At 39.4% G+C, this 72,089-nt stretch overlaps 3 protein-coding genes and 1 non-coding gene across 4 annotated transcripts; 2 read left to right on the plus strand and 2 right to left on the minus strand.

Annotated features, from left to right (window-relative positions):
* Window positions 1-11,039: 11,039 nt before the first annotated feature.
* Window positions 11,040-12,641, plus strand: LOC145126018 (glyoxylase I 4-like). Its single transcript, XM_079061420.1, has 3 exons — window positions 11,040-11,339; window positions 11,701-12,029; window positions 12,470-12,641. Exons 1-3 carry the CDS (start codon window positions 11,152-11,154, stop codon window positions 12,559-12,561), a joined length of 609 nt encoding a protein of 202 aa, XP_078917546.1. The 5' UTR covers window positions 11,040-11,151; the 3' UTR covers window positions 12,562-12,641.
* A 24,760-nt stretch (window positions 12,642-37,401) lies between these two features.
* LOC145127869 (protein WHAT'S THIS FACTOR 9, mitochondrial-like) lies at window positions 37,402-39,637 on the minus strand. Its single transcript, XM_079062990.1, has 2 exons — window positions 39,427-39,637; window positions 37,402-39,051 (listed from the first exon to the last, which is right to left on the minus strand). Exon 2 carries the CDS (start codon window positions 39,029-39,031, stop codon window positions 37,859-37,861), a length of 1,173 nt encoding a protein of 390 aa, XP_078919116.1. The 5' UTR covers window positions 39,032-39,051; window positions 39,427-39,637; the 3' UTR covers window positions 37,402-37,858.
* Window positions 39,638-48,796: 9,159 nt separating this feature from the next.
* On the minus strand, window positions 48,797-49,690 carry LOC145127671 (uncharacterized). Its single transcript, XM_079062822.1, has one exon. It carries the CDS (start codon window positions 49,688-49,690, stop codon window positions 48,797-48,799), a length of 894 nt encoding a protein of 297 aa, XP_078918948.1.
* Window positions 49,691-50,583: 893 nt separating this feature from the next.
* On the plus strand, window positions 50,584-50,690 carry LOC145128046 (small nucleolar RNA R71). Its single transcript, XR_013716648.1, has one exon. It is a non-coding gene; the product is annotated as a small nucleolar RNA R71 (small nucleolar RNA).
* The last annotated feature ends 21,399 nt before the right edge of the window (window positions 50,691-72,089 follow it).

The following is a 72,089-nucleotide window of genomic DNA, read 5'->3' on the forward strand; positions in this document are numbered from 1 at the left end:
TTCATAACTTTCAGAAAGGTTTTTACAAAGCATTTTTCATATCAACTCTAATAAACTATAATGGGCATAGTTTGGGATAACCCTCTAGGCAGTCTCTACCTAATCAGATTTCATAAATAAATATATATAAACTATGGCAGATTTAGTTTATGTTATATGTTTTCTCAGAAGTATAAAGTACATTTATTCAAGGATAATTACTGTTTTATACTGATTTCTCGCTAGTAAACTAGATTATACAGAATTGTGAGGCTCTACTTCAATACTGTACCCTTAGGTGTATAGTGATAAATCCTTTTAGTATAACCAGAGTCTCCTGGAGGGAGAGCGTGAGATTTGTGAATAGATCTATTCGGGACTGGCAATCACACACCAGAACTGCTAGCTACAGTTAGGCTGGCACGCATGTGGTGAACAAATGTCATTTAGCTTAACGCCTGAAGAACGTTATAAAGGTCTCTCGGTCATATCAAGTATGGTTATACGACTCGCAAATAAGTATAAACTAATTTTGTTTACGGACTCTACTCTTCATTTGTTTTATTTTAAGTAATAAAACTACTTTTATATATGTTGATAGTAATCAAGGACTTCTAAACTGGCATCTCTACCTCTAGGACGGATAACATGTTTTCTAAAACTGATGGTTTATTCTCTACTAATAGACACTCTTTCAAGACCGCTTTTCATAAGAAAATACAGGATTTTCTTGAAGAACACTTTTCAAATGGATTCAAAGAACATTTTCTCACTAAAACTAAATACTTATGAACTCACCAGCTTTATGCTGATATTTTTCAAACTGCTTGTATTCTCAGGGCATTAGTAAACAGGTACTTCCAGGAGTTCGGAGAAGACGAAGCGTTAGAGTCGCGTCTGTCTATTTTACTTTTGATATGAATAAAACTATGTATAAAACAATGTAAACCTTTTTCACATATGTATTCAATGTCTGGTTGTGTTTACTATGCTTGCTATGATACAATTGTTGTGATACTACGCATGACGTCAATCACCCCCGAACGTTTCTGCCGTTCCGGTTTGGGGGTGTGACACGTCGGGCCTTGAAAAGCCGGACGAGGGTTAGGATTTGGGATTGGAGCTACTAGGGGTAGATCATTGACTTCTGGCTCGGAGTCAGAATCCTCCGGGAAGTTCTCTGCGAAGTCATCATCCAATGGAATCGCATGATCATCTTCTGGCTCATCATCGAGCCATCCACCGTTACCTTGGTTGGGGAAGTACGGGTCGCCGGATAGATTGAATCCAACCATGTTATCTACGCGAGAATGGGGGTAAAAGAAATAATTAATAGACGTACTAATTAAGATAATTATAAGATGATCCTTACCAGTTACTCCAACATTTGCGTAGTGCATACCAGTCATATGTAACCAAAACAGGATAGACCTTTGAATAAGTGATCCTAACTCTAAGTCCACAACCAAACAAGGAACATGAAGTAAAGCAAAGGTCACAGATTCTAAGTCTATGACACCTTAGTCACATATAACCTTAGCGTATCCACTCAGCAACTATTGACATACTAATAAATATCTTTTTAGTTTGCACCTAAGTAACTATAGTAACACAAAATACTCCTATAGTATTTTAAGTTTATGTTCTGTTCTAATGTTTTCATTGTAGTAGTGTTGGTAAGTTTTTAGACTTGTTGCAACACCGCAACCATTCCTAGGCATATGCTAATCACTTCTCGGAAAGATATAGTTGATCAGGCTATATCACTCCCAAATCTGATTATATGTCCCCAAGCCTACTTGTGCTGTCCAACAATCGTAATACTTTTGTTCTGTCCTAGTGACACTGATTTTAGTATGAATGCAGGTATGTATACTTGGTTAAATATTTTATTATTTAAAAGTATAAACTCTTGGTCAGAGTATTTTAATCCCGTTGTGTTTATAGTTGTATATTTTTTATGGGTTGATATACTTAATTCACTATAAACAATGCTCTGATACCAATATGTCACACCCCAAAACCGGAACGGCGGAAACGTTCGGGGGCGGAGGACGTCATGTACAGTATCACAACAATGCATAATAGTAAACAAGCAACAACATCATCCATTGCATTAATAATATAATTTTTAATACAAGTGTGTTCTGTAGTTTATAAGACACCAAAAATGAATAATCAAAATAAAGACGAGTCTTGAAAGCTCCGTCTTCTCAAAACCTGGTCATCGGTACCTGTCTACTGGTGATTGAGAATACAAGTTATTTTGAAAGTATAGATCAACATTAAAGCTGGTGAGTTCATAAGTATTTTAGTGTCATTGTTTGTATGAAAGTGTTTGTAAATGTTTGATGTAAATGTTTGTAAGTGTTTGTAGCCAATGTTTGTATCTCCTAGAAAATCCTATATTTTCTACTAAAAAGTAGCCTTCTACCAAGGCCCGAATGTTCTGTATGTTTGTTCCTTTGTAAAAGTGAGTGTTTTCCCAATGACAGACTATAATTTACCAAAAATATAGTTTACATTTTCGTTTATGTGAGAAGATCACAATATGAATGTAATGGGAAAATAAATAAGATGTACTTGTAGTATTGTATATAGGTAACTACCAATGTACTAACTACCTTAAACCAGTTTGTTAATTAAGGTAAAATGTGATATGATTGTAACCATACTTGATTGACTAGTAAAACACGACGATCAAAGACGTCGAAATGGTATGACATTCGTCACCCATAGACCTGCAGGTCCCACTGTAGCTAGCAGCAAGGTGTAGGACGGTCAGTCCCGTATAGATCTATACACAAACTCACGCTCTCCCTCCACGAGACTCTGATTACAAAACGTGACACAGCAGTAGATTGCCATGCCATGAAGTAGTGGCTCACATTAATGTTATAGTATTCTAGTGTTTGTATAGTATGTTCTAGTGTATTGTATGTTCTCTCTGTTCTAGTGTATTGTATGTTCTCTCTGTTCTAGTGTATAGTATGTTCTCTTTGTATAGTGTAGTGTATGTTCTCTTAGTTTCTCATCATAGTATGTTCTTTCTGTTTCTCATAATAGTAATTTTGTATTGACTCATGAATGAACTGACTCTTGTATGTTTCATTGTACTAGAAATAGTGAGTAGTAAACCTCTAAACTATACCTATTATAGTTTACTAGTAATGTTGTTTGAGTGACTGAGTATGTTTGTACACCTTTGCTACCCAAAGGTGTTGAACTGATGTAAGAACTTTTATATCTATACAGATATACATAATATATAACTAAGATTCAAACGACACTCGGACAAATAACCGGATACCCTAAGTCCACAACCAAACAAGGAACAGGAAATAAAGTGAGTTATCAGTCCTAAGTCCTTTCAACCTTACTTATATAACTATATCTATATAGACATGATTTTTGACAATATATAAGTTTAAAAGAGTTTAATAAAGAGTTTAGCATATAAAAAGGTTTGACCATTTGAATGGTTATCGATGACTTGATGTCAGTCTATAAAGTGTTTTGAAATAGTTTACTTGATAAAACAGTTTGAAGTATAAGAAAAATCCACTTGTTTGATAGTTATTAATCACATGTGATTGATATAATAACTATAATAGTTCTACTTGTATTCCCCCCCCCCCCCCATAAAAGCATTTAAAATCATTTAAAAGATAAGTTAAGGGGTATGAAATCACCTGCAGTGAGTGATACGAATGAAAGATCGATTTAGGATGCTAAGTGTCAAGTGAAGCCTCGAGCACAAACGGATCCTAATAAGCATATAATGATACATATATGGATATAATTAGTGTATAAGCAACTAATCATGATAGAGATTCACCTTAGGAACTAGGAAACACTTATATTGAAGTGTTACAATCACAAAGGATTGCATCTAAGGGGTTTACGGCCACACAATGGAGTTTACGGCCATTGTGTTTACGGCCTAAGGGAGTATACGGCCCTAAAGTGTACGGTCAAGGAGTTTACGGCCGTACACTCATGGGAGGACTTGCAAACGAGGTGTTTTATGGTCCTATTAAGCATTCAACAAGTTCTTTCGATTCTAGGCTCGAATAAAAGGGAGTTTAAGGGCCAAAACATCCATCAACACAAGAGTTTACGGCCATGCAAGGGTTTACGGCCGTAAACCCTTGATGCTCATGTATTTTATGATGATCTAAGGCTAGAATCAAGAGTTTAACAAGCCTAACTAGGAGATAGAAGATATACTCACATTTTTTAAGCTTGGGAGGGGGTTCACGGTCCAAGAACTAGTGAGTGTTCTTGGTGAAAGTGTGAATACTTGAAGATCTAGCCAAAAAAGAATGATTCCATGGATGAAAACATGAATCTTCACTAGATATAGAAGAATATCAACTTGAAAATGGAAAGATTACTTACAAGATTGAACATCAAGATGAAAGTTCTTAATGATACTTGAGAGAAAATCGAGTTCTTGAGAGGGAAGTGTGTGAAAAAGTTGAAAAATGAAGGAATAACTCAAATGAAGGGAAGCGTTCACGGCCAAGGAGGTGTTTACGGCCGTAAACTCTAGTTTACGACCGTAAACTCTAGTTTACGACCGTAAACTCCTTATGGTGGAGTTTCCGGCTTGTATGCTGCACACTGAACTCTATACGATACTTCCTAACACTTTATCCTTTAAGGTACTAGGCTTAAAACACCCAAACAGACCTTTAACAAGGCTAAAAGATAGCCGATAACAAGTCTGACTTTGATTGAATTGAACGGTTGTACAAGATAGAAATTTCGGGTTGTCACACCATATAAACATAAGAAACAAACTCATGCTTCTCACAAATTGATCTCACATTCTCCGGGAAATTGGTGACAAAGAAGGAAACAGAAAGCCGATCGACATCCCATGCTCTCTTTCAATACTTTTTGTTACCAAATTTTCACACCAATCATCATTTACAACCATCACAAATCAAATCTCAATCTGTAGCCCCCACCCCACTAGAAATTCACCGGAAACTACATGCAATATGGATCAACAAAATCCAAAATCAATAGGGCTTAAGCCCTAACAGATGAAAACAACTTGATCAAAGATGATACAATAAGAGCTTACGGGAGAGGGGGAACATAAGCCTAATAGTAGAGAAAAGCGGCAATCCCTCAACGTTTGCACCCGCCAGAGAAGATATATGATACGAGAGAGGGTAGGGTCTTAACGAGAGCGAATGATAATTTGTTTTACTTCTTTTACTAATTATTATGATGTAGTGCTTCCATGTCATAAAATAAATATTTTAAAAAAATGATTGACGGAAATAAATATGTTCATTTAAAAGATGTTTTTTGTTGTAAAAATCTCGACCAACCCCTGATTAATCTCTAGGTTATACACGATTGACTGGTTGACAGCTAGTGCTTAATCTCTGCTTAGACAATTAGTGAAGTTGTCGAAGCAGATGAACTTTTAACATCTTAATCAAGCTTTATCTCAATAAAAACTAGGGATATATACACTAAAGTCCCAATATTTTCATCGATTTGACAAGAAAGTCCTAAACTTTATTTTTTTGACAGTAAAGTCCAAATTACCGACAATTTTTTGACACTTTTACCATTTTTTCCCGGTTAGCCGGTAATTAGGATTTTTTTGTCAAAAAAATAAAGTTTAGGACTTTCTTGTCAAATCGTCAATTAGGACTTTACTGTCAAAAAATAAAGTTTAGGACTTTCTTGTCAAATCGTTGAAAATATTGGGACTTTAGTGTATATATCTTTTTTTTATTAGAAATTTAATGACATGATACTCTTTAAGCATAAGAGTTATTGAAACATTCTCTAGTCAGCTAGATCCTATTGAAATCCTTAACGTTTGCTTCTTGTTAAATCGTTCTTTTAATCTCAACAAACCAACATTGAAAAAAATGGAGATAATCAAGAAAGAAAGAAAGAACCAGGGTTGTGTTGGCTTTTTGCAGTCCCAAAAATGGAGAAATAAGAAACCGAAAAAAAAAACGAAATTGCCCTTCTTTCCCTTCCCAACATTCACACCCTTTTGACTAGGCATGTGTTGTTTGTGTTTGTATAATCTGTTCCCACTTTTTAGTTCAAGATTTGGCGGCGAAGCAAGAAGAAACTTTTACAAGGGTGAAAAGACATGTAAAACTTTCTTCTTACTTCGCCGCCAAATCTTGAACTAAAAAGTGGGGACATATTATACAAACACAAACAACACATACCCAGTCAAAAGAGTGTGAATGTGGAGAAGGGAAAGAACGACAATTTCGTTTTTTTCGGTTTCTTATTTCTCTATTTTTGGGGCTGCAAAAAGCCAACACAACCCTAGTTCTTTCTTTCTTTCTTGATTATCTCCATTTTTTTCAATGTCGGTTTGTTGAGATTAAAAAAACGATTTAACAAGAAGCAAACGTTAAGGATTTCAATAGGATCTACCTGACTACAGAATGTTTCAATAACTCTTATGCTTAAAGAGTATCATACCATTAAATTTCTAACAAAAAAATGATATATACACTAAAGTCCCAATATTTTCAACGATTTGACAAGAAAGTCCTAAACTTTATTTTTTTGACAGTAAAGTCCTAATTGACGATTTGACAAGAAGGTCCTAAACTTTATTTTTTTGACAAAAAAATCCTAATTACCGGCTAACCGGGAAAAAATGGTAAAAGTGTCAAAAATTGCCGGTAATTTGGACTTTACTGTCAAAAAAATAAAGTTTAGGACTTTCTTGTCAAATCGATAAAAATATTGGGACTTTAATGTATATATCCCTAAAAACTAATTGAGAAAATATTAATGTTGTATTAGTCAATACACCTTATTTTATTATGATATTAATCATATTTAGCTATTTTTTATGATATTAATCATGTTTATTTATTAAAAAATTAACTCATTTACAATTTAAGGCATCCAATTAATCTTTAGTTAGTGACTAAACAGTAAACACCAACCAAACTAACCAATCTCTAGCTGTTAGTCAACTGACTAAGGGTTCGTTTGATATGGTATCTAACTGGGTCCAAAGAGGGACTGGGTCCATAAAAAACCAATTGGCACGTTTGATTTTGATTATAGGTGGAAGGACTCGGTCCAACATTAGGATCCGGTCCAAAAAAAGAGAGGACTCGGTCCTTGTTTTCTACTTGACGGACCGAGAAAAAAATCAAAAAAACATATCGCTTGCCCTACATTCTACTGCGATCAGATTTGCAATCATCCCTCCCACGTTTAACTTCCAGCGACTACAACATCGGCCAACAGCAAGAACATCGATCGCATGAAGAGAATTGGTGAATAGCCGCAACATCAATCAAGGAAGCAATAAATAGAAATAGCGATCAACAGCAACAAAATCCATCAACAACGATCGCAGGAATAGGTTTGTTTTCCTTCTGTTGTTCTAATTTTTTTTGCATTCATATTCAGGGGCAAAATTGTCCAGAAGTGATAATTTTTTCTGCATCATAAACAACAGCAACAGAACTTGATAATTTTGTTCCTTTAAAATTCAATTTTCATGTTCTTGATTCTTAAAATTTCCATGGGAGCATGCATGTTATTTCTTGATTCTTGAAAACAAGAAGTGAAAAAATTATTGATTAATTACTATATATCCTCCGAAAACAAAATTGGTGAATCCGAAATTATGATGTGGTGAATCTGAAATTATGATGAAATTATGATGGTGTAATGATAAGCAAGCTGTGGAAAATTATATATAATTCTAGTGGTTGTGTAACTACATATCTTTGTTGTATTGTATTTCTTTATAGCTGTCAAGGTTATATATGAAAAAGGTAAATGAAAAAGTAAAAGTTTTGAAAATAATATGCAAAAAATGAATGTTGGAAACATGCAAGTAGTAGAAAAGTAGTGTGAATTTAATGCAATATGTTTATGTGTATATGTATATGTATACATGTACTTGTGTATATGTGTGCAAATTTATGTGTATATTGGTGTATTTATTTGTGTTACATCTTTTTGTATATGTATATGTATTTGTGTTTTTGTGTGGAAATATGTGTATATACTTGCATAACAAGCTAAACATTTATTTATTCCTTAGATATGGCAGAAAAGAGAAGTATAGCTAGTTGGTCTTCGGATTTTGTGAACAAAACTTTTCTTGATGCATGTATCGAAGAACTAACAAGTAACGGTCGGGAGGGTAGTGATCTTAAAAGTACCTCATGGAATATAATAGCTGAAAAACTAAAAAAAGAACACGACTTTGTTGTTGAGAAAAAACAAATGAAATATCGTTATGACTACTTGAAAAGCAAGTATGCAGTTTGGTTGAAATTAAAAAACAAAACTGGGAATCTCTATAATCCTGTCACAAACACGTTTCAAATGACGGATGAAGAGTGGAAAGTAGAGGCGAAGGTAATCTTTTAATTTAAAACACATTATTATTTATTAAAAAGTTTAATAATAAAATTATTTTTTCAAACAGTTGAACAAGATGGTTGAGAAATTAAGAAATGCACCCCTCGTTTACCCTGATCTATGCACCAAGTTGTTTGACGGTGCGACCTCGACCGGTACTGCTAGTTGGGGACCATCTTCGACACTCCCTCATCCTGCAGAAGCCTTTACTACACAAGATTATGAGGATATCGAGATGGTAGATACTCCACCTCAAATGGATATCCCAGCCTCAGCTTCAACAGTACCCCCACCTACAAGTGCATCACATGCAAGTGGATATTCGTCTGCCCGATCTAAAAATAAAAGAGGAAAAAGAAATGCACCCACGGAAACACTGGATGATGACATAAGAGAAGTTGGCAAGGAAATTATGAAGGCAGCTCAGGCGTTCGCGCAAACTAATAATCTTGACAAGGAGATGGATGAATGTATTGAAAAATTGAAAGGCTTGGAGTGGGGAAATTCTGATCCGAAATACATCACCGCTCTTATGTTGTTCGCTGAAAATGCTGGTAACAGGAAAATTTGGTTACGCCTCGAGTCTTCGACTTGTGAGTTGTGGGTGAAAAGTGCGGGAAAGAATTATGGATTACTTGGTTGACTTTAGGATGTTTTTTGCTTTATGCTTTATGGATTTATATTATGGTACATGTTATGGATTTTTATGTGTAGGGTTGTTTCGTGTTATGTTTAGGATTTTTACGTTTAGGTTGTTTATGTGTTATGTTTAGGATTGTTATTTGGTATTGACTTTTATGTTATGGATTTTTATGTGATGAATTTTTACGTTATGGAGTTATATGTCATCCATTTTAATGTTATTGATTAATGTCATGGTTTATGTTATAAAATTTATGTGATTTGTATTTAACAATTAACAGGTTACATATGGATAAGGAAGGTGAGTTTTTAGGTTTCCTTATACTCTCATGCTATTGGTTGATGTTGGTTCGAAAAAGAAAAAAAAGAATCGGAAGAATAAAAGCTAACGAATCGGAAGAAACCGGGCATGCATATACACAAGATTTGATACACGAATGTCCTATACAATGTTTTGATAAGATGCGTCTTTCACAAGATGCATTTGTATTATTATGCAATCATTTTACTCAAAGAAATTGGTTGCAACGTAGTAGGACAATAAGCGTTGAAGAGAAGATGGCTATATTTTTACATGTTATAGGACATAATGAACGTTTTCGAGCTGTTAAAGAAAGGTTTCACCACTCCATACAAACGATTCATCAATGTTTTCATGAAGTTCTAAAAGCAATGATGTGTTTTGCAAGAGAAATTATTGTACCAACATCTTCTACTACAACAAGAAATACCTCGGAACGACATAGACGGCTAAAAAACATATTTCCTGGAGCATTAGGTGCACTAGATGGAACACTTGTACATGCAGTTGTGCCCGTTGATGAACAAACTCGCTATAGGGGAAGAGGAAAAGGTGAATGTTATCAAAATATATTAGGAATTTGTGATTTTGATATGATATTCACCTTTGTATGGGCTGGATGGGAGGGCATAGCACACGATTCTAAAGTTTTGAAAGAAGTTGCATTTAATCCGACTTCTGGATTTCCATTCCCTCCACCAGGTTTGTAATTTTTCTATAAGTTTTATTATCTATATTATTTATATGATTAATTTGTCACTATCTACAGATAAATATTACCTTTGAAATGCCGCATACACCAACACCCGTGGATTTATGGCTCCTTACCGCAATACTAGGTATTGGTTAGCCGATTTTCGAAGAAACAGAGCTTTAACTAAGGAAGAAAGGTTCAATCATGCTCATGCACAACTTAGAAATATCATTGAACGTGCTTATGGTGTATTGAAGGCGAGATTTCCAATTTTAAAACGTATGGCTCCTTATCATTTTCCAGTGCAAAGAGACATAGTCATTGCCTGTGTTGCGGTCCATAATTTTATAAAGAAATATGATATTCAAGATGACCTATTTATGGACTTTGAACAAAACACCATGGTTACTCCTAATATGGGAGGTGGAGGAAGTGAGGGCCAACACATACAAGACATATAATGGGGTTCAGAAGCCGTTGAGTATATGACTACTTTGCGTGACCAGATTGCTAATCAGTTACTTTCAAATGGTTCACGTTAAATGATATACTTTTTTATTATGTATGACAATGTATATTTGGGTTTTGTATTACACTTTGTATTTGGATTTTAAATGATGTATGTTTAATTTGGATTTTATGTGATAATTTTTATTTTTATAATTATTTTATCCAACACAAAAGGAAAACATAAGGATAATATGGTCATTTTTATCATTCAGCACAATCAGTCAGATAAATAATCAAACAGCATAAATTCAGTCAGATGTGGACTCAGTCAGCATTTCTAACCCAGTCAGCTTCTAGCTCAGTCAGCTCTAACCCAATCAGCAACTATCAAACAACCCCTAAATATGATGACTAAATACCATCTATGGATCTACCCCATTTTACAACATTGGTTTTTCTTTACAAATTCAATTTAAAAAAAAAAAAAAAGTTAATGAAGTTTCGTCAAAACCACGTGTTACAGGTGGACGGATATGAACTCTGAACTCTCTCTAGAACTTTCTCTCCTTATAAAATGAGTGAGCTTAAGCTTTTCTGATACAATCATACAACACAACACAAAAACTCCAAATCCGAACACTTATTTGTTAAAAAAACCTATTTGAACTTTTAATATTGATCGTCGACAATGGGGATTGTAAATGGAGGAGAAGAAATCATCGAAGAGATATCTTCTTCTTCTTCGCTGCCTTTATTATCTCTGAATCATGTCTCCTTCATCTGCAAATCTGTACGTCGATCTGCCAAATTCTACGAGGAGGTGTTGGGATTTGTGCTTATCAGACGTCCTTCTTCTTTTGACTTCGAAGGCGCTTGGTGAGTATTTTATCCCATTTCCTTGATTATTTTTCCTTCTCTCTGAAACATAAGTATATGAACTTCAACTTCCACTGGTTTTTTTCTCCAAATTTCGTCAGGATCTGACAGATTTTGGATGAAAATGTTGTTTACTAGCTCCAAATGTGCATTTATAGAAATGATAAGCAACTCTCGAGGATGAATGTTTAAATTATTGCAAATCGAATGTTAATTTTCTTCTGATTCAAGTTCATGTAGTTCTTCTACATCCTAGAAGCAACCTCGATCAATTGCAAAAATTCAAAGCATCAGATGAATTAACACGAATAGCTTTATTATACCAAGTTATGATGAATTTTCTTCTGATGATCTGGAACAGGTTGTTCAACCATGGAATAGGAATACATTTGCTAGAAATGGACACAACTCCAAGAAAGAAAGGAGTGATAAATCCAAAAGACAACCACATTTCATTTCAATGCTCAGATATGGATCTCATAATTAAGAAACTGGAGAAATTGGGGATCAAATATGTTACAGCATTGGTCAAAGAAGGGGGTGTGGAGGTCAACCAATTGTTCTTCCATGATCCAGATGGTTACATGATCGAGATATGTAATTGTCATGTTCTTCCTGTTCTTCCAATCTCTTCATGCCCTCTTAAAAAGATCCCAAACATCTCACAAATCAACCATGGAGATTCCTACGGTATGATCACAATCTCAAGTTCTTTTTAAGTATAATAGCTTACACTAAATCATAAAACAAAAACAAAAAGTTTTCATCTTTTACTTTTTTTTTTTGTTAAAAAAATATTTACTTAACCTACTTATTTATTTATTCAAATGAAATAATTATAAAGGTTGAGAGGTTGAAGGTTCAATAGTATGTGAGACTAGTTTTATTTTTTATTGTTTTAAATTAAAAGTAAAAATTTCAAGAACATTTTTATTTTTTGTTAAATTAAAGAGACTTAATATCAATAATAAATTTTGATCTCATTTTAAAGGTCTAATTATTTTCTATTCTATTATATATTATCAATAAATTAAGTTAATGTGTTAAAAAAATTATAGATATAAAATAAAATGCACACTTTTAAGGTAATGGTAACATCTTTTTTTTGGGGGGTGTTTGTGAAAATGCAGAGAAGTTGAGCTCCAAGAATTACTTTTGTGGAGAAGATGAGGCGTTAATGATGGAAAATTTGGTAATTGACATGATGGGTATTTCCTTTTAAGTATGAGAATTTTGTACTCTTTGATCTCTTTCTTTCAATAATAGAGCAATTTTGTCGTTATTGAAATTTAGTAACAAAAATTGTGGTCTTATGATTTACATATGTGTTTCATAGTAAATAAATAAAAAATTGTGTATTTAATTAGACAAACTATTGATTTTGAGAATCAAACTAAAGCAACGGATTAAAAGAGGGTCTATTTGCAATATAAGAAAAAATGATCAAGGTTGTATCCAAAGTAAATACGTATTTAATTATTTATGAAATATATGGGTGTTCAAGTTATATAGAAATAATTGTATGTAGTTAAGATTTATGGATGCCCACGCCAAACGTTTTATGCACCACTTTATATTTTTTTACATGATCGAGACGATCACCATTTTATGCACCACAAAATGGTATAAAAGCAATGGACATAAACATCAACATATGACAATACCCTAATCCCAAAATCATTGTCCCAAAATCATTTTCAACAATCTTTTTTAGGCCGGTGTCATTCTATAATACGAGAGAGCAGTGAGAGTTCTTTTTAAAGTGTAGTTAAACAAATTCATCAAGTGTTAATTTATAATATCTTTGAATGGGTAAAATGATCTAAAAGCTTAAAATACTGATTTTTAATTAAATCTGTCAATCATTGAAGTCCTCTTTGAATGAAATTTCGTTGTCAATGAAGTCTTAATAGGGCGAACATGTTTCGGTTTTTTTATTAAAGTTGAAACCGAATCGAAAATTTCAGCTTTTGACTTTGGAAAAACTAAACCCTCAACTTTTTTCGATTAACATTGTTGCTAAAATTTAATAATAATAAAATAAGTAACTAAATAAGATATAATCCAGAACTATGTATTGAATGGATCAACAAGATTATCTTTAGATGATGCCCGACTGATGACGATGTCACCATCTTCTACACGATGTTGAACATAATGATACTTCCTCTGAATGTTTCTCGAATTACCAAGGCTCTTGGGTTCTTTAGTCAAGGAGACTGCACCTTCGTTATCACTAAAGATCTTCATAGGCTCTTTGATGTTTGGCACAATTCCAAGATCACCGATGAAATTCTTTAACCATGTAGCCTCATTTGTTGCTTCACTGGCTGCAATGTACTTAGACTTGTATGTCGAATCTACCACCGTATTATGTTTGAAACTTTTCCACGTAACAACACTTCCATCAAGCAAGAACACCCGTCCTAATTGTGAGCACGAATTATCTCTATCAGTATGGTAACTTGCGTCAGTGTAACCTATAACTCTCAATTCTTCTTTTCCACCATATACCAATAACATATCCTTCATTCTTTTCAGATACTTAATGATATTCTTTACGACTGTGTAATGACTATCGCCACGATTTTCTTGATATCGACTCACCATGCATTACAAGAAAAAGTTGATTTTGCTACGGAAGGAATCCGTTGCAAAATACGAATAGCTATGGAATTTACAACGACCCATATTCGCCTTAAAAAAACGCATAGTGGGGTGTCTACAACGGAAATTGTAATTACGTTATTAATGTGACAACATAATGAAATCCCTATCCAATGTATTCTGTCGCACTTTCCATAGACGGATTCCGTTACGAATTTTGTAGTCGTGCGTCCATTGTGAATTCTGTAGTCCTCTTTTTGTAGCTAATTCCATTGCATTGATTTTGTCGAAAATTTTGTTGTAGTGGATCCATAGTAACTTCTGTAGGCATATCGTTGTAGCAAATTTCGTGGACATGTTTCCATATCAAAATATGTGGTGATGATTCTATAGCAACTTTTGTGGGCTTGGTTCCATAGTTAAATTCGTAGTCTAGATTCTATAGCAGCTTCCGTAGCAAAGATTTCATAGCAAATTACATAGCCATGATTCCGTAACAAAGTCCATTGCAATATTTCCATAGAACAATCCATAGGCATATTTCCATAACAAAATCCATGAAAGTATTTTCGTAGCAACGGTCGTAGAAAATCTCCAACACATTGTTGTAGCAAATTTTGTAGGAATATTTTCGTTGCAAAGCTAGATAGCTACGGATGAATATTTAATCTATAAATTAATTCTTAATTATTTTGTACGAATATATAAAAACAAAAATAACAAAAAATCAAATAAGATTTATACCATAAAATAAAAAAATAAATATTTATACATGGAAATGAAAAGTAACCTAATTAAAAATAAAAACTTTGCGAGAATCAAATCAACACTCTATGATCTACTACTTTTGCAGTTATTTAAAAGCGTTAATAACCGTCATTACCGATAGTAGTTGTCGATCAAGCTGCTCACATGTTGTATTGTGTTGTTCATCTTTGGCCTACATTATTTCCTTCAGTTTTTCATTTTGCTCTTTTTGCTTACTCACAATTTCCCTCAATTCTTCCAATTTATCATTTTTGTCTGGAATATAGCATAGTTCCATTGTACCATTAATCATCCGAATCACATTTACAAATGAGCCAACTCCATATGCTCTTCTCTTCTTGTCATGACCACCAACAATATCATAAAATATTTGGTCATCGTTAACTTCTTCACCTACAACTTCCAAATGTTCTTGTGTGTATGCATTGTATGTGTATATTGTGTGGGGTATTGTGAGGAACTTACTAAGTTTTGGTTTATAGTTGTGGATTTAAATGTTTGAGGTACTTCTGAGGATCAGGGCAAACAAAGGCGTGATTGTACACACTATCTCGGAGATTTCATGATATTGAGAGATGTTATGTTACTATACTCTGATTGATTTCGTTTTGTGAAACAATTGTTTTTATGGTGTTTGAGTTTTATAAAATAGCTTCTATTTCTCTTTTAAAAATTGACAATTTTCACCATGGTTTTTTGGATGTTATATATATATATATATATATATATATATATATATATATATATATATATATATATGCATGCGCATGTATGTGTAATTTATGTGCATATGCATTTTTCAAAGGGATATATGAGAAATCTCCAATAAAGTCCTAATATTTTAGGCCAGTTTACGATTTAGTCCCAAATTAAATTTTCTTTACAAAAAACGACAGATTACCGACTAAAACTTCGGAATAACCATTTGTGGCCGGTTTCGCAGATTTAGCTTAACTGATCCAAATTTTGGGGCTTTTTCATTATTTAATCAAAATTTTAGGGATTTTTCATTATTTTTTACCAATAAACCAAAATATTTGGACTTTTCTGATAATTACCTTTAAACTAAAATATATTATATGATCTAAGTTAATATGTACCATTCTCCTTCTTCTTCTTGCGCTCTTTCTAGGCTCGCCGTGTGAGAGAGCAACATGTTGAGAAGACCGCATTCATAACGAGATACAGACACTATGAGTTCTTGGTTATGTCATTTGGACTAACCAATGCTCCAACAGCATTTATGGATTTGATGAACAGGGTTTGTAAACCATTCCTCGATAAATCTGTAATAGTGTTCATAGATGACATTTTGATTTACTCAAAGAGCCAACAGGAACATGACAAGCACCTATGAGAAGTATTAGAAGTTTTGAAGAAGGAGAAGCTATGCGCAAAGTTCTCCAAATGTGATTTTTGGATTCGAGAAGTCCAATTCTTGGGTCATATGGTTAACCAAGAAGGAATAGTGGTTGATCCAGCAAAGATTGAAGTTGTGATGAAATGGGAACGACCAAAAAGTACCACTGAGATTCGAAGCTTTCTAGGATTAGCTCGATATTACCGAAGGTTTATCCAAAGCTTTTCTTCGATAGTTGCTCCATTAACAACTTTGACCCATAAAGGAGCTACATATACGTGGAGTGAGAAACATGAAGAAGCATTCGAGAAATTAAAGAAGAAGTTGTGTGAAGCATCGATTCTTTCTCTACCTAATGGAGTTGAAGACTTCGCAATCTATAGCGATGCATCTGGAGTTGGGTTAGGTTGTGTTCTGACCCAGAGAGATAAAGTGATAGCATATGCATCTCGACAATTAAAAGAGCACGATAAGAACTACCCCACTCATGATCTGGAGTTGGCAACGGTAGTATTTGCATTGAAGATATGGAGGCATTATGTTGAGAGAAAAACTTGGAGACACACTTTGAACAAACGTTAGACAAGTGGATTGCGGAATAGTTAATCTCGAAGGATCTAAAAGCTCAACAATAATATTAATAAGTTATAGTTAGATAGTTAGAGAGTTAGTTGCGGAAAAGTAAAGAAATAGAAATGACAACAATTGTTATATCAAGTATACACATAAGTTGATTCATAACAAGGAATGCATTCAAACCAAGTTAATAAGGAAGATCAAACTTAGTGATTAAGTCACAGAGGACTTGCTCCAGAGAGAGGTTATGATCAGTTATGTTCTAGGAAGGATTGAGAGTAAGGAGGGATGAGAAATAAGATAGAGGAATATAAAAGATAACTTAGAGAAATGTATTCAGAATAGATGTGTGAGTTATCCGTATAGAATACAAGAGAATGAGCTCTTATTTATAGAGACTCATGAAGAGCACTAGATTACATCTCTATGAGTAGCCATGCAAGGCATACTGGACAATAGAGTGTATTACAATAAAGACAAGTAAAGTAATCTAGCTAAGTGACTGCGGTAGGTAGACTCCGGTTGCGGTTGCTGATGAAGAAGCTTGACTGCGGGTGCTGGATGACTGCGGTAGCTGAAGAGATTGCGGTAGCTGAAGTTCAAGAGGGTCACTTTTTATGATTCAACAATTTCCCCCTAAGTGACCTCTTTAACTTTTGTTCAGCTATCAAGTTTGAGGAACTTGATCAGGATCCACCAAAACTTCCTGATGTTTTCCAGCCAGGTGATTCTCCTTGAGATCTCGAACTTGACTTCTGCAGTAGTGTGCTTTGATCTTTCAACTGCGGTTCGGCAGATGTCAAGTTGCTTCTTGGTTAGGCGATGCATGGCAGTCATAGGAATGAAGTATTTGACATTATCTATCTTCCTTTTGAAAATGACTCCAAGTTCAGGAAAGTTGGTTACGCCTAAGGATCTTTCTTGATAGCCTTCGGTAGGCATTGGAGCAGGCTCGAGAGGTGGCAGATCAAATTTCTTGGCAATTATAGGATAGATATCTGCATCGATCTTGGCGAAATCACAGACCGTTTCCTTCAGAAAAGTATTGGCCTTTTCAAGCGCGATCTTCATTTTCGGGTGCTTTTCTGACTTGTTTTGGAACACCTTGGCAATAAGAAAGATTTCTTCCGGATTCATACAGGGAAAGTCTGCCTGGGTGCGGATGTAGTCATGCTCCCTTCTAGTGAGGGTATACTGGATGTAGTCAGCCTTCATGAACTTCCGGATTTTGTAGTTCTTTACTGCGGATGGTCTATCGTTAGACCATATATTTTCAACGGAAGAGGCATGTTTAGCATGAAAAAGACTAAGTCTCTCAAATTCCATTGGCAGTCTTTTGTGATCAGGAAGGCTGCGGTCGAATTGCTCAAATACTGTGAAGTATTTGGCATTTGGAGAAATTGGGACATCCCAGTAGCCATCAGTAGGGGGTTCAGCATAGGTGAGGTGGGGTTTGTAATCTTCATCCAGCAGTCTGCGGTGAGGATTGATCCAAGAGTTTATTAAGGATTCGTCCATCATAGTATCAAAACCGCATTCTCTCCATATAAGCTCTGCAAGTTTAGCTGCCTTCCAATCTTTCGTCCTTTGGATGGTGGCAGGAGAGTCAGTTGAGCTCGGAGAGGACATATGCTCAGCCAGATCTTTGAAGTGAGGGGGATTCTCTGGCTTTTGAGGAGTGACCTTCTCTTACAGTGGAGTGTCATGGGGTGGAGTATGGTGAGACGGTTGCGGTGAGGGCTGCGGTGTAGGAATTTTTTCTGTGATGATGGGGGGACTCTGATGTTGTGAGATGGAGTGATCAGAGTGATGGACTTTTTCTTCTTCACCTTGATGGACTTCATCTTTACTTCCCCCCTCTTGAGGAATTCAATGCAGGTGATTCCTCAAGCCATTTCTTAAGGCCATCAACCTTGGCAAAAACCTCTTGAAATTGAGCTTTGAGGGCTTCGGCCAACTGTTGATTATTGGGAATGGAGGAGCTGAAGAGTAGCATGTGTATTTCCTTTGTGAGCTGGAGGATCTCGGGACCATGGAAGTTGGAGGACAGGGATCGTTGCAGTCTGTTGATTGTTGCTTGAAGAACTGAGATAGTGGACTCATACGCAGTGTGAGTCTCAGCTATCAGTGTCTGAGACTGAGTGGCTTGATCCTCAATGGCTACTTGGAGATCCGTTTTGATTGCAGTCACCTCAGTGATGAGGCGTTCCGTAGCAGCCATAAAATCCTTGTGATCTGCTTTGCGGTTGTTGTCAAGGGACCGGATCCCCATTTCCACTTTGAGAGAAATTCTCTCAGCAGCCAATCGTTCCCTTGTTTCTAGACGCTCTATACGTTCGATCAGGGACTGCGGTCCCAGGGTGTCTTCTGGTTGCGGTTGAGTTGGTTTGACCGCAGCTAAGATCTGATCGACTTTAGCTTGTAAGCTCAGAAATTCTTTCCTGGTGACAACATTCTTCTTCTTTTTCTTCTTTTCTTTGGGTTTAGAAGTCTAATGTTGAGAGCCACTAGATTCCTCTTCCTCAACGAACATCATGAGGTCATCATTAGAAGGACTGGGCTTGTTTACCTCCTGAATGTCTTCATCATCAAGACCGAAGGTGGGAGCAGAACTGACTTCGATTGCGGTTCCTTCGTCTTGTGATTCATTGACTGTTGGAGTTGGAATAGGACTTGGAGTAGGTCTGGAGGTACCTGCACCTTCACCTGCTGCCTGAGCTTTAAGGACTGTTTCAGCCATCTTGGTCATCCAGTCCTGAACCTTTTGGATGGTGGCTACGGTATTGGCATTATTGATTGCGTCTGCCCAATACCGTGCCACTGACTGGATATCTTGTTCCTTTTGCTGCTGCTGCTGCTTGATCTGTTGTTCCTTGTGGGCTTGGAATGCCCTTTTGAAAGCAGCATATTTCTTGATTTCTGACTCAGTTACCGGATTGTACTGTAACCATGAGTCATTGGATTCACCTCCGTCAAAACCTTGGAAACGCACCGAAGTGTCCTTCGGGTCCACGGATCCTTGCACATTTGTGCTCACCGTGCCTAAACCACCTGCTGCGAATGTAAGCAGAGTAGGATTTCCTGAGCTTCCTCGGTCTCCTTGACCCATGGTCAAGTTTGGCCTCGGCTCAGTTTTGGCATGGGCGGAAGAAGTGCCCTGCGGTTGGGAAGGTGTTTGAAGTGTTTGGGTGACGTTCAAAAGGATGGAGTGCAACTCCTCAGGTGAAAAGAAATGCAGTCGGGAATCCCTGGAGACCTTAGGGCGAGCACCAGTGTCATCCTCTTGGGAGTGAACTGGGGGGGAGTCTCCACGATGTCGTGAATCAGACTCACTTTCTGAGTCTGATTGGAAAATGATAGTGGTGTTGAATGGGTCTGCGGCCACCCCAAGGACTACCGGAGCCTTTTGAGAGGCTTCACTATCGGTTCGGTGACGCATTTGGCCAGGGGAATCGGTTTTTCTTTTCTTAAGGATAGCAATTGGTTGCCTATCCTCATCAGAATCACTACTAGGTGTAGGTGCGGTTGGTTTGGTTTTACGTTTCTTGGTGGGTGCGGTTGGTTTGGGAGCATCCTTCTTAGGGGTTCTTTGTTTCTTCTTGGTTGCCAATTGCTTTCTTCTTTGAGAAAGATTGGAGAGTGTAGTGGCAGAAGGGACTGCGGTACCTTCAGGGTTAACAATTGCGGATGGGAGTTGAAGAGGCGGCTTAGGAAGGTATGGGGCAATACCTTCCGTAGCCTCAATGTGATCTGAGACATCAGCAGTCTCAAGACCGAGTGTGGAAAGAATATGGGTAGGGAGTCTGCGGATAGCTCCAAAAACAGTTTGATCAAAACAGGGATTGTACCTTTTGAGATCCTTAGTGACAAAGAAGTTGATGTCACTGCCCATGTCGATTCCAACGTCCGCATGAAGGTCTGAAATGCAGAGTGACCAGAACCTTGCAAAAGTGAGCTCGGTTGGGTTCTCCCTTGGACTTTCTTTGGGAATATATTGAAGGAAGTCGTCCCATAGGATCTGCCCGTAGTTTACATCGTGTCCTGTGAATATGCTCCACACCAACTCCAGTAGCTTGAGTCCCATGTTGTCTATGCCTCCGGTTCTGCCGGATAGACAGCGGATGATGAAATGGCACACAAACTGCCAAACCGCAGGCAACTGATTTTTCTTGAATTCACCAATTCCTCTAATTGGTTTCTGATACCCCATTTGGTAAAGGGCAGAGGTAACATCCGCCATGGAAGGAGAGAAGATCTTGATTGAGGGATGAACCAGAAGGTTTATTGCAGAAAGAAACTTTTCTTTGGACAGGATGACCAAATAATCATTAATCAGGTTGAGGTGAACTTCTTGAGGGTTTTCGATTGGGCGATAAGCAGAGAATGCACATTTGAAGAGGGTCGAGACTGGAACAACATCTGTAAAAGCGTCGAAAGGGCCAAACATAGGGTGATTCTTGAGAAACTTGATCATCAGTTTGGTTGGAGCATTCTATGAAGAATGATCTTCAAACACTGCTCGAAAGTTGCTTGAAGCAATCGTTGGAGAGTCTGAACCGGTAGGATTCACTGAGCCTGAAACCTTGGATTGTTTCTTTGATGCACCTGATTTTACCATTGTAGGAGCTTTGAGAGAAGGAGTAGAAAATAGAGTTCTTGAAGGGTTTGAGAGAGAAGGTTCGATGTTCAGAAAGCGTAAAGTGATTTTGGGGAAGAAGATGGGTTTATAAAGAGGTGAAAACTTTTTAACCCTAGGTAAAAGGTAAGGATAAGGTAAAAACGTCGTTTGGGGTTTGGAGGGAATCTTTGAATTGGGGATTAAATCTCAGCCACAAATAATGAAACGGTTTAAAAAAGATTTGGGAGATTTACTAAAGGAGGGTTTGCATTTAATGAAAAGTCAGACATCTATCAATGTGTCAGGTGATCGTGGGGTGAGGGGAAAGGAAGTTGTAACGGATGGGACGTGCTGGGGAGAGGAAAAGACAGATTAAGGATGAGGTTATGGAAAAATGTTCTTTTTGTCATAATACCTAAAATAGGTCTGACACAAGGTTTATTCAGAAAGAGAATGAGACAGTTTCTAAAGAGAATGTTTTTTTTATTTAATGTTCTATTTAATGAAGGATCATTAAATAGCACACAAAAGATTCAAGGGTTGATGAAACAGTTGAGAAATATCAATAATGATCGCGGATGTAAACGACATTGCGGATGACCAGATGTCATTGCGGATGAACAAATGTCATTGCGGATAGGTAGATTTATGACTTCAGTAGAAGAAACTGAGAAGAGCACTTGTACAAAAATTAGTAATAACAAACAATAAAGACCCATGAAAAATAAGTATGATATATGGTTGCGGTACCTAGACTGCGGTACCAAAACCATCTATCATAAGTAACTTTCAGTTAGAACCGCAACGGAGACCAAGAATGGTCTGCGGTATCTAACAATTCAAAAAGAATTACAGGTCTGGATTCATCATTCCTAACATTTGCAGGAAGGTGTTAAGTTTTGTGGAGTCGAGTGCTTTTGTGAACACGTCAGCAATCTCTTCATGAGAATGGACAAAGATGAGTTCAATGTTACCTTTCAAGATGTGGTCTTTGATGAAATGATACCGTAGTTCAATATGCTTAGTCTTGGAGTGCTGAATTGGATTGTGAGAAATAGCAATAGCACTTTCAGAGTCACAATAGATCGGTATCCGCAGCATTCTATGCCCGTAGTCCAATAGTTGAGTTTTCATCCAAAGGACTTGAGAGCAAAAGCTGGCTGCGGCCACATACTCAGCTTCTGCGGTAGACAGAGAAACACAACTTTGTTTCCTTGAGGACCAGCTGACGAGTCTTCCACCCAAAAATTGACATCCACCTGAGGTACTTTTACGGTCTAATCTGCATCTGGCGTGATCCGCATCTGTGAAAGCTTGCAGGCTGAAGTCATTGCCTGCGGGGTACCATAGACCAAGAGATTTGCTTCCTTTCAGGTACCGTAGAATTTGTTTGGCTGCAGTCATATGTGACACTTTTGGGTCAGCCTGATACCTTGCACATACACCAGTTTCAAAGACAATGTCTGGCCTGCTTGCGGTGAGGTACATCAAAGAGCCAGTGATACCTCTATAAGTCTTGTGATCCACAGATTCGCCTGAGGGATCAACAGAGATCTTATAACCAAAGGCTATGAGGACCTTAGTAGAAGAACAGTTGTCCATTGAATATTTCTTTAATAGTTCAGTGGTGTATTTTTCTTGATGAATGAATATCCCTTGCGGAATTTGTTTCACTTGAAGTCCTAGAAAGAAGTTAATCTCTCTATTCATGCTCATTTTGAACTTGTTGGTCATGAGCTTAGCAAATTCATCCACCATTCCTTGATCAGTCGATCCGAAGATGATATCATCCACATATATTTGTACAAGCATAAGGTGGTTATCATTTGCTTTTCTAAATAACGTGGGGTCAATCACTCCTCTCTTGTACCTGGATGAGACAAGGAATTTAGAGAGAGTCTCATACCATGCTCTTGGGGCGTGCTTCAGACCGTAGACTGCTTTTTCAAGCTTGTAGCAGTGGTCTGGGAATTCAACATTTTCAAAACTTGGAGGTTGCTGAAGGTAAACCTCTTCTTTTAATTCCCCATTGAGAAAGGCACTCTTAACATCCATTTGGTGTACCTTGACGTTCTTGTGGGCTGCGTATGCTAGGAAGATCCGGATAGCCTCCATGCGTGCTACCGGAGCATACGTTTCATCGTAGTCAATGGCTTCAAGTTGACTATACCCCTTTGTAACTAGTCTTGCCTTGTTTCTGACTACCGTACCAGATTCATCCAGCTTGTTTTTGAATACCCATCTAGTGCCAACAATAGAGTGACCACGTGGCTTCGGAACGAGCTGCCAAACTTTGTTTCTTTGAAATTCTTCTAGCTCTTCTTGCATTGCAGTTATCCAGTCAGGTTCAAGCAATGCTTCTTTGATCGTTCTGGGCTCTACCGAGGACATAAATGCTGCGTAGTGGCAGTGATCAGATAGGTCCTTGGAAGATCTAGTCTGGATACCTGCGGATGGGTTGCCAATGATTTGACCTGGTGGGTGGTCCTTTGTCCATACGTGTAGACGGGGTTGCAGATGATCAGCAGCTGCGGTAGAGGGAATATCTTGAATATCAGGAGAGTCTGCGGTTGGAGATGGCAGTTCCCCCTGGACTTGAGAACATCCTGCTGAGTCATCTTGGTTTGTTGAAACGAGAATGGAGTTTTCTAGAGCAGTTGGGAGAGGTTCCCCCTGGATTGTGGATGGGCGTTCCTCTGGAACCTGAGAAGGTTCCCCCTGGACTGCAGATGGGAGAGTGATAATCCTTGGATCGATTCTCGTGTCAATGTTCTCTATGAGTTCATCATCCGAATCTGACGATACGTTTGATGGTAATGATTCTCTCCGGATAGGAACTTGAGCAGCATCAAGTACTGGAACCTCGATAGTTGTTGTTAGATCCAGAGTAGAGCTTTCCCCCTCAACCGGAGAGGTGGAAGTATTGAGAGAAGCGACTTCGGATAGAGATGGTCCAGAAACATCAGCGTGTTGTTGTTGAGCTGCAGGTGACACAAGAACTTCGGATAGTTTCGCCGTTTCAACAGGATCGAAAAGATCGTCATAATTGACTTCAACTAGATTTAAAGGACCTGAAGAGGCAGGAATATCGCTTTCCATTATTGCGGTGGTTTCAGTGGATTGAGGTGCGTTGCGGATGTGAGAATCATCAAATTTCACATCGAAACTTTCAATGATCAGCCTTGTACGTCTGATGAGCACTCGATAAGCAACCTTGTTAGTGGAATAACCAAGGAAGATGCCTTCATCAGACTTTGGTGCAAACTTGTTAAGCTGATCGCGGTTGTTGATCACGAAACATCTACACCCAAAGATATGAAAGAAGCGAACATTTGGCTTGCGGTTGTTAAGGCCCTCATATGGTGTTTTATTGAGACGTTTGCACACAATGCTTCGATTTTGAACAAAGCATGCGGTTGCTACATCTTCAGCCCAGAAGTAGAGAGGAAGGTGTGCGAAGTTGAGCATAAATCTGGCTGCTTCTACGAGTGTGCGGTTCCTTCTTTCTACTACTCCATTTTGTTGCGGTGTGTAGGGAGCTGAGAAGTTATGAGAGATGCCCTTGGTCACCAAGAAACCGTTGAGAAGATGATTAGTGAACTCGATTCCATTATCACTGCGGATACGTCTTACTGGAAGCTTGATCTGAAGTTCGATCTCTTTGATGAAGTTGATGAAAATCTGCGGTGTTTCTGACTTGAGTATGAGGAAGAAGACCCATGTGAAGCGTGTAAAGTCATCTATAATAACCAGTATGTACTTCTTGTGATGGAGACTGGCTACGGTTGATGGACCGCAGAGATCAATGTGCAATAGCTCCAGTGGTTCAGAAATTGAAGAATCCATTACCAGAGGGTGACTTGCTTTGGACTGTTTACCACATTCACAAGCCGGACAGAGAGTATCGTTGCTGAATTTGAGAATAGGGAGACCTCTGACTAGTTCTCCTGTGACCAAGTTGTTGATGTACCTGAAGTTGAGATGAGCTAGCTTGCGGTGCCATAGCCAGCTGACTTCGGATACAGCTCTGGATAGGAAGCACAACTGCGGTCTGCCAATGATCAGAGAGACATCCAAGGGGTACATGGTACCTTCAGATCGGGATTTGATCAAGCATGTGTTCCTATCACTTGTCATTACGTAGCAAAACTGATCATCAAATTCAACTCGATGTCCTGCTTTACATAGTTGGCCAACACTGATGAGATTGTGTTTAAGGCTTTCTACATAAGCAACCTTCTGAATAGAAAAGTTCCCCGTAGTGAGAACACCGTAACCTCGGATGATTCCATTCGCATTGTTACTGAATGTAACATTTCCACCATTGCATATTGGCCTGAAATCCCGAAGGTATTCTAACCTTCCGGTCATGTGCAAGGAGCAGGCACTGTCAATTAACCATTCTTCTTCTTGTTCCTCCTTGCACAAAGCCTGAGAATTACACGGTTAGTTTAGGCATCCAAACTAGTTTGGAGCCTAGGGCAATTGGTGAATTTTTGAAAGATGCATGGACCGAGGTTGCAGGGACGGGTCTCTTGTCAACTTTTATTCCTAGTCCTGGGTGTTTGTGCAAATTTGGAGTGTTGTGAGTTTTTGAAAAAGCTCTACGTTTCTGACTCTGACTAGATTTGATATAGGATGAATCTTTTTGACAACTACACTGACATTTGCAAAAGGATTTTTTGTCATTGGATCTGACATTGTGCTTGGTCAGCGGTCCATAGGATGAATTGGACTTGTTACCGGTCCGAGTTTGAAAAGATCTGACATGAGTGTTGTTTAATTTCTGAAAAGTTTGTTTTGAACAAGGTTTAGCACGTGCAAATCTTTGAGTCCTTTTTGGTGGATTTGGTAGGATACCTTTCCATTTGTTGAAATTTTGACGTGACTTTAAAAGTGTTGGAGTGGGTAAAATACCTTTCCATTTAGGATCATTTGAGGAATAGACCTGAAAACCATTGTTTCGAAAAGATTGAACACCCTTTTGGGTTGTGTCAGAAGAAGTAGGAATGACTTTTGAAACGGTACTTTCCCTTTTGTTTGTTTTCTTGATTGAAGAGTTTTTTGAAAAGTAGTGTGAGAAAACAAATTTTTCTGGACTCTTGGACTTTGGAATTCTGACATGCTTCTTGTTTTTCGAAAAAGTTTGTCTATATGTGCCTCGAGATCTAAATTCCTCTTTGAAGGCCTTTTTGGCCAAAGATTTTGGTGAACCGCAGTCATTGTTGTTCAACTGCGGTTTCCTGGAATTTTTAGAATGATTTTGAAAACGTGGGCTTGAGTCATCCGAACTTGAAGATTCTGGGGTTTGTGAGCATTGACCCACTTCAAAGTTCTCTATAGGTAATTCATGATGAATTGCCTGAAGGGTCACGGTTCCTTTTACTGATGATTCCGATAGAGATGTTTTAACTACTCCAGAGTAAGTCTGAGTTGAGACTGCGGTGGGACTTTTGTGGGACTTTTGACTATAGTGTGATACACTGCGGTCTGAAGACAGAGGTGGAAAGTCTTTTGAGACTTCGGGGCCCTCAATGACAATTTCTTCATCAACTACGGATGAGGTTTGAGAATTTGGGTAAATGGTGCCACAGATAGGAATTTGATCACATGTGTGACCCGAAACCTCAGGCACAATTTCCTCAATGACACAATTATTGCTTAGACTATGTAGTCTACCAAAGTGAGTTTTGATGTCTTCGGGAAAAGTCTTGTCATTGACTGGGAAAAGAAATTCTCGGTCTAGAGGGACATACAGTCTGTCTTTATTGAACCGGGGTGAGGAATCCATTGCGGTAGGATATCCATTTGACCAACCCCAATTGTATGTATTGTCCACGGTTCCATTATTCACTAAATTTTCAATAGCTTCACTTTCATTGAACAATTTTTCGATTAAAAGATTTAGGCGTACAATTTCTCTCTGAGCTAAATCTCTTTGGTTCAAAGCTATCTCTAATTGTGTTTCACTTAACATTCTCGCGTCTTTCTCTAACTCTAAGTCTTTTTCTAACATAGCCAATTTGAGTATTTTGTTATCTAGTCGTCCTCTTACATGGAACATCTCTTGGGACGCAATGTTCTTCTCATCTAAGGCTTTGTTATAGTCTGTAAGGACGGCAACACACGTGTCATTAAGATCATCTATGTATGGTTGACAGTCATGCATGCTATAGTTTAGAGTTTGGATCATGAGTTTTACCTGTTCGACGATGCTTAGAGTTCCATCCTTTGCCATGTAGCAGTAGTTCTTTTCCAGCTTTGTGGACTCATCATCATCTGCAGTTGCCAGCATGTAGATTTTCCCTTTTTCTTTGATACTGCTGATGGCTTCATCTTCATCTCCAGATGACCACACTTGATGGTCTCTTTTGACATGGGCTACGTATGCTCTTGCCTTTTCTTTATCTTCCAACTCTTGAGCCATTCTAAGGTAGAATGCTCTGTCTTTTACTACATTGGCCTTACAATCTCTTGCAAAGTGGTTCTCTTTGTTGCATTTGTGACAAATTACAACATCAGTTTTGTCTTCTGAGGGAGTACCGGAGTCAGTGGTTTGAGGAGACTGCGGTACCTCCTTTGGTTGATTAATTTGAGATTGCGGTGGTGGATGAGAATTTTTGGAATATCGAGAATGGTTATTCTGGGAACCGAAGTTACGTTTGAATGGAGGTTTGTTGAACTGTTGATTCTTGCGGAAGGAAGGAGGTGGTAGACGGTTGAACTGTTGACTAACCAGGGCAATAGCCTTCTGAAATTCTTCTTCATCATCATACTCTGAGTCAGCTTCGTATGACTGCGGTGGAGTGTCATACGATGAAGAGTAGGGTGACTGCGGTGGAGCTTGTGCTATGAGAGCAAGTGGTCCTCCGAAGTCAGCAGAGTCTTTGAGTACGGTGGATTCTTGTGCTTGCAGCTCTCCATAGAGCTTGTAGAGTGACAAAGAATGAATCTTTCTATCGCCTTGGACTATCATCTTAGCCGTAGTCCAATGTCTTCCCAAACCATTAAGAAACTGAAGGCTTGTTTCATGGTTACTGCGGATGGTGCCCGCATTGGATAACTTGGTGACTATCAGATTGAACCTTTTGAAGGAGTCTTTCAAACTTTCGCCGGTATGAGCTTTGAAGTTGTTAAACTCATTGAGTGCGGTAGTAAGCTTCTTATCTTGTGCTTGTTCTGAGCCTTCGTACAGATTCTTGAGAACTTCCCAGATCTCTTTTGCTGATTTGCAATTTATGATAATATCGAAGTTGTCAGGAGCAACTCCACAGGAGATTTCATAAAAAGCAACAGCATCATTTTCCATTTTATCGAGATCATCCTTGGTGGGACGGCTCATAACTGGTTGACCTCCTCCTAGTCTGGTTGTAGCGCCGTCGGTTTGGACAGGTGTAAGGACTGGGACATGTGGTCCTTCTTCTACGGATCGCCATACATCTCTACCAAGTCTCCTTAAGTATCTTTCCATTCTTTGTGACCAGTGATGATATTCATTTGCTACCAGTATTGGGGCTCGGTTAGAACCACCAACACTGTTGGAAACGTTCAGAGATAACGATTGTGCCATTTGAAATTGTTTTTTTAAAGAAATGAGCTTAAGTGGTATAGAAGACCTTTTGAAAAATCAGAGATCCGTTTTCAAAAAGCAACCACTATGGCTCTGATACCAATTGTTGAGAGAAAAACTTGGAGACACTTTGAACAAACGTTAGAACAAGTGGATTGCGGAATAGTTAATCTCGAAGGATCTAAAAGCTCAACAATAATATTAATAAGTTATAGTTAGATAGTTAGAGAGTTAGTTGCGGAAAAGTAAAGAAATAGAAATGACAACAATTGTTATATCAAGTATACACATAAGTTGATTCATAACAAGGAATGCATTTAAACCAAGTTAATAAGGAAGATCAAACTTAGTGATTAAGTCACAGAGGACTTGCTCCAGAGAGAGGTTATGATCAGTTATGTTCTAGGAAGGATTGAGAGTAAGGAGGGATGAGAAATAAGATAGAGGAATAGAAAAGATAACTTAGAGAAATGTATTCAGAATAGATGTGTGAGTTATCCGTATAGAATACAAGAGAATGAGCTCTTATTTATAGAGACTCATGAAGAGCACTAGATTACATCTCTATGAGTAGCCATGCAAGGCATACTGGACAATAGAGTGTATTACAATAAAGACAAGTAAAGTAATCTAGCTAAGTGACTGCGGTAGGTAGACTTCGGTTGCGGTTGCTGATGAAGAAGCTTGACTGCGGGTGCTGGATGACTGCGGTAGCTGAAGAGATTGCGGTAGCTGAAGTTCAAGAGGGTCACTTTTTATGATTCAACACATTATATTTATGGCACAAAGTGAAAACTCTTCATTGATCATAAAAGTCTCTAGTATCTCTTTGATCAAAATGAATTGAATATGAGACAACGACATTGGATAAAATTGCTCAAGGATTATGACTGTGAGATACTTTACCACCCTGGTAAAACAAATGTCGTAGTTGATGCTCTAAGTCGAAAAGTAAACTTGGAAAGAAAAGGGCCAAGAGCGTTAAGAATAGAAGTTGTTTCAACAATTGTGGAAAGCATCAAGAAAGCTCAGGAAGAAGCTTTGGAGAAAAATGACCGAAAGGAAGAACGTTTCGGCAAAACGTTGGTATTCGGTACAAATAGTCAAGGATTAAAGGTATTCCAAGATAGGATTTGGATGTCTAAGATGGGAGGAATAAGAGATATTCTGATGGAAGAAGCTCACAAGACCATGTACTCGATTCATCCCGACAACACTAATATGTATAGGGATCTAAAACCTTACTGGTGGACGACGATGAAGCTCGATGTTGCAAAGTATGTGGCAGAATGTGTAACATGTGCGAGAGTTAAAGCACAACATCAGAAACCATACAGGAGTTTAAAACCTTTACCTATACCCTTGGGTAAATGGGAAGACATCACCATGGATTTTGTGACTAAACTGCCCAGGACGAAGAACGGTCACGACATGATCTGGGTAGTCGTGGATCAGTTCACAAAGAGTGCACACTTCATAGAGGCCAATGAGAGATGGTCTATAGATAAGCTTGCAAATGCTTACGTGAAGTAGATAGTAAAACTTCACGGTGTTCCATTAACGATTGCAGCGGATCGTGACAGTCGTTTCACATCAAGATTTTGGAAAAGTCTACAAGAGGAAATGGGAACGAAGTTGTGTTTAAGTACAGCCTACCATCCGCAGACTGATGGTCAGAGCGAAAGAACAATTCAAACATTGGAAGATATGTTAAGAGCATGTACCATAGAATTTCAAGGTAACTGGGATAAGCATTTACCCCTGGTAGAGTTTCCTACAACAATAATTACCATTCGAGCATTAAGATGGAACCTTATCAAGCCTTGTACGAACAGAAGTGTCGTACGCCGTCTTGTTGGCTTGAGGCCGGAGAAAAACACTTTATGGGTCCCAAAATAGTCCATCAGACTGCTGAAAAGCTAAAAGTGATTAGAGAAAGAATGTTAGCAACTCAAGATCGCCAAAAGAGCTATGTTGACAAGAAGCGACGACCAATGACTTTTGAAGTTGGATATTCGATGTTGCTCAAAGTCTCACCGTGGAAGGGACTTATAAGATTTGGAAAGAGAGGAAAGTTGAATCCAAGATTTACTGGGCCATTCAAGGTTCTTCAGAGGATTGGGAACCAAGCTTACAAGTTGGAATTGCCGGAAGAACTAGATTGTATTCATAACACTTTCCATGTGTGTTATTTGAGGAAGTTCACAGGAGAAGTTCCAGATATAATTCCACTTTCAGAGTTAAGGATTGATGAAGATAAGAGGTTAATTGAAGAACCTGAAGCGATTGTTGACCATAAGACGAAGAAATTACGACGCAAGATGGTCGAATTAGTGCTAGTGTGATGGAAACTTTAGAATGGTCCGAATCTCACCTGGGAAACAGAGAATGACATGATGAGTCGCTATCCACATCTGTTTGTTGATCCATGATTCCAGGACGGAATCATCCTAAGGGGAGAGAATTGTAACGCCCGCGTTTCTGGCTAAGCATTATTATGATGATGTAATAGTTAGGGTCAACAATTGTAACCTATTTGACGTAATAAAGAAGAATTATGTGAATTTTATGTTTTTCATGATTATTATAATATAATAAAATAGGAAAAATCAGCCGAATCGTCCGTAAATCGTAAAAATAAGTGTGCCAAAACATATATATTATTATATATTTAGAAAGTACACGTTGTCCCGATCCTGAAAATATAAATTTCGTCGAAATCCGAATCCGTATGAATTAGATATGATTTTTATAAGATATAAAAGTCAGCCGCGCACAAGGAATGTGTGACGTAAAAAGCTACGAAGAGAATGGTTGACTTTTAGCTAATGTCACCAAAAGAAAATCGTAGTACTCCTTAAAATAGGAATTTTGAGAAAAAGAATGCCAAAAACGAAGTCCGTATGAGAGAGTTATGATTTTAGCAAAATCATTTAATTTTATAAAAATATGGACGAAAAATAAAGTCAAAATTAGCCGACGGAGTCTAAACGAAAGTTGTAGATCTTGTCGATAGCACGCGTGGATATAAAAAACGTCAAAAACTGAGTTCGTATGAACGATTTATAATTTATAATAGCATATTTACATATTAAAATGAAGTATAAATCACACACACACACACACACACATATATATATATATATATATATATATATATATATATATATATATATATATATATATATATATAAATCACACACACACACACACATATATATATATATATATACACACACACACACACATATGTATATATCATTAGAAAGGTATCGACGATGTAGTCGTTATAAGACTAGTGTTGAGTACTTTCGACATTAGTTTAGTACCAATATCGTTAAATCTATTTAAAATAGTATTATAAAGGGATGTTTAGTCGTTTAAATAATTATAAGGTCATTTAAGTAATTATAGATGGTGGTTTTTGAAAATTCAATTACTATAAATAAGAGGCTCCAGGCTCTCATATTTCTTGCACCATTCTCTTGATTCAAGAGTCTCTCTCTTCTTATCCCCGAGCATTTCGGTCCCTCGTGATTCGACTTCTTTTTCTGTAGTTTTAGTATAGCAAGGTGAGCGCGGGAGCGCTACAAGAATATTTTTAGAAAAAAGATTTAGCGATGAAGTTCTGACTACGGAGTCCTAAGTTTTCGCTAGAAACCTTGTATGTTGAGCTACACTTATTACACTTTAAGTGTAACTTATGTTCAAATTCATTCTCATTATTATGAACCTATAAAAAAGATTTATCAGTGATTCCAAGTCATTATATTGATTGGTCTACTTACGAGAGAGGTGTCTACAACGGTCATGTTGGCTTGGTTGTTGGATTTCAGAAAGGCTATACGCCGAAATTGTCCTGCCTCCCAACTGTCCTACCTGGCTGATCCTTACTTGATAGATCATGAAAGTAGACTTTGAGTTAATGATGAATCTAGACTTATAATTAGTCGCAATAAATATTAGACTAAAACTTAGTGATAATAATACTAGGTTTCGTCAAAGGAAAAAAATTGTTAGAAACGAAGCGCTGCCCGAATTTCGAGTCGTCACTTTAACAAGTGAATGCATAGTTACTTTCATCTTACACATAAATATGAAATATTTAACATAAATTACTTGTTATATGTGTCTATTATCCGTGTTCCTGATATCTATGCTAGATGAACGATTTATACATGTTTTACTCGATTGAAACTGTATATGTATTTTATACCTATAATTATGTTGGGTAAAGATGGGTAGATAATATAGATGATAAAAGGTGAAATAAATGATGAGAGGCCTTGATGTTCAAGCTGATCCAGTCATCTAGCGGAGTATAGATGACGACCACAGACTATTCTAGACAGTCCAGTGGAACGCTGGCAGACTCACAACCTGTATGTGTTTTTGAACTACTTGTTCACCAGGTGTACTCCATCCCCCTCATGGTTGCCTTACTGACATATATTGCTGAGGAATCTCCTTGTCTTCCCGATGATGATCCTTAGGATAGGTCCCTTAAATTAGATGACTTGGAGACAGAAAGTGAGGATAACGAGAACTGGTAATTGGGTTGAATGATTTGATGAAATTAAAGAACTTAATTGTTGTGGGTCGAAAACCATATGTGCTCACCAGACTCCCAAGCATGACCCACTCAGTTTTTTGTATTACAGGTAGTGGCATAAGAGCACAGGTGTGATGATCGGATGAGAGATCCATGGATTATAGGCTATTAAAATAATAGATGTTTGTAAGGCCTGTACTATTTCTGTTTATGCTTATGCACTGTATTAACGATGACATCTCAACGTTTTTAATATAATGAAAATAAATTTCTTCGGAAATGCTTTGATAATATATTTATCATATTTTTTGGAACAAATTCCGCAATATTATTCTTAAAAAAGATACTCTGATTTTAAATAAAACATAAACAATTCGGTCTTTTCTGGCTGTGAAATTGGGGATGTCACAATATATATATATATATATATATATATATATATATATATATATATATATATATATATATATATATAGTTTCACCGAAAACCACCACTACTGGAAACCACCACCACCACTGCCGGAAACCACCACCATTGCCGGAAATCGCCACCACCTCTTCCTTGACTATCTTTCTTCCCTTTTTCTGTTCGCCGGAGTTCAGATCTGGAAAATCGGACCACCACCGTCAGAGAGAGGTGGTGGTGCTTCTTACTCCTTCAATCAACTGGAAGCCTCAGTCACCTCAGTTGTCGGAAGCTCCAGACGGCTCACTACAAACAACTCCATATCTTCGCCATCACAAGGCCTTCACCGATCTTATTCCAGATCCGACCATGCTCCTCCAAGCTTCACATGATCATCCAAACCACCTTATTCATTTTCGTATATCTGAACCAAGTCTCTCCACCTCCAGTATAGGTTTGCAATGTCGTTGGATCTGCAACCAACCAACACCGCTATTGCCTCGCACTTTCACCGAATCTACAACCATCCAATCGTCGGATCTCGCTCTTACTTTCACCGATCAGGGTTTGTGAAACCTAGCTCGGAGTTCTCAGTTCAGATCTATTTTCCGCCCTTCTTGGTTTAGATTTGTTCGTCGCCAGAGATATTTGTTCGTTGGTAAAGAAGGAGCAAGACGAAACCGATGTTGCAAAACTCTAGTGGTGGTGACTGTTCAAGTGGTGTTCCAAATCTCCAGCGGCGTTCCAGATCTCTGACGAGGGTGACTGCTTAAGAGGTGTTCCCATATCTCCGACGACTTGCTCTGACGATCGTTTGCCAGTGATGTGAAGAAATTAAGTGGAATAGGGTATAACGTGTTTGATAAAGGGTGAGTAGGTGGGGTAGGGGTGGGGTGTTTATTTTTTTCTTTTTAATTAGAGAAATGGTAAAATAATTAAAACAAATGGGAAAAGGAAAATATTAAAGGAAAATTTGTCATTATAATTTTTTTAAAATTGTTGGACTAAACTCGCAACAAAATAAATTTTTTGGACCGGTGGTGCAACTCCACATATTTTGGACCAAAGTTCCAATGTTTGAAAAACCATAATGACCAAATTTGCAATTTCGTCAATAATAAACTATAAAATGACAACTATATAGTAAAAATGTCAATGTTAACCGATAATATTGTTAAATGAAAATTGTATTCTATAACTAATAATAATTTTAAATTACTTTTATTCTTCCTAAATTAATGAATAATTTTTTTTGATTTTTTGGTTAACCATCCAATGTAAAAAACATGAACCGTAACTGAACCGAGAAACCAAAAATTTTAGAGGTAACCAAACCGAAAAAAGAAAAACCACACACACACGATTCATTTACCGTACAAATCGATACAGCTTGTCGGTTTTTAGGTTCGATTTTTCGATCTCATATATTTTGAAAACCCCTAATAGTAAGCCATATTGTTTACTACGAAAACCGATGTAATTGGTAGGAAAGAATTGCTATTTGCACCAAATATTGTAATTATCTTTATCATTTTTGATACAAAAAAGTTAAAATAAACTAAAGATAATATAGGATAAAGTTACCATCATATTCACCTTTAGTTTCGTAGAAAAGATTCATAATGACACAGATTGATTTTTAAAAAGTAGTTAATGATGTTTTTATGTATAAATGTGGTATCCCTTTTTTAATTGACTAAACATATAAGGTATGAGTTTAATAACCGACACCTTTTATGAGTTAAATTTATGGTACTTGGATTAGGTGAGATGTTGTACGCAAAGGACTTTCTTCGAAGTTTCCTTTTCTTTGTCCTCTATTTCATGTTACAATGTTTCAATTTTAACTTCTTATCAATTAGATAACGACTACATGACCACTTATTCCTCATCCTTCGTATATTTACTGGCATACGTTACTCTAGTACTCACATCCAAATAGGTGATAACTTATAACAATTTTGTGTCTCAAAATTTATGTTGGATGAGTTGTCAAATACCTATGATAGAATTCATGTTTTAAGTACCAATATTGTCTTTTGAGTTGTCAAATACCTATGACAGAATTCATGTTTCAAGTACCAATATTGTCTTTTTAGTAGTTATAAGAAATATTTTCAGATGCATACAATAAATTTGCATCTATTACATAGAATACTGTTAGATTGGACGAGATGAGACTGACAAAACTTTCTAAAATTATTTTTAGTTGTAAGCATGAGGTGCATTCACATCTTTTGTACATATGAGATATCTATGAGATATCAAGGACGAGCTTGGCTCCCATCTTTTTAGTATGATTCTTGTCCTATTAAACATGAATCTTGCTCTTCAAACAAATGTAATGAATATCAAATGCAATGCAAATTTTTTTTTTTTTTTTTCGTGTTCTTTCCCGTGTCACAAACATAACCTAACCAAAAAATATCTTTTGAAAGAACAAAAGACTTCACCAAACTATGAAACATAAAGCTTCCAGATAAGCCTTAACAAGAACCTTCAAACGCAAAACTCCAAACCAAACCAACCAATCACCAAAAGAAGCAAAAACCGGATAATTCGATCCCCACCATCTCCCAACCGACTTGGGCCCAAATCAAAGCAACCATAGAACAAGAAAAAAAAAGTGATAGGAAGACTCAACCCCCACATCACAGGCTGGACAAAGCATGGAGGGTATATGTATGCCTCTTCTAAGCAAATATCTCTAGTAGAAAGCTTATTCAAATGCAACCGACACACATGGATGTTAACCTTAATTGGAATTAAGGTATTCCACCGGGTTGGAGAAGTCAATAACCAAGGTGTGATAGTCAATAAAATTTATAGCTTAAGCAATAGAAAAACTGACCAGGCCCAACAAAGATCAAAACCAAGGATCCAGCTAAACGGTAAAGCAAACGGACTACAATAACAAAAGGGCGGCCCATTGAACACATTCACAAAGGCATAAAACGCATACACTTAAAAAAATGGACTTTTAAAGGTGAATTCCCCGACCAAACATCATCCCAAAAGGAAGATAAAGAACCATCTATAACTTTTTTCTTAAAAATCGAAACAAATATTACTACCATTGTCACACACATATGATAGGAAGCGTTAAAGAATATTCAACCAATGAGTGTTTTATAATGTTTTTTTTTTTTGGCAAAGGAAGGCCGATTATGCCATGCTCTTCGTGAATCGCCTTGACCACTCTAACCGAAAAGTGTTTGGTTTTGTGTGAACAAGCTATCAACACCAAACTCACCATTTTGCCTTTGTTCGATAACTTTTCGCCAACTAATCCAAATTTTTTTTTTTTTTTTTTTTTTTTTTGCAAATCCACCTCCTTCGAACCCAAAAACTTTAAAATTTACACCTGTTTGGGAACAACCCTGGGTCGGGTTTTTGACACCCTTATCCGTCCCAAACATTACTTTGTATGAAATTAAAATGTTTAACTACATTGGGTGTATAAGTGGGAAATGACAGTTTAGAAAATTTGCATTTAAATTCAATATTCTTAAAGCTCAACTTTTTATTATGAATTTTTCAAGAAATGCATAGGCAATATAACCAATAAGGATCTGTCTGTCTAAGTTATTTTGAGTAAGAAGACGCAAGGGAACCATATCTCATTTCAAAAGGCTCGATTTAGTAGTTTCAATTTCAGATCTCTAACTTCATTAACAATATGACATTCTAGAGCTAAAGTAGCATAAACAATATTTGTATATTCAACCCAAAGATAAAAAAGAAGAAACATAACATAATTGTAGCTCTAGACAAATTCAGCACGTTTTGTAACTCTCTATCTTTGGGTCTTCTTCTAAGTTAAGTAGTAAGATGACAGTTTCGCCATTGTCTCCTCCATCCCCCTTCATCTTTTTACTCAACCCTTTCATTGAACCCTAAATTAAAAGGTGTTAAAGCAACTTCAAAAAGCCAAAACTTAACATAAACAATGCTCTTTGGTTGATGATTGCTACCATGGGGATTCTGATGCATCTACATGAATCGATTTCTTGAGCATAAACATTTGATCAGTTGTAAATATATCCTATTTACAATGCATATTCACTGCATTTTGTAGTTTCCCCTGTTAACTCGAAGTCTATATCTTCTATCTGATTTCACCATTTGATTCATAAGATGAAGGTATCGATATCTCATGCCCATTAACAAATGCCTCTCAACCAAAAGATCCTTCTTATAAGCTTCCCTTAATACCACAGTTTGTGTTCTGATCTTATTTGAAACATAAAAGATCCCTGGATGACGCACTAATGCCTTTTTAAACCTTATCCCAAATCCCAAATAATCACCTAAAACCAATAAATTTTCTTTCTCTGTTTTCTTTGATATAAAAAGATTCATCAACTCATGTAACAAAGCCACTGTCCACTTCTCTGCTTGATCACTGTTGGGTGACAAAAAGAATGCATCTTCATATGGTGATATGTAAGGCAAATTCTGCCATTCATGCACCCATATCCTTACTTTCTTTTCCAAATCATAACCTTTTGGTAAATTTATCGAAAACTTAATGGGCATTCTGGGAATTATCCCACTGTTTTCCTTTTCCTTTTCCTCCATTGCTTTCTTCTCCAACACTGACATTGCAAGATTATTTCTCCAAGAAACCAATTCTACACCAAACATTTCACTTCCCTTTGAATTTTTATCACCCATGTTACAGATCTGAAAGTATTCAGGGAATTCAGGAAGTAAAGTCAGGATAAAATCACGAGGTAACCCAAGATCGAATCTTAACAAATCGATAATATCTAAAGGAAGCTTTTTAGCTCGTGTGAGCATTAAAAGTTTTGCTAATCTTTCAGCTACATCTTTCTTGTAATGAGAAGAGTTCAAGATCTTGGATTCTTCATTGTGAATGGTTACAGCTTGTGAGGTGAGTTTGACTTGAGGAAGGGGGAATGGTTTGGAGGATTGGAAGATTTGGAAAATGGAGGGGTATTTTTGGAAGAAATTTATGGCTGTGGTGGGGAGTTTGAAAAGTGTTTTGTGAAGAGATATAGATGAAAGGGGTATGGTTTTAGAGGGTTGAGAGAGGATTAGGTTTTTGAGAGAGATGATTTGTTGAAGGTTTTTCTCTTTTTCAACTGCAAGATCAAGGTATGTATCTCTTACCCATTTAACTCTAGCATCAACAAATGTGCGAGAGTGTTGTAGGTGAAAGAGATGATAAAGGTGTTTGTTTGCGTTTGCAGAGTTGCTAAATAGTGTCATTTGCAGTCTGTAGATCTCATCTGCAGAAGAAGAGGTGGACTAAATTACATGAAAATGCTTCAAAAATGGAATTAGTTAAATATTCTCCATTGATAATCTCCAAAAACAATCAGAATAGTCCGAAAAGAAACAGAATTGGATGCCATCGTTATAGAACCAATATGCATACTCCATTATGGAAATTCCTTTTAGGTATAAGAATATTCAGAATACCTGATGCAGTCGTCGATTATATTCAAACTACACATTTAACCCATTTCAAACCAAGATTCGAGATTCAAACAATATATGATTTTAGCAATAATTTCTGGTTTCAACAAGAAAAAAATACCATTTAGGCAACAATGGAACCGTAGCACTCAGATTTTAGTAGATTACAGAACTGGAAAAAAAACCTGTATTGAGGAGATGGTTCGACGAGGTAGCAGCGGCGACGATTGTTTGGTGTGTCGGCGGCGCCGATATTTAGGTGGTCCGGCGAAGTTGAAGAAAGGGAGCAGTGGAGAAGGATGAAGGTGACCAACGAAGGAGAAGGCTGAAGGTGAACGCACGCAGGGAAGAGAAAAAAAAGGGCGTCTTTTATTTTAGGGAAAATGAGACGTGTTCACATATTGGCAGCCTCGTTCACTAATCCGCACCTAACTTGTTTTAACTTTGTAACATTTCAAAAATACCAAAAATTTTGTTTTTAATTTAATACTAAAACAATAATTGTCAAACCATTAATTTAATACTCCGGTATCGGGCCCCGCCCGACATCAGGCCCCGCCTGGCATCGAGCCTCGCTCGGTATACAGATCTGTCTATCTTAGGCCCCGTCTGTCTTCGGGCCCCGCCCGCTAAACACATACAATCATATAACATGCTAACACATAAAGAAACATACTCTACTGTATCCCTGTCCTACGAAACATACTCTGCTAATAATGAGATACGGAACCCCGTCCGTACTCAGCTAGTGATGAGATACGGGACATCGCCCACACTCACCTCCCTACCAGGCACATACAAGTATCACACAAACAACAAGTATAATCTAACATGCAAACATTCCTCGGGCACCCGCCCGACATCGGACCTTGGTCTGAAATAACATACTAGCATACAATGCCTAGGGCTAATCCCCGAGTCTTCCTACTCATAGACTACATGGGCTGACATTGTGGCATTAGACCCATTCACACAGTGAGGAGACTCACCTTGCACTGCTGAAGCCCTGGCTGGAACTCTGTTGGCAGCTAACTAGCAATTCCCCGGATAAGATGCTGGGAATGGAACCAAAATAAGGAGAATAAGATGCTTAAATAGGGTACCAACACCCGGATTTAGGGTTTCCCAAACCCAGACCAACACCCCGAGTCGGTCCCCCGACTCGCCGAGCAGGTCACTTAAAAACGAAATTTTTTGTCATGATTTTTGGGATGTTACACAGTTAAAACAAGTTAGTTGCTTTCTTATGTACAAAAAAAAAAAAAAGAAGTTGCCAATATGTGAACACGGATAAAAGGTAGTTACCTTCCTAAGTCATTTTCCCTTTATTTTAGGGTTGAAAAAAACAACCGTGTCTACAGGCTAGTTTCAATGTATTCTAGGATTAAGGACGTGCACGAAAAAGAACCGTGTCTACAGGCTAGTTTCAATGTATTCTAGGATTAAGGACGCGCACGTTGGTAGTTAGAAATTGGGGAAAATGACTTATGGAGATAACTAACTATTTCGATTGTCCATATACATGTAATGTTCTTTTTTTGTACTCATTAATGAAACCAACTTGTTTTGTATGTTCACATGTAGGTAATATGACCGACTATCACCTGTTTTCACCCGTTTTACCCGGTTGCATCAATTTACCTCAATTAAAGCGAAATACGTGGATTCTTACGTGGCCATTACACCCCTTTCTCATTTAATTAGGGTTCGACAAGTTCAATTTCACCAAAATCACCTCCCGATTAGACTCGATTCATCAAATTAAAGATTACAGTTTGGAGTTGAATCTACATGTTGAAGTCGACTGTAAGATGGCGTCCCAATCATCTACAGGTAAGTATTTAACTGTAGATGTTCATTACAGTGGACTATTTGCCCCAAATCCGTTGAAATACTTAGACCCCGAAAAAATAACAGTGCGTGATGTCGATTTTGGAGGATTTACGTACAAAGAGTTTCTTTTGTGGCTTAGGAATTTAACCAATGGAAGTTGTGATAATGTGTACTACTGTAGTAGAAAGGAAACCTTGGGTGAGGGTATTATAAGAATCGATAGTGATGCTGATTATTGGGAGTTTGTTGAAGCTACTTATACTCCTGAAGTTGAGTTGGATGTCTACATAAACATAATCACATAACATAAACATATAAACATTCCTCGGGCCCCGCCCGACATCGGACCGAAATCCGGAAACATACAAACATTCCTAGGGCTTTCCCCGGCATCGGACCGAAGTCCGAAAACATACAAAACAAGCACATGCAAGAATCACAAAGACATCAAGCATACAAACATTCCTCCGACTTCCCTGGCATGAGACCGAAGTCCGAAAACATATAAACCTACATCGGGCACTGCCCGACATCGGACCTTAGTCCGAAATATACTAACATACATAAACGGGCCGACATTGGTGCCTTAGACCCGTTCCTACAGGAGAAAACTCACCTCGCAAAGCTGAATGCGGAATCTCACGGTAAGGAATCTCTACTACTGCTCCGACGACTCCCCGACTATCATTATCACAGTAACACTTAGTCAAAATCCAATTATCCTTCTTAGGGTAAAATGACTATTTTACCCCTTGATCTAATTTGGACCATATCCTAGGCCCAATTCCATCTAATCTTTTCAAGCCCACTAATGGCCAAATTTTCTAAATTGGGCCCAACTCCTCAAATGGGCCTTCCCTTAAGCCCAAACATGTCCTTAGCCCATTAACTGCCTCCTGATGGCCCACTAAGGCCCAATAGCTAATAAGTCCAAAGATTGGCCCAAACCGAGGCCCAAACGAGTAGGAATCTAAATCCAGTGAGTATGTGGGGCGTACTCCTCTATACGTTAAGCGTACAGGCTGTATGGCTTGTACGCTGTGCGTATGGGCTTGTACGCCCATCGTACTACCTTGTTAAGCCATAAACTTAAAAATGGCTTAATCCCTTAAGACCTTAAGCTCCAAACACAGATCTGAGTCCACTAGAGTGTCTTAATCCATAAAGTCGATTACTTGGTGGCTTGCAACCCACCAAATGGACCCAAACTTGACATATGGCAACTAACTTCCATGAAAATGGCTAAAACTCATGTATGACCACAAAAGGACCTTCAAGATCGAAACTTACTGTTATTGGGACTCCTATAGCACTAAGGGTGGCAACCCTAGGCCTAAATACGAAGTTGAATGTAACATCCATAAAAATCATGCCAATTTAAAACTTTTTAAATCATTCAAAAACCAATAATTATTACAAACTATTTTCAAAATAGTTTCATGTCAGAGTATCCCAGAAATCAAATCATAAAAATATGAGGAGGGGCACGATCACGCCTTCGCCTTCCCGCGATCATCTGAAGTACCTGAAACAAAATCAACAACTGTAAGCCCGAATCTTAGTGAGTTCCCCCAAAATTACAACGCCATACAAACCATAATAATATCACTCAAACAACATGCATAATGAGCCATCAGCCTGACTGAACCGCCTCTCAGAGCCTGCAGCCTATCTGGACCGCTCTCCGAGCCATCGGCACGTCTGGACCGCCTCGCAGGGCCTTCAGGCTATCCGGACCGCTCGCCAGGCCTTCGGCCTGACTAGTACGCCCTTACCGGGTCTGCCGTCTATCCGAGCCACCCTAGGTATGTTGGCACAAAGAACAAAGCAGGACCGCCTCAACCCAACCCCCAATCAAACAATCATGTGCACATAAATATCATACGCTAGCTAGCATGTACAAATAGTCATACAGATCTAACAGATCACTATTCATAGCATCATCCTATATACCAGGATACCGATCTAACAGATCACTAACATAGCATCATCCTATAACCAGGATACCGATCTAACCGATCACTAACATAGCATCATCCTATAACCAGGATACCGATCTAACAGATCACTAACATAGCATAATCCTATAACCAGGATACAAATCATAAAAGGGTCGGCCTTGGTGCCTTAGACCCTGTTAATATAGTGAGAAGAACTCACCTCACAAGTAGCTCTGGATGATAATGTCAAACTCCCCAAATACAGCTCCAAACTCAAACACCTTCAGATGAAAGCCAAGACGATGTAGATGCTGGATCTACAAGCTCCTTCTCGTTCCAAGCTTCTCAACCTTCAAGGTTCTTCAAAAAATGCACCAAAAACACAATTTTAGCCTCACACACACTCAAAATAGGGTTTAGATCGGTTAGGGTTTTCTTCTGGATGTCAAAAGGTGGTAAGGAGGCTGGAAGGAGGACTTAAGGTCCTTTACATAGGGTGCAAACCCTAAAAATTAGGGTTTTCATGCATAGCCTCTACTCGTCGAGTTGGGGTCCATCAACTCGTTGAGTAGGGTCTAAAATACATGCGACTTTAACCTTCTCTACACAACGAGTTGGGGCATCCAAATCGTCGAGTAGGTCTAAAAACATAAATATAAAGCTTTAAAATTTATACTTGGGAGTCGGGATGTTACAATTCTCTCCCACTTGAACTAGACTTCGTCCTTGAAGTATGCTGCGGTGAACAACTCCGAGTAATGCTCCCGCATCTCTGCCTCCAGCTCCCAAGTCCACTCGGATCCCCTCCGATACTCTCATTGTACCTTTACCAAAGGCACCTCCTTGTTCCGTAGAACCTTTACTTTCCTCTCCAGAACGGACACTAGCTTCTCCACGCAATTCAGGCGCTCATCGACCTGTATATCATCCAATGACACCACTGCCTCCTCATCTAATATGCACTTCCGCAACTGTAAAACATGGAAAGTGTTGCGGATCTGACTAAGCTCCTCCGGGAGATCTAGTCGATATGCCACCTTTCCAACCCTGGGGATGATCCTGAATGGCCCGATATATCGGGGACCCAACTTCCCCCTCTTCCTAAAGTGAATCACACCCTTCCAGGGTGAGACCTTCAGGAGTTACATGTCACCAACCTGAAACTCTAACTCAGATCGGCGTCGGTCGGCGTAGCTCTTCTGCCGACTCTGAGCAGTCTGCAAACGCTGTCTGATTTGTTGTATCATCTCGGTAGTCTGCAGGACTACCTCGGTCCGACCCATCACCCTGTGACCAACATCGCCCCAATAGACTGGGATGCGACATCTCCGTTCATACAACAACTCATAAGGTGGAGCACCAATGATGGAGTGATAGCTGTTGTTGTAGGAAAACTCTGCAAGGGGTAGGTAGGAGTCCCAGCTCCCACTAAAGTAAATGACGCAGGCCCTCAACATATCCTCGAGGGTCTGAATGGTCCGCTCGCTCTGGCCGTGTGTCTACGGATGGTATGCGGTACTGAAATGCAACCGCATGCCCAGTTCCTCGTGGAACTTTTGCCAGAAACGGGAGGTGAACCGAACATCACGGTCTGAAACGATAGAGACCGGAACCCCATGGCGAGCAACGATCTCGCATATATACACATCGGCCAGCTTCTCAGCCGATGAGCTCTCCCGAATGGGCAGAAAATGGGCACTCTTGGTCAATCGATCAATGATGACCCATATAGTGTGGAAAGCCTTTGTCGTTCTCGGAAATTTGGTGATGAAGTCCATCGTGATCTGCTCCCATTTCCACATGGCAATCTCTAGAGGCTACAGCTTGCCATGTGGCCTCTGATTCTCGACCTTGACCATCCTGCACATCAAGCACCTCTCGACGTACCAAGCGATCTCTCACTTCACCATGGCCACCAGTAACTCAAACTTAGATCTCGGTACATCTTGGTGGCCCCCGGGTGAATAGAGAAGCGAGACTTGTGAGCCTCCTCCAGTACAATCTGTCTGACCCCACCAGACATCGGTACCCAGACCTGACCGCAACGGGTCAACAATTCCCGACCGTCCTGCACAAATCGGGTGATCTCGCCTATAATCCTCTCAAGCTTCCAGTTCTCCTGCCATACACCCTCAGCCTGAGCTTCCCTGATCAAGCTCACAAGTGGAGAATCCACTGATATCCTCATACATGTCGCTGGAGTAGAAGATCCAACTGACTTGCGGCTCAGGGCGTCCGCCACAACGTTCTCTTTACCTGGATGGTAAAGGATCTCGCAGTCATAATCTTTGACTATGTTCAGCTACCTGCGCTGCCTCATGTTCAGGTTCGACTGATCCATGATGTGTCTCAAACTCTTGTGGTTCGTGTATGTGGTACAACAGACCCCGTAGAGATAATGTCTCAAAATATTGAGAGCGAATACCACCGCTCCCAACTCTAAATCGATCCCTACCCCACACTTATTACATACAATGCCCTCATTGTATGAATAAAATAATTTAAAAGCAATAAAAGGGAGAAAAAGGAACAGAGTCCCCTGGGGTAGTAGTTGCGAGATCGAATTCTGAACGTGTGTGGAAAACTTGAACACCTTGAGTATGTGATTGAAACTTGGACCTTCTGAGATACGTAATTGTGTCGGAAAAATGTGAATCAGAAACTTGCATCTTGAACAAGTGTGGTGCATAAGATCTTCAAAGCATAGGAATCACGTCGTGGTGAACTTGGATCAATTTGGGAAAGCATACGACCTAGGTTAAGTTGGAAGAGTAAAAGAAGTGACATTTTTTATTGCTCACGATGTGGTAATAGGAATCACGTCGTGGTGTCGTATTAAATCGAAGGTTGAAGCTTGATGGCATCGAGCTCACGACGTGAGGAGTGAAGGCTCACGTCGTGAGAACCAGATCTTCACAGATTACAGTTTTGTAATAATTCTTCTTTCCAAGTGAAATGCAATTAAACGGATAGATGCATTAAGACCCTTCTAAGATTCTATTTTTCTTGACTCTTGCCTCGTCTCTAATCTCTTTTTTCTCACGAAATTGACCCCACACTTATTAAAAATTATGGGCTTTGTCTCATAACTTTAAATGAAATGGATTTTCTCGTACGCTCTTATCTCTATTCTCTCATTTTCTCTTCATTTTCCTCTCATGATATTCCACTAAATCTGCAACAAAACAACATATGGTAGAAAGAAGAAAAACAACCATCACATAGTTTGGTTATAAGTTTTTAAACATAAAAATGAAAAAATGAAAAAACTAAAACACACTAAAAATAACAAAGAAAATAAAAATGACTAAAAATAAAAATAAAAAGGATAGATAATCATTCTTCATCTGTGTCATCCCGTGCTCCGCTTGTCCCTGCTCCGTCTCCATGTCGCGACCTATACTCGCTCCATGCAGGGAAAATTGGGTATTGATTTCCCAAGTTAGGTGGTTTATTAATGTTGAAGTGTTGAATCATGTTTTCCATTGTACCACCTATCCAGTTCATACTCAAGCTCATTCGATCAAAATAACCCGCCATCATCTCATCGCGGAATGGTCGTCCTCCCATGGGTGCATTTTGTTGCACCGGTTGGCCTCTCTCACCATGCCCACTTACATTTCTCCTTCCTCTTGGATGCAGCTACTGCTCAGGTTGCCCAAATTGATCCCCATCATTATCGCTAGGAATACTCCATTACGAGCCCATATTAACAATAACATACATGGACTCCAAATATCCCAAAGAAAGATCGTCCCCCGCCTTTCATGTTAAGGTACGAGTCAAACGAGGCGTCAAAAGACCATAAGACCTCGCCAAGCGAGTAATAAAATGTCCTCCCACGATGGGGCTTCCAGCTCGTGATATGGCCGCCTTGCTACCCAAATAACTAGCATGATGGTATGGGATATTGCAAAAAATCGCCGGTGCAATAATAGACCAAAAGAAGAACAAATTTAAACTTGTCACTTTGTCTACATGCTTCTTATGGTTGATAGAAAAGGTAACCAATCGATGGAGGAGTCGATGAATCGGTGACCGGATACGGCTCTATTGCAAGACACCCGAATGGAATGCCCCGTTCACAATGGTAGTCCAAAAATCATAACCACTCACCCCCGGTAAACATTCTCGACCAGCTGACCTCAAAAAGAACTCAAAAACCGGAGATCTTGTTTCATTCTCGTCATAAATACCCATCCTCCAAGAAAATTCCGCTAAACTACATTCCCAATATTCGCCCCCAAGGCAAAAAACTAAAGCTCGTGCAAAGTATGGATCCACCGTAACGTCCTCAAATGATACCAACACGAAAAACTCCACACATAATTCTTGAAAAACAGGTTCGCTAATAGCAAATATATTCATCCACCCGTTACAAGTGAAAGAAAACCCGTCCCCCGCAAATGTACTCGTCAAATATGGGGCCATCCTCGCCGTGAGTCCTAGTTCTCCTAATCTGACCAAATCAATCCGGGGAGAAATAGCGAATTCTCTATTATGTAACTACCCTATCTTGTTCGTAAAATTCGTCGCCACACTTTGGGGCATGTTGACCGAAAGTTGATACAATGGGTGACGGTAAAAAACATTCCCATGAACCTGCTCATTGGTTCTCCTTGAGGCCATTTTCTGCAAAATAGAAAAGAAACAAACCAAAAGTAAGAAACAAAGATCAAACAATACCAGAAAAATCACAGAAAATTGTGTGAATCGAGCTCATGTCGTGAGCTCGAGCACCACGTCGTGAGCCTCAAACAACAGTCGTAACCGATCCAGATTCAAGCATCGTGAAGCCAAAATTTTGCCAAGGGTTTTATATAACATCATTCTAATGCTCAAAAATCATACATTCAGTAGCTAATACACTAAAAATCGACTTCAATTTTGGTATATTTCATTGATGAACAAACCCTAGCCTAAAATGCCTAAAGTAGCAACATTAAGAAGAATAGAGTATAAAAATCTTACCGAAATTGAAGAATAAATACAAAATTGGGAGGATCTTGAAGAAAATTGAGGAAAGACAAATCGAGTGTGGGGGGCCGAATTCGGCTGTTCGTGCGAGTGGTGTAAAAGTGAAAGTCAAAGTGATTGTTCTATGTTTAAACTGCACCCCCTCCTATGTTTTTATGGCTCACATCGTGAGAGTTAAACCTCACGCCGTGAGCTTGAAAATGATCAAAATTATCGGGAAAAAAATTATTTTACTTCTTTGTGGGGCTTAATCCTACGTCATGGCATCGAGGTTTTTTTTTTGACCAAAAAATTCAATTTTTTCTAAAAAAAAATTCCACCACACTATAATTTTAACCTCACACTTGATTTTTACTTATCTTAAAAAAAATAAGATGACAATGATGATTATGTACCCCTAAAACTCAAAATAGAAATGAAAAAAATAAGAAATGCGAAAACGAAAAGAAAAATGCAAACCGAGCTCGGGTTGCCTCCCGAGAAGCGCTTCTTTTTATGGAGTCATGAGTCGGACTTCGTGCCACGTCACGTTGAATCATTTGGAGTTTCAATCACCATGTGCACCTTCTGTTCCCTCCATATTTTTTTGTACGCTTGCACTCTTCTAAGATACGTCTTTTTTAGAATTTTCCTTTTTCACTTTAAAATCGCCTTCCTCAAGCTTGCGTTTTACCCCCTTATTTTCCACAACAAGTTCATGTTTCTCTTCTTATTTTTATAGCTCCTTAGCTTCGAAATCTATCTTATCCAAAGTTGGTTGTTTAAAGTCTTGGTTAACTTCTTCTTCATCACTTGATACCAAACTTTATTCACTCTCCTCACTAACTAGAGAACTTGGAGTTTTATAAGCAAATACTTTAAAAACCATTAGAATTGATGCTCTAGGCTTCGTACGCTTGACTTGTTCTATTATTTGAATTTCTTCTTCCATCAATTTCTCCAACTCCTCAAGCTCGTTTTCTTCATGCATGAAAAATACTTCACTTTGAGCATAGTTTTTTTTAAATCCATCTGCCACTCCAAAAGTCATTTCATCATCTCCCACTCGTAAGGTAAGATTAGACTCACGTATATCCACCAAGGCTCGTGTGATATTGAGTAAAGGACGTCCAAGGATAATTGGGACATCTTTATCCTCCTTCATATCAAGTACCACAAAGTCTATTGGAAAAATAAAATTTCCAATTTTTACCAAAATGTCCTCAACTATGCCTCGAGGATGAGTCACTGAACGATTAGCCATATGAATTGTCATTCTAGTAGCATTCAATTCTGGAAGGTTGATCTTTTGATAAAACGAATAGGGCATCAAATTTATACTCGCTCCATAATCGGTCAAAGCATATGTCTTCATATTGTTTCCGAATTCACATGGAAGTGTAAGGCGTCCAGGATCTCCCATCTTCCTTGGTATCCCCTCCATAATAACCTTATAACTCTGCTCACTAAGGACTACCTTGGAGGTCTTTTCCAGTTGTTGGCGAGTGTCAAGTAAGTCTTGAAGAAATTTGGCATATTCGGGTATTTGTGCTAAGGATTCAATAAAAGGACTATTAATCGGAATACCCTTTACTTGTTTCTTAGATTTAATATGCTCTTGCTTCAGTGGGTGAACTATGGCTCGAGAAGGAAATGGTAAAGGAGGTTGATAAGCTCGAATATCAGCAAAAGTTTTCTGCCCAGACTGGGCCCATGTCATTAGGATTGAATCCTCACATCATGAGGTCGGTAATTCAGAAAAATATTTATCTTCAACTTTTATCCGCTTTGGTTGTGATTCGGGCTACTTTTTCTCTTCTTCCAAGGCTTCTAGGAACTCAGTAATAGTGTCTTCTTCAGTATCGATGGCCATGACATGTGGTGGTGGTTTCTTATCGGGAATTGGTGGAGGGAACCGCTCGTTAACCAACGTAGTTAACTGACCAAGTTGAGCTTCATTGTTTTTGATTGACGCTTGATGATTTCTAAGTAAAGCTTGTTGATCTTTTATTAGAGTTAGCTGATCTTTCATTGTTGGTTTCATCATGCCTCTTTTCTGACGCGGCTGTAAAGCGGGCGAGCATTGTTTCAAAATCCGTTTTCTTTTCGGTTGCCGATTCTTCTTTTTTATAAAACCATCTTGCCTTTTGCTTGTAATTCTCTTCTTTGTGCTATTTGTACTCATCGTAATGAAACCATTCCTTCTTCGACTTCCTCCAGTCTTCATCATATCGGTCTCCACTTGAGTAGAAGACTTGATCCTTCGTATTCCCATTTTCATCAAGATGGCAATCTTTCTTCAAATGTGGACCATTACAATTGTCACAACCCACACGTATCGCATGTATGGATTGGTCCATCTTGGTCATTCTTCTATCCATGTTACTTATCATTGCCATAACCGCCGCCATATCTTCCGATGCACCATTCCCGATTCCCTTTGTTCCATCATTACGAGGGTTGTGATATTCCCGTGAATGCTTCGAAAATTCTTATATTAATTCTTTCATCTCAGCGGGATTCTTCTTAATTAAAGGTCCTTGCGAATCAAGGAGTTTCCTCGTCGTGACATTCAACCCATCATAGAAGATCGAAACCTCTTGCTGCTCGTTTAAATCAATTTGGGGATAATTTTTGATTAAACCGTTGTATCTCTCCCAAGCTTCGTACAAGGACTCCCCTATTTGTTGCTCAAATTTTGCTATGGACTTCTTGAGTTTAGAAACTTTAGATGGTTGGAAAAATTGTTGGAAGAATTCTTCACGCATCTGTGCCAAATGGTGATTGAACCTGGTGAAAGTGCCTTTAACCAGTCTTTAGCTGTTCCTTTAAAAGTAACTGGAAGCATTCATAACAAGACAGTCTCTCGAGAACATTAGGAATGTTGAAATAGTCGGCTATGTAATTAACTTCATCAAGGTGCTTGTATGCATCTTCATGGTCTTTTCTGGAAAATGGAATATCCTTTAGTGCAGTAGGGATATGCCCCTTAAGCTCGAAGGTAGCAATAGCTGGAATTGCGGGTTGCACAAGTGCAGGACCGGTGTCCTCTTGTATTTTTTTCTTGTAGGCCTCCATTGTCATGTCAGCAATGTCCGTCATTTTGTCTTTTGGCTCGCCTTCGGGTTCACTACTTTTGTTTGTTTCGTAACCAGTTTCCTTTTTCCTTTTTATTAGGAGTGTTCTCAATGCCTTTGTCTTTCGGGATGTTGCTTGACTCTCCTACGTGCTTGCCTTTATTTTTATGAAAAATTGATTTTAGATCCTTGAATGGTAATTTCTTTGGTGTATTTGAATCTCCTTTGTTCTTGTCCTTCTTTTTATGAAAAGATGACTCTAGATCTTCAAGTGGTGGTGTCAAAGGTGTGTTTGATCCACAAGTCATGTACGACTGCAACAACGAGAGAAATAAAAACGTAAAAACAAACAAAAAATAATTAAAAAATCTTACTGGTCGTTTAACACGACGTGGTAATGACACCACCTCGTGGTGAAGCAGATAAACTAAACAGAAAGCAAAAACGGAAGAAAACGTAAAATAGCTGAGTTGACGTTGCGAGCTTTAAGAGCTCACGTCGTGAGTTCAGTAATTCAGAAAATCTAATGCTAAAAATTAACTTTTTGCAGGTTTTACCCCACAAAAATGATCGATTAACCTAAAGGAATTAAATTAAAAACTAAAATAGATGTTCCTCGGAAACGGCACCAAAAACTTGATGTGCGTAATATTATACCTACTAGTTTTACCAACTATTTAACTAACTATTACGACTAAGACAGTGGACATACTCGCAAATAATACAGCACAAACAATCGTGTATCGAACACAGGGAAAAAATTTAATTAGCTAACCTAATTACTAAAAATTAACCTAAAACAAGCAAAAGTTTAAAATGATTTTTATTTGATTTTAAAAGTTCAGACAAACTTAAATAATTAACTAATAGTTTTAATCAATATTCTAAAAGCACTTCCGTTTAGTTCGAATCCACTTCTCCTCTATGCTTAGCTACTAATTATACATTATTAAAGTTGGTTACCAATTATTATTCAGTTAGCTATTCAAGTCCAAATTTACTAATCTTTTCATCAATTCATGAACTACCTTGTATGGTCATACATAAGCAAAACACAAAAATAATTATTAATTATAGATGGGCTATGTAAGATTTATCAAAGCAAACACAATTATGGTCATAATTTATGTTCTCCAACACAACTAAATTAGTTAATTTTATCACTTATCTAAGATTTGGTCGATCCTACCTCTAGCAATTTAATAGTCACTAAGCTACTAGGTAACAAGTTCATAAATAATTTAATGGTCACTAAGCTACACTGAAGCTGAATTCAAGCAATCAAAGACAAAAATATCAACATGCTAGATAATGATAATCAAACACAAGCATAAAACCAACTATTAAAATCCATAAATTAGATAACTAAACCATAGAGTTAAAGCTTCATCTAGCTAAACGAAAGTAACTAAATTCAGATACTCATGGCTGAAAACACAGACATAATCTCAATATAAGTTAACATGATTAAAGTATACCAAACTAATTTAATGATGTGTTCTACAATCTCTAAATCTCCAAGCAAATCTCCTTCAAAAGGATGTTTTGTGCACTTCGTGGACTCCAAAATCGGTTCTTCAGAATTCCTTTCCTCTAGAAAACTTTCAAAAAGTCTCCAAAGCCTCTCCAAATCGTAAGAATGAAGGAATATTTATAGTTTAGAAAATACGTTGCTCACGTCGTGAGAATTGGTGTCTCACGTCGTGAGCTCAGTAATTATCCGTATTGGACAAGGATTCTGACTTCCCGTATGTTAATCTTCTAGAACTTAGTTCTCACGTCGTGAGCTCGGTTTTTAGCTGGAATTTTTCTTCTTTTAAGCTCTAATCCTCTAAAGTTCCAATTCTTGTCAATTTTGGTCCTTTATCTTCAAGAGTGTTACTTTTGGCTGTAAAATACAATTTAATTCAATAAGTACCATATATCTTTGCAAATAACCAACATATTAAATAGAATGTATTAAAATATTGCCTAAAATGTGTATAAATATGGAAATATCCTCCCATAACCTTCCTTAATTCCACGAAGGTTGTGGCCTTCCCACAGTCTCATGACCTGCCATGCCATGGTCTAATGCCACCTAGAGGAACCACTGCCAAACATAGACATACCAAGCCCTCAGAACTGCTCAAGAACCAAGTGAATGCTACGGGCCACTCCGCAGTCTTACAACACTACCACAGTACCTGCCAACCTAGTGAATGATATAGCCACCCTTCAGTCTTACAACACTCCTATACTATCTGCCAATCTAGTTAATGCTACGTCCACCCCACAGTCTTACAACACTTCCATATACTATCTGACAATCCATATATAATCATCCTGATTCGTACCCGTATCTAACTATACCCCAAACCAGGTGTTTGGCTTATGCTTCGAACCCCAAAGCCTTCATCAGACAAGAAAAGGCAGAGAGTATCGAACACAACCCTCAACCTGTTCCTGATCAAAATCCATCAAACATCACTACTGATGCACAACGAAACCTGAATATCCCTTCTTGAATAACCTTTAGACCAAACGATTCTCCCCCACTTGGATTCGACTGTGCTTTCCCAATTCACAAAAGGTTGATGCATTCCCAATGCATCTCACAGTCTTACAATTCAAACTTATTAATAACCAGGGCTTACAAAAACTAGAACTCCATTACTAGACAACCTTAGCGATCACACATCCAAAACCAGAAGAACACTTCCCGAAATCTCTACGAGCTCAATGATCCCTAGTACTTCTCCTAATACAACTCCAAATTCTTAAGCCACTTTAGCTCATGAAGAGGAACTATAAACCTTGACCGGAACAGACGGATCATCAATTCCACAACTCACCTGCCGAAGGATTAATGCATTCAAAGTTCACCAGCAGATACCATTTGATTCTGCTGACAATCCCAATGGCTGAAATAATCCATGCGAACCGCACTTTCCCATCACTTAAGAGGGATATGTAACCACTGCCCAATTCCTACTGACTGAAGTAGTCGACAACCTGAGCTTTACAATACCTAGCATTCCTTGACCAGCCAAGCCTAGCGCTTATACATTCCAATACCGGGTGATCATTCCCAATACCTCAACGATCCTCCAAATCCTTAAACACTTTCCACGGAATCCACTACAACTCCTTGGCGATTAATCGGTTGACGAGAAACAACATCTCAATGTCGAACAAGTACCCAACCCGCTCAACCACTTACTTGTGCTTAGAGAAATTCCCATGCAACCTGCAACTGATCTCTCTTTGAACGTGTGAACTCAAAACTACCGATCTTACACTCACGACCGACCTAATTCCTTACTAGCTTAAAACTATGCAATCCCTACACATATTGCATTCAAACCGACATGCCTACCTTGTAGATTTCTTAAACTCTCGCTGATACTACTAAAGATCTGACCGACTGCTGATCTCCTAAGCGGAATACTCAAGCCTATTCTATACATGGCCCACGATATGCAAAATGGCATATGACAACTTTCCAGATAGAATAATTATATTACTCATACAGTTGCTTCCATTCTTAGATAATGAAGGCATAATATTTCACACACATCAACACAGAATTATTAGCATAATGATTTAAGTGTGAAAGTGAAGAATACGATACATACCCATTGTGTCTCAGGGTTCTAGAAACACTTGCAATGGAACCTGAGCCGCCACAACCACTTAACGTGGGCAATTTGCCCTGATATGACCAGGATGATGACAACGATGACACAATTCTACTTCCACGGTGTATTATTGGCGAAGGTGGCCCTTCTATCCGCACCTTCTGCATTTGGACTTGCCGCGCATACGTTCATGTGCTCCTTCACCCCTTACACAAATGTCATGACCCCTCGGGCCTCTAGCACTAGACATGGAAACATCAAACTGCTTACATGTTGCTGACAGAGTCGGATCACGAGTCTGCTTCATCTTCCCTAGTTGCCTCTCCAAACCGAGCTCCTTCTCCTTAGTCTCCTCGACCATCCTATCAACTGCCTGAATAGCCGAGATCCGATCCTTGAACCTGGAGACCAGCCGGTCAATGACATGGCCAATAATTTCAAGTAACTCCTCGCGTAAAGCTCGTGAAACCTCAGTGGCAATCCAATCATGGTATCGATCCGCCGAAAGGCACGATGCATAATCCACCTTCGTTCCTTCGTGACAAGAGCTGGCAATAGGATCCTCTTCCCCAACAGATTCTCGGGCTCCACAAGCCTTGAGCTCCCAATGGGCCCACAACTGTCCTGCTGCAATCTCGGCCTGAAAATCCTTGAGACGATCATCCAAGAGTTCCATGATCCCTTACTTGATGGTGCTAAACATTACAAGAATCAGCTCCAAAATATTATGGGTGATCTCCGACGAGATAAACTCTTGCATCCACTTATCAATCGGCTCAGTACCTGCACCTAAGCCTGAACCAAAGCCTGGACCTCCTCCACGCATTCTCATCACCATTCTGAAAAGAAAACCTACAAATAATCAGAAAAATCCTAAGAACCCTCAAACTATATGCTTCTTAGATTTTCCGTGACTCTTCTTGATTCGAGTATAGATCCTGTGCTTTTAGTAGTATGGGACCAATACTACCTTCCAAACCTACCCATACTTTCCTCAAGAATCATCCTGAATCCTCCAAGTCACCATCTCGAATTGATATTCTAAAATCTCGTTAAATAGCACATCTGAAACTGCTAAAAAAACACTTCCTAGTCTCTCCTAGGTTCCCGACCTCACCCTGCCATCAGCTGTTGAAGAACTCCCACTAATATCAGCTAATTACTTCATGAATATAATCACATGCCACAAAACTTAGATAATCCTTCGAGTAACAGAGTCATACCTTCAACGATGAGACTCAAACGAGAGCTGCGTAATAGAGTCAAATCCATCACTCTGAGATTATTTTAACCTTTGTAACATGTAACTTGACATATTCACTTAATAGTCATCTCAAATCACCAAGAGTTCCAAAACGCACAAAGCAAGCAGCATTCATGAAGTAACACTCCAAGCCATAGAATAACCAAAGAACATTCAAGCTTACATACTACAACTCATGCTAGGAACTTCCACTCGCACTGCCGGTTACCTTATACATGTAAATTATACACAACATATGATCAAATAGACTGTCGAATAAAAGACTCTACCCTAGGACCATAACCAAATGAGGAATAGTAAATAAGGCCAAATCAATCATTATAGGGCTATATAATCCTAACCATATACAATTTTTAAAGCATACACTTAGCAATTACTGATACCAATACATATTCCCAATCTAGCATAACGTCCAATGCTTCCTAGGCTACAAGGCATCACATATCAGGCCAATATATCATGCAATTTCTGAAAGTATCACCAACCATATCCTAACATGTAAACATTCATATCATATAACATATCAACATGTTAGGGTATTCTGGGAATCACTTACTTGAGCTCCGCTGATCGCATGTACCACCCCTTTCTTTTATTAGGAAATCCTTTATTAAAAACATTTACTGTATGAAAATTTTATCAAACCCTCAGTTTAAGTTCAAACACACCCAATAGTACGACCGAATCCCTCAAACGTGGCTCGGATACCAACTTGTAACGTCCCACAATTTCAAGGTAAAAATTTCATTTTTAATTTAACTAATAAACACCATTTAGTATTACCAATCCTTCAAAAAGTGTATTAATGTAAAAAAACAGTTATCAGAGTATACCATCTGCCAATGTAGTTAATGCTACAGCCACCCCCACAGTCTTACAACACTTCCATATACTATCTGACAATCCAACTATAATCATCCTGATTCGTACCCGTATCTAACTATACCCCCAACCAGGTGTTTGGCTTATGCTTCGAACCCCAAAGCCTTCATCAGACAAGAAAAGGCAGAGAGTATCTAACACAACCTCAACCTGTTCCTGATCAAAATCCACCAAACATCACTACTGATGCACAACGAAACCTAAATATCCCTTCTTGAATAAACTTTAGACCAAACGATTCTCCCCCACTTGGATTCGACTGTGCTTTCCCAATTCACAAAAAGTTGATGCATTCCCAATGCATCTCACAGTCTTACAATTCAAACTTATTAACAAACAGGGCTTACAAAAACTAGCACTCCATTACTAGACAACCTTAGCGATCACACATCCAAAACCAGAAGAGCACTTCCCGAAATCTCTACGAGCTCAATGATCCCTAGTACTTCTCCTAATACAACTCCAAATTCTTAAGCCACTTTAGCTCATGACGAGGAACTATAAACCTTGACCGGAACAGACGGATAATCAATTCAACAACTCACCTGCCGAAGGATTAATGCATTCAAAGTTCACCAGCAGATACCATTTGATTCTGCTGACAATCCCAATGGATGAAATAACCCATGCGAACTGCACTTTCCCATCACTTACGAGGGATATATTACCACTGCCCAATTCCTACTGACTGAAGTAGTCGACAACCTGAGCTTTACAATACCTAGCATTCCTTGACCAGCCAAGCCTAGCGCTTATACATTCCAATACCGGGTGATCATTCCCAATACCTCAACGATCCTCCAAATCCTTAAACACTTTCCACGGAATCCACTACAACTCCTTGGCGATTAATCGGTTGACGAGAAACAACATCTCAATGTCGAACAAGTACCCAACCCGCTCAACCACTTACTTGTGCTTAGAGAAATTCCCATGCAACCTGCAACTGATCTCTCTTTGATTGTGTGAACTCAAAACTATCGATCTTACACTCACGACCGACCTAATTCCTTACTAGCTCAAAACTATGCACATCCCTACACATCTTGCATTCAAACCGGCACGCCTACCTTATAGATTTCTCAAACTCTCACTCATATTACTAAAGATCTGACCGACTGCTGATCTCCTAAGTGGAATACTAAAGCCTCTTCTATACATGGCCCACTGTATGCAAAATAGCATATGACAACTTTCCAGATAGAATAACTATATTACTCATACATGTGCTTCCATTCGTAGATAATCAAGGCATAATATTTCACACACATCAACACAAAATTATTAGCATAATGATTTAAGTGTGAAAGTGAAGAATATGATACATACCCATAGTGTCTCAGGGTTCTAGAAACACTTGCAATGGAACCTGAGTCGCCACAACTACTAAACGTGGGCAATTGGCCCTGATATGACCATGATGATGACAACGATGACACAATTCTACATCCAGGGTGTATTATTGGCGGAGGTGACCCTTCTATCCACACCTTCCGCATTTGGACTTTCCGCGCACACGCTCATGTGTTCCTTTACCCCTTACACAAATGTCGCGACCCCTCAGGCCTCTAGCACTAGACATGGAAACATCAAACTGCTTACATGTTGCTGACAGAGTCGGATCACGAGTCTGCTTCCTCTTCCCTAGTTGCCTCTCCAAACCGAGCTCTTTCTCCTGAGTCTCCTCGACCATCCCATCAACTGCCTGAACAGCCGAGATCCGATCCTTGAACCTGGCGACCAGTCGGTCAACGACATGGCCAATAATTTCAAGTAACTCCTCGCGTAAAGCTCATGAAACCTCATTGTCAATCCAATCATGGAATCGATCCCCCGAAAGGCACAATGCATAATCCACCTTCGTTCCTTCATGAAAAGAGTTGGCAATAGGATCCTCTTCCCCAAAAGATCCTTGGGCTCCACAAGCCTTGAGCTCCCGATGGGCCCCCAACTATCCTGCTGCAATCTCGGCCTGAAAATCCTTGAGACGATCATCCAAGAGTTCCCTGATCCCTTCCTTGATGGTGATAAACATTACAAGAATCAGCTCCAAAATCCTGTGAGTGATCTACGACGAGATAAACTCTCACATCCGCTTATCAATCGGCTCAGTACTTGCACCTGAGCCTGAACCCAAACTTGGACCTCTTCCATGCATTCTCATCACCATTCTGAAAAGAAAACCTGCAAAATCAGAAAAATCCCAAGAATCCTCAACCCATAGGCTTCTTAGATTTTCTGTGACTCTCCTCGATTCGAGTATAGATCCTGTGCTTTCAGTCGTACAGGACCAATACTACATTCCAAACCTACCCATAATTTCCTCAAGAATCATCCTGAATCCTCCAAGTCACCATCTCAAACTGATATTCTAAAAATCTCGCTAAATAGCACATCTGAACCTGCTAAAAAACACTTCCTAGTCTCTCCTAGGTTCCTGACCTCACCCTGCCATCATCTGTTGTAGAACTCCCACTAATATCAGCTAACTACTTCATGAATATAATCACATGCCACAAAACTTAGATAATATCTCACACCCCCAAACCAAAATGGCGGAAACGTTCAGGGGTGGAGGACGTCATGTATACTATCACAACAATTGCATCATAGTAATCAAAGTAAACACAACCATTACATTAAATAAGTAAAATATTTACATCTGTTTGATACATAGTTTGTATACATCAAAAGTATATAACCAAAAGTATAAAAGACGTGACTCTATACACTCCGTCTTCTCAAAATCCTGCGGGAGTACCTGTCTACTGATTTCCTGAGAATACAAGCGGTTTTGAAAAGAGTATCAGCATTAAAGCTGGTGAGTTCATAAGCATATTTTTGTAATGAAATCTTGTCTGAATCTGTAAATGTTTACATGTTCTCAAGAAAATCCAATATTTTCTTTAGTAAAAGCGTGATAATACCAGTTCCTTCTATGACCACTTAGTTCATACTAGCCACGTATACACCAATATCGAACAAACAGTTGATTATGTGGATCTGTCCTAAGCCCGCAACCAAACAAGGAACAGGAAATGAGGTAGAAACCACACATTCCACAGTCTATCGGATATTCTTCATACGTAACCCAGATGCATAAACTAAGGAATTATAGAATTAACTATGAATGTTTGTTACTGTATCCCGTTGTAGTGTATGAAAAATATTAGTTTGTATGCCTGGTTACTACCCGATGTATTGTATGGTATGTTCTGTATGATAACCTTTATGTAGAATGTTCTGTATGAAAAACCCTGGCTACAACTAGTATGTATAGTAGTTCTATTACTTAAAGTAAAACCATGTATTCGAATTTCCTGGAATCCTCCAGTTGTGATGTATGATAGTTCTATTAATGAAGATAAAACTAATTGAAGAAATGGATTCCATAAACAAATGGTTGCTTTATACTATTATGAGTTCGTATAACCATACTTGATATGACCTAGTGACCTTTACGACGTTCTTCAAGTGTCGGATATTATGATATTTGTCACCCCAGGCATGCCTGCCTAACTGTAGCTAGCAGTTCGGGTGTGGGATTGTGTAACATCCCGAAATTTCAGAAGTTCAATTGAGGGCCAAAAGTGTAAATAAAAGAAGGGACTCGACGAGTAGGCCTGCTTACTCGCCGAGTCGGAGCAGGATTCTGTCGCGGTTTAAGTGGCCAACTCGCCGAGTCGGCGGCTTAGACTCGACGAGTTGGTGCTGTAGAGAGAAAACCCTAATCCCGGGGGTTGTGCCCTATATAAAGAACATTATAACCCACCCTTCGCCTCTTTACTACCCTTTTGAGATCCAGAAACCCTAAAATCGAGTGAGCCTCCATTAATAGAGAGAATAGAGCTTTGGAGGAGGAAATCTTGGAAAGGGGCTTGAAGATCAAGAGGCTTGCTACAAAGGAGTGGTGTAGATCCAGGATCTACTTCAGTTGGAGCTTATATTGGAGGTAATAATCTGTTGATTGGGCTCTTTTGCATCTAGAGATATTGGTGAAGCCCCCTAGTCCTTAACCCTAGCCCTAGAGTGTTTTTGACCTATATCTCCTTGGTTTCACGTAAAGTTTGCCACTTTATGTGAGGGTTAGACTGTAGAAGAGTGGATCTATGGATTGGAGCCCCTGCATGGTTCGAAAAGCCACTGTATGGATTGAAAACTGGAGAGACTCGGCGAGTCACATGGGTGTACTCGACGAGTTGTATGAACATGTGCATGGACTCGGCGAGTTGGAAGAACAACTCGGCGAGTCTGTTGAAGATTGCCTTGGACTCGGCGAGTCTGTTCTTGGACTCGGCGAGTCTGTTCTTGGACTCGGCGAGTCTGGTCGCAGAACCCCAATCTCTTCTGGTTAAACCTTGAAGCAGTGAGTCGGGAGGTGACTCGGTGAGTCGAGCAGGATGGGACTCGGAGATCGTTGGACTCGACGAGTCTTGGGGTGACTCGGCGAGTTGAGTCGTGTTCTAAGAGTTTTCAGAGTATAAGGACTCGACGAGTCAACGGGTTGACTCGGCGAGTAGAGTCAGTCATGAAGTTTGACTTTGGACTGGACTTTGACTTTGACCTTCATGGGTGTTATGGTAATTAGTTATTTATGTCAATGGTCCATTGATGGCAATAGGTGTTGGGGTTTGGAGCAGTGCTTCGGGAGTGTGCTTTCGTGGTTCGGTTCTTCGTTTCAGGTGAGTTATCCTCACTGTACTCAAGGGTCTAAGGAACCAAGGCCAGCCCTTTGAATTGTTGTTTAGAGCTTGTTATGCTTATGTGATGATATGCTTGCTAGTATCCTGGTAGATAGGATAATGTTATGATGTCATGCTCTGTTAGCTTAGTATCCTGGAGGATAAGGTAGTTAAGTGATGGCAAGTTTTGTTGGATCAGCACCCTGGTGGTTGGGTAGTGGTTATATTTATAGACCTGTAGTTGGTCTTGCCTTATGTACGCTGGTAGGAGGTTACCTGCGGGATATGTATGTTGAGCAGTAGTAGAAGGTATTCCATCCCGGTAGGATGATAGGGCCCTAGTATGATGGTTCTGTAGAGTGTTATGTGGTTTCCTGTTATGTGTGCATGTTTGCTAGTGTAGGGGCATTCCAACCCGATGGTTGTGGGCCAGGAGTATTCCATCCAGGTGGGATGATTGGACTCGTAGTAGGTTGGCATTCCAACCCGATGGTTAAGGGGCCTGGGGTATTCCATCCCGAGGGATGATTGGACCCATAGTAGTAGTTATTGTATGTATAGGAAGTGGGGCATTCCAACCCGATGGTTGTGGGCCAGGAGTATTCCATCCCGGTAGGATGATTGGACTCATAGTATGTTGGCATTCCAACCCGATGGTTGAGGGGCCTGGGGTATTCCATCTTGCGAGATGATTGGACCCATAGTAGTTATTGTAGTACGTATAGGTGTATGGGCATTCCAACCCGATGGTTGTGGGCCGAGAGTATTCCATCCCGGCAGGATGATTGGGCTCGTAGTATGTAGGCATTCCAACCCGATGGTTGAGGGCCAGGGGTATTCCAACCGGAAGGTTGATTGGACCCATAGTATGTTGTTCTTTGTTGTATGCGTATGTTTATGTGTGTATGAGTACTTTGGGGGAAACTCACTAAGCTTTCGGGCTTACAGTTGCAGTTTATTGTTTCAGGTACTTCAGGAGATCGTGGCAAGGCGAAGGCGTGATCGTACCGCTCCTCATGTTTTATGATTTATGTGATATGGTTCTGGGGGATACTCTGATGTCTAAACTATTTTGAAAACAAGATGTATGAACTTAATGGTTTTTGAATGAAATAAAATGTTTTAAATTGGTTGGAATTTTTGGTCGTTACAAATTGTCAGTACCGAATAGATCTATTCACAAATCTCATGCTCTCCCTCCAGGGGACTATGGTTATACTATGTTAGGATTTAGTTCTGTAACACCCGTTTATTTATTAGTAAATAAATAAATTAATGAACGAATGGTAGCCTAAAATAAATAATTATATATGCAGGGTGTTGGGTTCGAGGAGTTAATTGCCACATTTTTAGAAGTCGGGGGTTAAAAGTGTGAGTTCGGGACTCATTTTATAAATATTTATGAAGACAGGGGCTCCGTGGTACTTATTGGAACTTGAGTTTGAAAGAATGTGAGGAGGAGGGACTAATAATGTCAACATGGCTGAAACTTGATCACTCAGACCTAATTTGTAATGGATTTTAGATGGTGGGGTTCAAATGATAAAATTTGGGTTAGTTTGAAAATAATTTTGGAAGGGAGGGGTTATTTCTGCCATTATGGCATTAAACTTCCTAGGGCACGGGTATATAACCCATACTAACCCTAACCCTAACAAAAACCCTTCCAGCCGTCACCCCTTATGCCCCCATCGGCCACCCTTGTTCCTCCGACCACCAAGCCGCCGCTGTGCTGCTAAGCCGCTGCCGGCCGCCACTAGGTTGTTATGTATTAGTGTGTGTGTGTTTATTTTGAGTTTAGCCTTGTAAAATGTAATCAGAAAGTGGATTAATGAAAAGAAATTAAAAACCACCACCTTAGGGTGGTGGCTTCCGCCTCCTTCCGCCACCGGCCGCCGTGTCGGGTGGCGGTGTGCCTTGTTGGATCGTGACTTGTTTGGATGTTTGGACAAAGGGACCAACAAACCCTAATGGGCCTAGCAAAACCCTAAGTTGATCTAAGGAAACCCTAATGGGCTTAAGGACTTGATTTTGGGCCTATTGGGCTAAGATGGGGTTGGAAACCCTAATTAGGGTTTAGAAAACCCTAATATTGGATTTATGGGCTTGGACTTATCGGGACCCACATTTGGGCCATTAGAATGGAAGTGTGTGTGTATTAAGCCCAATCACACCATATGATTTATTTAGAAGAGTGATGGACTTAATGGATTAAGTCCTTAATGGGTTAAGTGAGAAACACTTAACCCTAATCGTCATTTTATGTGAAACCCTAATTTCACTTGGGTTTATTGTTGGGCCTCTTTATTGGGCCTTGATGATTGGGTTATTAATGGGCCATCCAAAGTCAAGCAATTAGACTAGAATAATTTAATGGGCCTAGGGTAAGGCCCATGTAAGGGGTTTGGGCCCAATTTGGAAAATTAGGCCATAGATGGGCCATAGTTTGGGCCTTAATGATTATATGATGTTGGGCCTTAGAATAAGACCATATATAGGCTTGGGCCCAATTTGAAAAATTGGGCCATATGTGGGGTGTTGATTCCTAGTTGACTTTTGGGCCTATAGATTGGGCCTTGGGCTTGAATAAAGCCAAGCATGGGGTAATGTAGTAATAACCCCAAGTACGTACTCATGATTATGTAGTGGAACCTGATTATTAATTGGGGGATGTTTGATATTGACAGTTCGAGAATCTGTCAGCCAGCAGCTGGGGTTGAGTCTGCGGGACTTCAGCAGTGTGGGATTGTGTCTACGGGACTTCAGTAGTGTGAGGTGAGTTACCTTCCAGTAGGGGTGGGTCTAAGGCCACAATGCCGGCCCACCAACAGGGGTAGTTGGTAGATAATTGTCTTTGTGATAATTATCTTGGTATGCTTATGTGATATGCTTATGAGATATGCTTATGAGATATGCTTATGTGATATGCTATGTGTGTCAGTGGTCGTGGCAGGGAATAGTTCTTCCCTGACTCGGTCGTTAGGATCGAAGGGTAGGTCAGTACCCCAGATATGCTTGACTGTATGATTATATCCTGTTATTATATGATAGTGGTAGGGGGTGAAATAGTCCCCGGTTACCGGTTGAAAGATACCGATGGCGGATACCGGTTGAAAGATACCGATGGCAGATACCGGTTGAAAGATACCGAAGGCAGTTACCGGTTGAAAGATACCGAAGGGGTATACAGAACCCATGCAATGCTTATCTGTCTGTTTATGATGTTAGTATGTGATCAACATGTTTATGATGTTAGTACGTGATCAGTATGTTTATTATATATTATTATGTGATAGTGGTAGGGGTGAAATAGTCCCCGGTTACCGGTTGAAAGATACCGATGGCAGTTACCGGTTGAAAGATACCGATGGTATTATGTGGTATGTGGTATGATGGGGGAACTCACTAAGCTTCGTGCTTACGGTTTACAGTTTTGGTTTCAGGTACTCGTTTTCAAAGGAAACGAGCCGGCTTGATCGCAGCGCATCACACTATGTTTTCCGCACATGAGATCTTTGGGATTACACTCTGATATGGTTTTATGATAAAATGCTTTGATTATTGACACTTTGGTTTTGACATGAGATATGAATATGAATGTTTTATTACTGATGGTTTTATATTATAACTTAATCAAAACGAAATTTTTGGCCTTGAATTTTGGGATGTTACAAGTTGGTATCAGAGCCTTGGTTTGAGGGATTCGGGCACACTCTCGGGAGTGTCTGGACTCAAACTGAGGGCTTGGTATGAAAATTGTCAAAGGAAAATCATTTTATAAAAAGAATTGGAAAAGAATTTGGACGGAGAAAAGAACTTTGAAAAGAACAAGGTGTGTGATGCGTGCAATCAGCCGAGCTCAAGTAAGTTTTTCCCAAAATACCCATACATGTTATGTTATGATATGATATGATTATGAGAACTCCATGCTAGATTAGGGCTAAGGATCTAGGGAGGATGCCTTACATGCCTGCTGTATGTGCTTGTTGAGCTGCATGATAGTACTGATCAATTAGTGATATGATAGCCTGTTTAGGTTATGCCTGATTGCGTGAGCCTTAGAATTGCATGCTAGTATAGATCCCTGACAAGAGGATAGATTGATTTGATTGGAATATGTTGGTTAGATTTTTCCATTGTCCGAATGCTGCTTGCTTTGTGCTTTGTGGAACTCTTAAGTGATGGGAGTCAGCTACTAAGTGGATGTGACGACATCTAGGAGGTAGGTGACTGGCATCGTGGAGAGTTCTTCAGCAGCTGATGACAGGATGAGATCGAGAACCTCGGGAAGCCTAGGATATGATTCAGTGGGTTAGTAGTGAGGCTCAGGGAGACTTGGGTGTACCAGTTAAGGAAGTGAGTTGGAGGATCCAGGAGGATTGCTGAGGAAAGTATGGATAGGTGTGGAAGGTAGTATTGGGCCCGTACTACTGAAAGCACATGATCCATACTCGAATCAGTGATAGTCTTGGAGAATCTAAGAAGCTACAGGGAAGAGTTTGTGACCCAGTTTGGGGACAGAGGATGTTCCAGTTGTTGCAACTTAGCCATTGGCAAGCGAGCTAGTGAGCGTGACAGGGTGTCAGACCCTGAAGGAGATGATTTCCAAGAGTTGTAGATGCGAGATCGATTTGGAGCACCCTGGAAAGAGAGGGTTGTGCCAGGTGCGTATAGTAGAGGGTCCCGGGAAGAGACCCATGACTTCCGATCATCGGGTGAAAGGCCAGCAGGGCCTGAGTCAGTGCAGCACGTACAGGACAGTGCACAAGGGATTTTGTCGCTCCGAGGGTTTAGGCTACTACATGGTAGCGGGGTTGGTCATGTCAGCAGATGGTGATTAGTATTCCTCCAGATGTTGCGGGTATGTCATCTTCTATTGCTACTAGATGGATGTTGGGGATACGTATCGCGTTGGAGTTATGAGTGAGTTTGGATAAGTTAGATATCGGGTCGGTTTCCTGCTAGCGTTTGGGTTATCAAGGATCATATATTCCATCCTGCATGCCAAAAGGTCCTTGATGAACCCACAGAGGGACGCATCTTGCGGAGTGGGTTCCGCGCGTACCGTTATCATTTTGGATCCTTGTCGGGATCTATGCAGGAGTATTATTTAGAGGATACTCGGTCGGGGTTAGAGTGATAGTTCTCCAGCGAAGTCAGCGTTCAGGGGTTTTATCATTGTTCAGATATGGTCGGTAATTGTCTATGGATGAACTTTGGAGTTCAAGGCACTACCGTTGGTAGGACAGAGCTGGTGACAGGAAAAGGGTAGTGTCAGTCGCGAGTGTTAGATGCATAAGTGGTTGGTCATCGCATGTTCAAGAGAATTGTATTTTCGCATTGGGCTGTGTTCGGTTAGAGTTCAGTGGTACTACAAGATTGGAAGTGGGAACGAGGATTCGTCAGCCAGAGTAAAGATTGAGACCTTCAATTGACAGCATGGGAGATGGATTGAGGTGTCAGATTGGACCAGATTTCAAGAGTCCTCTTGAAGATTTCAGAGGATGGGCGATCTTAAGGTTTAATCAGTGATTAAACGCTAGCATTGGTAAGCACAGGTCGTCATCAGTGGGATATTAGAAAGCGAGACGGATTGGGAATCCTTCAATTCTCGCATGCCGTGAAGACTTAGTCGAATCTAAGTGGGGGAGAGACTTTTTATAAAGTTCTCCAACTGCGAGTTCTGGTTGCGCAAGGTGCAATCTCTTGGGCACCTTGTCAACCAGAAGGGTATTCTGGTCGATCCGGCCAAGATAGAGGCCGCGATGCAGTGGGAGATTCCGAGATCTCCAACTGAGATTCGGAGCTTCCCGGGTTTAGCGGGATATTACCGGAGATTTATACGGGATTTCTCCGAGATTGAGGTTCCTTTGACCCGACTGACCAAGAAGTCGGTGGCCCGAGCAGCAAGCAGCCTTCGAGACTCTCAGACAGCGGTTGTGCGAGGCACCGAGTCTCACCCGGCCAGAGGGTGTAGATGATTTCGTGGTTTATTGTGACGCTTTGATCACGGGCATGGGTACGGTACTGATACAATGGGGTCACATGATAGCAGGTTTCGGGAACCAGGTTAGAGTTCCGGTTAGGACTCAAGTTCAGTTGTGTGTTAGGTTGAGTGCGTGTTCGACCCAGTATGGAAAGTGTTGTAAGACTACGGGGGTAGCCGTAGCATTCACTAGCAGTCAGATAGTTTGGAAAGTGTTGTAAGACTACGGGGGTAGCCGTAGCATTCACTAGTGGTCAGTTAGTATGGAAAGTGTTGTAAGACTACGGGGGTAGCCGTAGCATTCACTAGTGGTCAGTTAGCATGGGAAGTGTTGTAAGTCTGCAGGTGTAGCCGTAGCGTTCACTAGCAGCCAGATAGTGTTAGAGTGTTGTAAGTCTACGGGTGTAACCGTAGCATTCACTAGCATCCAGATAGTGTTAGAGTGTTGTAAGTCTGCGGGTGTAGCCGTAGCATTCACTAGGTTGGTAGATAGCATGAGTGCGTTGTTAGGACGCGAAAGGAACAGTAGTACCCACCAGTTCGGGTGCAGCAGGGAGGATATGGAAATCCACATATTGGATTTCAGATTTACCCAAATAGATTAGATCTGGTTAAGCCAGTAATGAGACTGTAGTGACGTCACTACAGTTATGAGATCAGGGAAGCAATGGACTGCTTAAGGTCGTTTGGGATGTAAGATAACCATTGGTTAGGTAGCAATCACTTTTAGCATTGGATTTGGTGACGTCAGGATTCGACGCATGGACCCGATCAATTAGATCAGGAGGTTGTTAGAGCCACAGTGACATGATAACTAGTGGGAACTAGTTCCAGGGAAGTATTTCGTTCAGAAGTCGTGTGAGGCAACTAAGTGGGGAGTCCTTTGGCTCCGCAGCCGGGCCGGAACCCGACATTTCAGATCATTGGTGAATGAATCGAGACCAGGCAGGTCTTGGTAGATTCTGGAAAGCAGCCATGTGGTAACATACTGCTTCAGGCAGTGCAGTGTTCAGACAGTTTTAGCGTTTGGGCAGTGTTAGCATTTGCGTTTCAGGTTGCAAGTACAGACGGAATAACTGGTTGATTAGGAAGTGATAAGTCACTCACAGCGGGATTAGCCGAGCCTTGGCCAAGAAGAAGTGATCTGCAGGGGTAATTAAGTCTGTGATCCTGTTTTATAGTGGGAACCTCGAACTATCAGAAGTCGAGTAGACAATTGATGGATAAACAGACTGTATTCGTCGATGATGATTCAGTATGAGTGGTCTGTCAGGCAATCAGACCATCTCGAGATAGTAGATTCAGACGAAGTAGATGTGATCCTGTTGCTTGGAATTCGTTCATATGAGGATATTAGGGCTTTGCAAAGATTGGTCACAGCTACCCTAGGAAGGCTAGGGTGTACCCAAGATGGTGATCATGCTACTAGAAGTGGTTTGGCATATAAGAAATAGTAAGGAGTGATTTTGAGGACGAAATCTAATTTAAGTGGGGGAGAGTTGTAACACCCGTTTATTTATTAGTAAATAAATAAATTAATGAACGAATGGTAGCCTAAAATAAATAATTATATGTGCAGGGTGTTAGGTTCGAGGAGTTAATTGCCACATTTTTAGAAGTCGGGGGTTAAAAGTGTGAGTTCGGGACTCATTTTATAAATATTTATGAAGACAGGGGCTCCGTGGTACTTATTGGAACTTGAGTTGGAAAGAATGTGAGGAGGAGGGACTAATAATGTCAACATGGCTGAAACTTGATCACTCAGACCTAATTTGTAATGGATTTTAGATGGTGGGGTTCAAATGGTAAAATTTGGGTTAGTTTGAAAATAATTTTGGAAGGGAGGGGCTATTTCTGCCATTATGGCATTAACCTTCCTAGGGCACGGGTATATAACCCATACTAACCTTAACCGTAACAAAAACCCTTCCAGCCGTCACCCCTTATGCCCCCATCGGCCACCCTTGTTCCTCCGACCACCAAGCCGCCGCTGTGCTGCTAAGCCGCTGCCGGCCGCCACTAGGTTGTTATGTATTAGTGTGAGTGTGTTTATTTTGAGTTTAGCCTTGTAAAATGTACTCGGAAAGTGGATTAATGAAAAGAAATTAAAAACCACCACCTTAGGGTGGTGGCTGCCGCCACCGGCCGCCGTGTCGGGTGGCGGTGTGCCTTGTTGGAATCTGACTTGTTTGGATGTTTGGACAAAGGGATCAACAAACCCTAATGGGCCTAGCAAAACCCTAAGTTGATCTAAGGAAACCCTAATGGGCTTAAGGACTTGATTTTGGGCCTATTGGGCTAAGATGGGGTTGGAAACCCTAATTAGGGTTTAGAAAACCCTAATATTGGATTTATGGGCTTGGACTTATCGGGACCCACATTTGGGCCATTAGAATGGAAGTGTGTGTGTATTAAGCCCAATCACACCATATGATTTATTAGAAGAGTGATGGACTTAATGGATTAAGTCCTTAATGGGTTAAGTGAGAAACACTTAACCCTAATCGTCATTTTATGTGGAACCCTAATTTCACTTGGGTTTATTGTTGGGCCTCTTTATTGGGCCTTGATGATTGGGTTATTAATGGGCCATCCAAAGTCAAGCAATTAGACTAGAATAATTTAATGGGCCTAGGGTAAGGCCCATGTAAGGGGTTTGGGCCCAATTTGAAAAATTGGGCCATAGATGGGCCATAGTTTGGGCCTTAATGATTATATGATGTTGGGCCTTAGAATAAGACCATATATAGGCTTGGGCCCAATTTCAAAAATTGGGCCATATGTGGGGTGTTGATTCCTAGTTGACTTTTGGGCCTATGGATTGGGCCTTGGGCTTGAATAAAGCCAAGCATGGGGTAATGTAGTAATAACCCCAAGTACGTACTCATGATTATGTAGTGGAACCTGATTATTAATTGGGGGATGTTTGATATTCACAGTTCGAGAATCTGTCAGCCAGCAGTTGGGGTTGAGTCTGCGGGACTTCAGCAGTGTGGGATTGTGTCTACGGGACTTCAGCAGTGTGAGGTGAGTTACCTTCCAGTAGGGGTGGGTCTAAGGCCACAATGCCGACCCACCAACAGGGGTAGTTGGTAGATAATTGTCTTTGTGATAATTATCTTGGTATGCTTATGTGATATGCTTATGAGATATGCTTATGAGATATGCTTATGTGATATGCTATGTGTGTCAGTGGTCGTGGCAGGGAATAGTTCTTCCCTGAATCGGTCGTTAGGATCGAAGGGTAGGTCAGTACCCCAGATATGCTTGACTGTATGATTATATCCTGTTATTATATGATAGTGGTAAGGGGTGAAATAGTCCCCGGTTACCGGTTGAAAGATACCGATGGCGGATACCGGTTGAAAGATACCGATGGCAGATACCGGTTGAAAGATACCGAAGGCAGTTACCGGTTGAAAGATACCGAAGGGGTATACAGAACCCATGCAATGCTTATCTGTCTGTTTATGATGTTAGTATGTGATCAACATGTTTATGATGTTAGTACGTGATCAGTATGTTTATGATATATTATTATGTGATAGTGGTAGGGGTGAAATAGTCCCCGGTTACCGGTTGAAAGATACCGATGGCAGTTACCGGTTGAAAGATACCGATGGTATTATGTGGTATGTGGTATGATGGGGGAACTCACTAAGCTTCATGCTTACGGTTTACAGTTTTGGTTTCAGGTACTCGTTTTCAAAGGAAAGGAGTCGGCTTGATCGCAACGCATCTCACTATGTTTTCCGCACATGAGATCTTTGGGATTACACTCTGATATGGTTTTATGATAAAATGCTTTGATTATTGACATGAGATATGAATATGAATGTTTTATTACTGATGGTTTTATATTATAACTTAATCAAAACGAAATTTTTGGCCTTGAATTTTGGGATGTTACAAGTTCCGTACCCTGAAGGGTACAAATTGAAGTAGTGCCTCACAACCTTGTATTTACTAGTTTACCTGTTGTTTGGTATCTTTCTCTTGTAGTTGAAATCGTATGTATACTTTACAGAGTAATAATAATTATACTTAAATAATTATTTAGTGTGGTACTCTTGTATTCAGAAAGTAGTAATGTATACCATAAACTATATTTGTCATAGTTTAAAGGATTGCTAATGTATAATCCTGCAATGATTGAACTGTGTATTGAAATCCCAAACTATACCTATTATAGTTTGCATGTGTGTTAAGTATTCGGTTCATGTATTGTTCTAAAAACTATGCAATTATAGTTGTGAGTTGAAAACTTCCCTTATGTTCAACATGTTACAAAAGGGATTAAATGTCTAAATACTTTATAAAATGGGGTGATCTTTTGGTTGTATCAATTGCATAAATCTTAATCCTGATGAAAGTCTGTGTATAAAGTTCATAAAAACTATTTGTGTTTGGCTTGTATTTCCCCCCTGAAAATGTTAAAATAGTAAAAGCGTAGGGGTATGAACTCACAGTTGGATGCGTGTATGTGCCGGACAACGAGACTGGAGATGAGGACCCTCGAGTTGTTGTACGCAAAGTTAACGGAATCCTAATAATAATTAAACACATATTTGTATTTAAATTAGCAAATCCATTAATTAAAGTGTTAGA

The sequence above is a fragment of the Lactuca virosa genome, chromosome 7 (genome assembly GCF_052849685.1).
Source record: "Lactuca virosa cultivar CGN04683 chromosome 7, Lactuca_virosa_CGN04683_v6, whole genome shotgun sequence".
In the NCBI taxonomy this organism is placed as follows: Eukaryota; Viridiplantae; Streptophyta; class Magnoliopsida; order Asterales; family Asteraceae; genus Lactuca; species Lactuca virosa.

Bases quoted from the DNA above. Each gene is read 5' to 3' on its own strand.
- LOC145126018 (XM_079061420.1), top strand. From the start codon at position 11,152: ATGGGGATTGTAAATGGAGGAGAAGAAATCATCGAAGAGATATCTTCT. The intron at 11,340-11,700 runs GTGAGTATTTTA...GATCTGGAACAG, and splicing joins TTTGACTTCGAAGGCGCTTG to GTTGTTCAACCATGGAATAG. The intron at 12,030-12,469 runs GTATGATCACAA...GTGAAAATGCAG, and splicing joins CAACCATGGAGATTCCTACG to AGAAGTTGAGCTCCAAGAAT.
- LOC145127869 (XM_079062990.1), bottom strand. From the start codon at position 39,031: ATGACACTATTTAGCAACTCTGCAAACGCAAACAAACACCTTTATCAT.
- LOC145127671 (XM_079062822.1), bottom strand. From the start codon at position 49,690: ATGACATGGGCCCAGTCTGGGCAGAAAACTTTTGCTGATATTCGAGCT.